This window comes from Mytilus edulis, chromosome 2, assembly GCF_963676685.1.
Source record: "Mytilus edulis chromosome 2, xbMytEdul2.2, whole genome shotgun sequence".
NCBI lineage: Eukaryota > Metazoa > Mollusca > Bivalvia > Mytilida > Mytilidae > Mytilus > Mytilus edulis.
The window spans coordinates 105,224,383-105,296,009 of record NC_092345.1 but is presented as its reverse complement, the minus strand read 5'-3'; the positions used below and the strand labels follow the sequence as shown (position 1 = coordinate 105,296,009).

The 71,627-nt window shown below is 32.6% G+C and overlaps 5 protein-coding genes across 13 annotated transcripts; 2 read left to right on the top strand and 3 right to left on the bottom strand.

Moving 5' to 3' along the window:
- Positions 1-5,466: 5,466 nt before the first annotated feature.
- LOC139513804 (uncharacterized) lies at positions 5,467-17,075 on the bottom strand. Of its 2 annotated transcripts, none has more exons than XR_011662516.1 (6): positions 16,001-16,886; positions 13,532-13,672; positions 10,091-10,144; positions 7,924-7,985; positions 6,954-7,342; positions 5,467-6,580 (listed from the first exon to the last, which is right to left on the bottom strand). XR_011662516.1 is itself a non-coding variant. In XM_071302620.1 (6 exons), the coding sequence occupies exons 1-6, from the start codon at positions 16,721-16,723 to the stop codon at positions 5,764-5,766; spliced, it is 1,377 nt and encodes a 458-aa protein (XP_071158721.1). In that variant the 5' UTR covers positions 16,724-17,075; the 3' UTR covers positions 5,467-5,763. The 2 variants fall into 2 exon arrangements, 1 of the variants encoding a protein (XP_071158721.1); XM_071302620.1 differs by having other exon boundaries at positions 5,467-5,928; positions 7,111-7,342; positions 16,001-17,075.
- Positions 17,076-18,993: 1,918 nt separating this feature from the next.
- On the top strand, positions 18,994-26,110 carry LOC139513803 (probable transcriptional regulatory protein TTE1135). 2 transcript variants are annotated; one of them, XM_071302617.1, is made up of 6 exons: positions 18,994-19,107; positions 21,773-22,153; positions 23,513-23,622; positions 24,403-24,539; positions 25,164-25,341; positions 25,857-26,110. In XM_071302617.1, exons 2-6 carry the CDS (start codon positions 21,790-21,792, stop codon positions 26,070-26,072), a joined length of 1,005 nt encoding a protein of 334 aa, XP_071158718.1. In that variant the 5' UTR covers positions 18,994-19,107; positions 21,773-21,789; the 3' UTR covers positions 26,073-26,110. The 2 variants fall into 2 exon arrangements, with proteins under 2 accessions (XP_071158718.1, XP_071158720.1); XM_071302619.1 differs by having other exon boundaries at positions 19,006-19,052.
- Positions 26,111-30,307: 4,197 nt separating this feature from the next.
- Positions 30,308-59,720, bottom strand: LOC139513800 (lysosomal cholesterol signaling protein-like). 7 transcript variants are annotated; one of them, XR_011662513.1, is made up of 17 exons: positions 59,625-59,720; positions 54,374-54,924; positions 53,736-54,053; positions 52,865-52,979; positions 52,059-52,227; positions 51,473-51,628; positions 49,766-49,849; positions 49,108-49,319; positions 48,423-48,516; positions 41,324-41,576; positions 40,584-40,894; positions 37,010-37,105; positions 36,145-36,209; positions 35,395-35,427; positions 34,313-34,453; positions 32,754-33,851; positions 30,308-32,416 (listed from the first exon to the last, which is right to left on the bottom strand). XR_011662513.1 is itself a non-coding variant. In XM_071302612.1 (16 exons), the coding sequence occupies exons 2-16, from the start codon at positions 54,792-54,794 to the stop codon at positions 33,641-33,643; spliced, it is 2,679 nt and encodes an 892-aa protein (XP_071158713.1). In that variant the 5' UTR covers positions 54,795-54,924; positions 59,625-59,720; the 3' UTR covers positions 30,308-33,640. The 7 variants fall into 7 exon arrangements, 4 of the variants coding, with proteins under 4 accessions (XP_071158713.1, XP_071158714.1, XP_071158715.1 ...); XR_011662514.1 differs by lacking the exon at positions 35,395-35,427; XR_011662515.1 differs by lacking the exon at positions 35,395-35,427 and having other exon boundaries at positions 59,660-59,699.
- Positions 45,047-47,762, bottom strand: LOC139513802 (piggyBac transposable element-derived protein 4-like). Its single transcript, XM_071302616.1, has one exon. It carries the CDS (start codon positions 47,427-47,429, stop codon positions 45,675-45,677), a length of 1,755 nt encoding a protein of 584 aa, XP_071158717.1. The 5' UTR covers positions 47,430-47,762; the 3' UTR covers positions 45,047-45,674.
- Positions 59,721-68,946: 9,226 nt separating the features above from the next.
- LOC139511148 (uncharacterized) lies at positions 68,947-70,056 on the top strand. Its single transcript, XM_071297722.1, has one exon. It carries the CDS (start codon positions 68,947-68,949, stop codon positions 70,054-70,056), a length of 1,110 nt encoding a protein of 369 aa, XP_071153823.1.
- The last annotated feature ends 1,571 nt before the right edge of the window (positions 70,057-71,627 follow it).

Here is a 71,627-nt window from a genome sequence, read left to right as displayed (position 1 = left end):
GAAACCATAGACATTCATGCGAGACATGAAATAATTGTTAAAGCTGTAAGCTCATTAGAAAAATTTATGCTGAAGATAATTCAGAATTATTTATAATTTTGTGCCCTGATTGTAATTTCATTTCGAAGCATATATTTGCCATTGGAAGAGTTTTAGTGAATGCATCACGTTCGCATATAAATTCGAGGATCCTGAACCCTTGTGATACCGACATTATATTTTACAAAGGAACTCGCATGTTATTGATGTGTTTCCCTCGGTTTTAGTTTGTAACCCGGATTTGGTTTTGTTTTAATCGAATTATGACTTTCGAACAGCGGTATAGGTGGCACGGTAGTATTTCCTTGCCCATAAGGGATAATGATAGCCTTTTTAGAATTTTCACCACTTTCTAACACTGCAAAAAATTCTACATTCACAGTTAACTGAAGTACTTTCATTTTACTATTCAGAAATGAATATGAATGTGTATCATGACCGTTTACTTTTTTGCTATTTTCAAAAATCTAAGGCCACTAGTGTTTTAGTACTTTTATCATGCAGTGAATACACAATTTAAAAAAAAAAAATCTCAAAAATTCATTTTCATCAGTTTTTTAAATTATTTCATATTTTTCTACACCTGATTCATCCCTCAGTTTGGGAAAGTGTGTTCAGTTGATACTGCATTTTATGTCCAATCACACTGTTCAGATACATTGACTTAGGTAGGGTACAACCTAAATTCTGGAATGCAAATACTGCCGTGCCACCTATACTGGATTGTTTGTTTCAGCTCTTGAAAATTGTAAGTAACCTTGGATTGATGGAGGAAGGGACTGTTTATAATGTTCAGGAAATGGACACGGATCCACAACTCATTCCACAGTATAACAGTATATGGTGGAAATGTATAGTGATAGAAGAGAAAACCTCGCTGAGAGTGAAAGCGAGAGCTTTAATAGGGCGATCCTGCTGAAGTATGGAGATACGTTATATGATTCGACAGGAGAGCCAGGTATGACAGTATGACAACAATTGGTATGCATAATATCAAATTGATAGAAGAAATTCAAGTAAAGGACCTCCAAGACAAACACCTCTTTTTAAACGTCAGGCTATATATGATGAAATTTAGAAATTGGAGGATAAGAAACTTATTGAAAAGTCCAATAGCCCCTGTTCTACAAGTATTAGTGCAAAAGAAATATCTTTCGTGGCGGCTGTGTGTTGATTACAGGAAATTGAACGATAAGACGATCAAAGATTCCTATCCGATCCCTAGAATAGAGAATAATATAGACGCACTCAGTGGAGCCAAGTGGATGTCAGTTTTTTTATCAGGTGCATATGAATCCATACAAAAAAGGGACAAGGAAAAAACTCCATTTACTACGCTCAGAGATGGTATATATCAATATGTTACGATGCCATTTTGATTGTGCAACGCAGGAGCTAGGTGTCAAAGAATTATTGAGACAGCAATGCGAGGATTGCAGTAACATGTTCTAGTTTTATACCTAGATGAAATAATAGTGTTTAGTGAAACATTTGATGAACATTTGATTAATTTGTAGAAAGTCTTACAGAGGTTATCAGATGCCGGATTAAAACTCAAGGCTGCAAAGTGTAGTTTTTGTCGAGCCTGCAACTTTTGTTGCAGAAAGCTTGACATAGGGATAGTGATCCGGCGGCGGTGTTAGCTCACTTTTTAAAAGCTATATATTTTAGAAGGTGGAAGCCCTGGATGCTTCATATTTTGTATATAGATGCCTCATGTTACGAAGTTTCCGTCAGTCACATGTCCAATGTCCTTGACCTCATTTTCATGGTTCAGTGACCACTTGAAAAAAAAGTTCAGAAATTTTGTAACGTTGAATTCTCTCTTATTTTAAGTAATAGGATAACTATATTTGGTATGTGCGTACCTTGCAAGGTCCTCATGCCCGTCAGACAGTTTTCACTTGACCTCGACCTCATTTCATGGATCAGTGAACAAGGTTAAGTTTTGGTGGTCAAGTCCATATCTCAGATATTATAAGCAATAGGGCTAGTATATTTGGTGTATGGAAGGACTGGAAGGTGTACATGTCCAACTGGCAGGTGTCATTTGACCTTGACCTCATTTTCATGGTTCAGTGGTTATAGTTAAGTTTTTGTGTTTTGGTCTGTTTTTCTCATACTTTATGCAATAGGTCTACTATATTTGTTGTATGGAATGATTGTAAGGTGTACTAGATGTCTAGCGGGCAGAGGTCATCTGACCTTGACCTCATTTTCATGGTTCAGTGGTCAAAGTTAAGTTTTAAGTTTTGATCTTTTGATCTAATATTATATGCCAAAGGTCAACTATATTTGGTGTATGGAAATATATTATGATCTATATGTCAGTCCCGCAGGTTTTATTTGACCTTGACCTCAATTGCACGGTTCATTGGACAGTGTTAAGTTTTTGTGTTTTGGTCTATTTTTCTTAAACTATAAGTAATAGGTCAACTAAATTTGTTGTATGGAAGCATTGTTAGCTGTACATGTCTGCCTGGCATGGTTCATCTGACCTTGACCTCATTTTTATGGTTCATTGGTCTTTGTTTAACTATCTTGTTTAATGTTAAGTTTATGTGACAGTTGTTATAACGCTTTATACTTAGGACTATCAACATAATATCAATGATTAGTAAAGAAGGCGAGACATTTCAGTGTGTGCACTCTTGTTTAAACACGAGGTAAAGTATCTCGGACTTATTCCGTCAACAGAAGGGGTGCGGCCGAATCCTTCTAAGGTACGGGCAATATTCAAGGTTGAGTCCCCGCAAAATGTTTCCGAATTAAGATCTTTCATTCAATTGGTTTCTTATTACAGAAGATTTATCAAGAATTTTTCGAAAATTGCTAAGTGTCTTTTTTATTTAACGCAGTTAAAAGCTCCCTGTGAATGGACAAGCGATTGTGAACAAACGTCCGGTTACTTGCAAGCTGCCCTATACTTACATATCCAGAAATCGACGGAGAAGAGTTTATATTAGATACAGATGTGAGTCATTTTGGAATTGGAGCAGTTTTGTCTCAAGTTCGAGAAGGACATAAAGGTGTGATAGGAAACGCAAGCAGATCTTAAAATAAACCTGAAAGGAATAGTTGTGTACCACGAAAATAACTTTTAGCAGTAGTTTATTTCATTAAATATTTTAGATTTTATTCGTTAGTGATATTGTTTTTCTGGAAAAAGAATTCCAAAGTCCTGGAAAGGGGAAATTGTAGCATACTTTTATCATTATACATCCGGTCGGAGCACCAGTAGTCCGCCAATGGATATGACCAGGACTTATATATAAAGTCGGGAAGACGGAACCTTAGAGGAGGAGAATTGGATTAATTTAATGACAGTTCACTGCGCTTTGTTATAAGCAGAAACAATTTGTGAGTTTTTATTTCTTAAATAAGTGACATTCAATAGTGAAATGGATACTAGACTCTAGTCGGGAATAAGTGCCTAATTACCATTCAAAATATTTGATGTATATTGTGATTTACCTGATTTGATGTATATTGTGATTTACCTGATTTGATGTATATTGTGATTTACCTGATTTGATGTATATTGTGATTTACCTGATTTGATGTATATTGTGATTTACCTGATTTGATGTATAATGTGATTTACCTGATTTGATGTATATCTTCTAAAAGATACAAATACTTTCAGTCATATAACATAAAACTACTCCCTGGCTATTATTACTAAAGGTGTACAAGATGCAGGTACAGAAATTCAGAAAGAACCTTTCCACTGGAGATCTGTGTCCAAGTAAAATTACTACAAGATCATATACGCTAGATAGGGAAAGCGCTATTCAGAAAAAAATTAACGCATGTCAAAAAGAACATATCAGATTTGAACTAAAACCAGGTAAAATTTTTGTAATAGAACTAAGCACGGGAGCATATGAAACGGTGAAAAATGGAATACTAAGCATTTTACAAAGACCCGAAATAACCGAGACCTTAGTAACCTTACCAATCCAGGATGGAATAGAAAAATCAAGGTTAACTGTGGATTCATGCTATAAAGTGTATAACAAAAAACTGAACGGAGATGCTGGTAGTCTATTAAAATTTACAATCAACTTGTATCATACAACCTGTAAAATCAATGTAAATGGAAGCAGGATTGATATTTTTATCAACAATATATTTGACCAAATTTGTGAGAAATTGAGAACTAAATATAGAGACATCAACATTCTTAACAACAGCATTCAATCATATTTATCTCAGCTAAAAAGTTCCTCCTCAAATAACATACATAGAGCTATAAAACAGGAAGAGAATAAAAATGAAAATAAAGTAAAGGAAATAATCTGTGAAGAGGAATATGTTTCCCCACTTAAAGTAAAGGAAATAAACAATGCTGATACAAACCAAGCTATGCTGGAAACGATTAAGAATAATCAAAATATAAAGGAAAGAAACAAGGCAAGTAGTTCTCCGTTGAAAACAGATACAAATAATACACCTGACAATTTTATGTGTCCATGTTGCAACAAATACGTAGAGGAGGGAATAGGATGTGATAGATGTGATTATTGCCAAATTATTTTATTTTATTTTATAATTACTGCAATATTTGAATAAAGTGAATATAAGACATATATATTTTAAAGGAAATATCTTCACAGTTAACATCCCTAACCACCTTATTTAAAAAAAATTTTTTTTTTATCTTTTATAGTTTTAAATCACCAAATCCATTAGGTATTTTACATTAGTATGAAATTGCTACTTAATATATTACAACGGATTTAATCAGTTTTTAGCACATTTGATCATATTTTACTTAATTTTATCGCTTAACAATAAATGGTTTACTTTTATTCTAGACTTATATAAAGCAATAATAACAGATTTTTAACATAAACATGAGATAATATAGTTTTAAAAAAACACCACCCAAGTCCCTGTATATATGCCATGTAAAAAAAAACCATCAACTTTCTTTCTTTTATATGCATGTGCTGTACATATTTTTAATGTGTTTACAAATTTTAATAAGACATTAAGGGTATATACTCCATTCGGAGGTGCTCCTACTTAAAGGAGGCTAATACACAGAAGAAGAAGTATATTGTGATTTACCTGATTTGATGTATATTGTGATTTACCTGATTTGTAATGGAACATTTTAGCTAGTTAGTACCAAGTATTTGTTTGTTTGTACTCTGCTTTGCCCTTAAAGGTTCGCGTTACACTACATGTAAATAACTTGTATGCACGCACAGTTTGTCTCTTATAGGCAAAAATGAGGTTACTATGTTATGCCCTTACCAATTCATACTATCTAGACTATTATGTTGTTGCATGCCTTTGTGTTTAGATGTCAAAGCATTCGGCTGTTAATGGTTAATGTGGTCTGCTGTACTGTTATATATTTTTAAAACCCCTATCATCCTTGTTGTGTATTGTTTACTCTAATTAATGTTAACTCAATTTGTTTTTTGGACATTTTTATTTAAATTCAACCCAGATTATGGACAAATGAATAACACATTTATTTCTCCGTTGCATTAGAATGTCAGTGTCTTTTTTATTCCTAAAGTCGGTTTAACGTAAAAAAAAAAAAAAATGTTGAAAACAAATATAAGAACTATAGTATTTTTTGTAATTATTTGCAATCTAAGCACGGAAATATTTGTCAATCTGACAACAAAAAGATAACACCACAATGATTAAAGAAACTTGTACATGTATTGGGTGATGATTGTAGTATTAATCATCTAATATTAGTCAATCCTGATTCCTCAGGGGTGTGTATCCAACCTTGTCTATTCTCCTCAATCCGTGTTTTCTCCAGCAGGAATATATCAACACAAAGAAACCGGATACTGCTATTATTAAACCAGCACAAACTCCTAAAATCATCGTCATTTCGGAAACGAAAGATCCATCATTCTAAAACGGAATATATACAAAATATATACATGTAGTTAATTACTTAATTCAGTAGTGATATTACGTCTGATGTTGATTTCTTGGTGCATTATGAAGTTATATAAATATCATAATTCAAACCCTTGGTTTTCTATCTTGAATTGTTCCACATGTTGTCTTGCCGAGACCCTTTATAGGTTATACAATTAATGCGGTATAGGTTTGTCTCATTGTTAAAGGCCGCACAACATCTCCTTATTCTTATATTTCTTTACGACAATGTAGCCTCTGTAAATTTTTCAACAAGTTTCTGGACAGTTTTTGTCATTCTTTTCAATATCTTATTTTGGTGCTTAGTTTTGCATTTTACAAGTTCTCTTGAATCAGTTTGTTTGTATTTTGTAAAAGACCTTACACAAAGAGTGAATATCGTCATTTAAGGGCAATAACTCTTATAAGGAGTTCCCTGATGATTTTAGGCAGAATGAGCTTATTTGTGGATATCAGTTTGCTGATCATGTATGCTTGTATAGTTTTTCTTTGTCCATAATAGTCTTATGCCCCCCAAAAAAAAGTAAAAATCGTAATTCAGAGAAAATGCCAGGTGAGCTAGAATTCACAGACGTTTTTTTTTTTGAATGACGGACAAAAGATAAGACATGATATGTTTGAACTGAATTTTAATGTGCGTATTGTTATTCTTTTACTTTTCTACATTGGCTAGAGGTATAGGGGGAGGGTTGAGATCTCATAAACATGTTTAACCCCGCCGCAATTTTGCGCCTGTCCCAAGTCAGGAGCCTCTGGCCTTTGTTAGTCTTGTATGATTTTAAATTTTAGTTTCTTGTGTATAATTCGGAGTTTAGTATGACGTCCATTATCACTGTACTATTATGCATATTTTAGGGGCCAGCTGAAGGACACCTACGGGTGCGGGAATTCTCGCTACATTGAAGACCCATTGGTTGCCTTCGGCTGTTGTTTGCTCTATGGTCGGGTGGTTGTCGCTTTGACATATTCACCATTTCCTTTCTCAATTTTATTACTTACTGTGTTACTATTCTCTCCATTACCAAACCCACTTAATTCATCGTTAGCCATCCCCGGAATAATCGTTATTTTAGGCAAGGTAAGCTAGTGTGAATAGACGTTAATTTAAATGACGAACACACATATACAGTCAAAGGTGTAATATATACTAACTGTGTTACTGTCCTCTCCGTTACCAGACCCAGTTAATGCATCGTTAGCCATCCCAGGAATAACAGTTGTTTGTGTTGGTACAGTGGATGTCATTGGTTCATCTGTGGTCATATAAGTGGAAGTGGTTACCGTTGGTCCAAAGGTGGCATCTTCATCACACGTGTCTGCTGGTAAGTGGCAGTTCGCCTGGATTTTACTTACGTTTGGACTGAACCATTGCCATGGCGAAAAACTGAAATAGTTCAAAAATTTGAATATCAGTGGGATTTAATAACACAATCACAGTAATATTTTGTTCAAGAATTAAAGCAGAAAGAGCGATTAGAAAATGCCTGTACCAAGTCAGGAATATGACAGTTGTTATCCATTCGTTTGATGTTTTTGGACTTTTGATTTTGCCTTTTGATTTTTGATTTTCCTTTTTGAATTTTCCTCGGAGTTCAGTATTTTTGTGTTTTTACTTTTTACACTATAGAAAAATAGTTCCAAAACACGCTAATGAGGGCAAGATCATTTTACCCTTTTTAAACGCTTACTAATGGTTGCATATTAACCATATTAGAAAAACACAATTTAAAAGTAAAGAGATTGAAGCCTTTGGTTATTGCCGCGTCTATGGAATGTTGTTTTAAGAACGGAACTAAATGCTTCTTTAATTTGTAGTTTTATAGGGTTGTAATATGTTGAACAATTTATACACCATAAAGCAAAGTAGAATATGTCTTTTCAACAATTTTGCATTCTAACTAAAACTACAAAGAAGCAATATCATCACTGTGTTTTTGAGTGATAGTGTAAACAATAATTACATACTTCAACAAAAGTTCATTATGGCTAGGACATTTTGCCTCTACACAGAGTACGCTCTTAGTCATCTGAAAATATAAAAAAAGAATTTTTAATTTTTCAAGTCCACCATTGATTGCCCGAAAATATTAAATCTACTTCTTTCTCGTTCCTAATCATCTGTGCGTGGAGATTTAAATTCTTTTAGTATGAATCTAAAGAATGCTCTTAAAAACCAGTAAACTTTAACTTTAAAATATGCTGAAGGTCAAGCAAACATTGACATTTCATACTATTCCTATTGACATGTCATACCATTCTTATTGACATGTCATACTATTCCTATTGACCTGTTATACCATTCCTATTGACCTGTCATACCATTCCTATTGACCTGTTATACCATTCCTATGTACCTGTCATACCATTCCTATTGACATGTCATACCATTCCTATAGACCTGGCATACCATTCCTATTGACCTGTTATATCATTCTTATTGACCTGTCATACCATTTCTATTTACCTGTCATACCATTCCTATTGATATGGCATACCATTCCTATTGACCTGTTATACCATTCTTATTGACCTGTCATACCATTTCTATGTACCTGTCATACCATTCCTATTGACATGTCATACCATTTCTATTTACCTGTCATACCATTCCTATTGACCTGTTATACCATTCTTATTGACCTGTCATACCATTTCTATGTACCTGTCATACCATTCCTATTGACCTGTCATACCATTTCTATTTACCTGTCATACCATTCCTATTGATATGGCATACCATTCCTATTGACCTGTTATACCATTCTTATTGACCTGTCATACCATTTCTATGTACCTGTCATACCATTCCTATTGACATGTCATACCATTCCTATTGACATGTCGTAACATTACTATTGTCATGTCATACCATTCCTATTGACCTGTCATATCATTCCTATTGACATGTCATACCATTACTACTGACATGTCATACCAATCATATTGACATGTCATAACATTCCTATTAACATGTCATAACATTCCTATTGACATTTCATGACATTCCTATTGACATATCATACTATTCCTATTGACATATCGTACCATTCCTATAGACCTGTCATACCACTCATATTGACATGTCATAACATTCCTTTTGACGTGTCATGCCATTTCTATTGACATGACATACCATTCCTATTGGCATTTCAGATCATTCATATTGACATGTCAGATCACTCCTATTGACATGTCATACTATTTCTATTGATATTTCATAGCATTATTATTGACATGCTATACCATTTCTTTTGATATGTCATAAAATTGAGAATGGAAATGGGGAATGTGTCAAAGAGACAACAACCCGACATGTCATATCACGCCTATTGACATGTCATACCATTCTTATTGACATGTCATACATTTTCTTTTGACATGTCATAATTCATAATGACATGTCATACCATTCCTATTGACATGTCATACTATTTCTATTGTTATATCTTGTCACTTCTTTTGACATGTCATACCAATCTATTTAAAACATATTATAGCACTCCTTTTGACATGTATTGACATGGGGTTTGATTAAACTTTTAAAGTATCATCACAACACATAGTATGTTACTAGTTGTATTATCATAATTCATGTGTTGATTTTATTGATCAGATTTAACTAACATACTTTGAAACATGTGTCATAGTTGTCACAAGTTGAAGAAGTGTAAGATATGTAACCTGATGTAATTGTTGTTCAAATTAAAGAAGTGTGCGAATGACAGAATGTCATATAACTCTACTCTGATATATTTTATTTAAACCGACCAGCCTTTGTTCTTACTCTACAGTAAAGAATCGACCATGTCTTTTTTCTTACTGTAAAGTTACGCGTTTTTTTTTTTTTGCAAAAGCGTTGTAAAGCAGAAAATACTGTTGTCTAAGTCTTTGGTATGACCTAGCTTGGAGATGCACAGTGACTGTTCAGAGACCACCGAGTCGTCCTAGCACTAATGCATTATGCTTACCCATGCTCAAAGATTCAACTTAGCTGAAGTAGAATCTAAACGTAACTGCGAAGAGTTTTCTTTTATGTACAATTGTTTTTATAAAGTTATGATTGTCTTATGCTATATTCTACTGAAATACAAATGAAATGAAGTTCTCATATATGTATGTATTTTGAACTTACCAAAACTTCTGGACTTTGGCAGGCGGCGTCCTCAAACACACCTTCTTGTAATTTCTAAAAATCAATACACTTTATAAGAGTATTTAAGATTTCATATAACTTTATTTCTATATGTTAGGAGGATTCTCACTCATAAATCAATCAATGAAATGAACTCGGTTGGAATGTGTCTTTTGCAGCTAAAAGCTAAGTTGAAATCAAATATAGTGCATTTTCTTGCCGGTGAGACAATAATTTTTTGTCTTATATTTTGGATATGCAAGTTTGGATTAATCGTTAACATAAAAATAAGGAGATTTGGTTTGACAGCAAGATGAGACAACTATCCACAGAGACCGAATGACGTCACGGGAATTTTAGCAACTAAAGGTACACATAACAAAAAACGCAGCTTCAGAAGAAAAAAAAATGTGGCCCAAATAAAAATTAAAAACACCCTGATTTAGAACGTAAAACAAATATGATAATAGACAAACAACAACAACCACTAAATGAATTACAGACTTCTGAATTGTGAACATATAAAAGTGGTGTTGTTAAATATGTTTGCGAATGCTCAACTAGCCTTTGTGAAAGGAGTGTAACAGAACCAATTTATATTGATAACTTGATTTTGGAAACAGTAACAAAACAAGTGTTTTATCAAGAAATAAAATGTTAGCTTATAATCCAGGTTTAGGTTTAAAGCAGACTGTAAATATGTTTTGTTGATTTATAGGTGTGCACTGATTTGAAATGGGTAGAAAGTTGAAGTGTCTATCTACTACCCCAAAGATCATTACAAGATGGTTCTCAGCTGACTACTACACTTTGTTCACTGTTTGAGAGTTGCGTAATACAAGCGGATTCCAGTTAAAGATAATCAATGACAAATCTCCTATATAAAACCCAGATCAAACTAGTTCGTATCGGCCATATAAAAGAAGTCTTCAATAATGAAATGTATATCCAGCTGTGACACGAAACAAGAGAAAGGAATCTATACATGATGGATTATGAAGGTTATCATACTTATCGAGTTTAATCAACTTTTATAACTAAAAAAGTCATGTAGTTTAGGTTTTTGTATACATTGTAGATATGGACAGCTTTATAGAATGAACATATACATGCTTTAAAACATTTTATAAACAATTCTCTTTTGCAATTGTATGATGTGCCTTTTGTGATTTTTATGGGCGTTTTTCAATAAAAACTAGATTTCTTGTCCCAGCCACTTTAAAAAAAAATGTGTTTGATCTTTACAAGTATTTTTGTGCAGACAGTACATTTATTTAGATTTAACATTTTTAAGCAAAGAAACATACTGTTTTCAGAGGGATTAATAAGATATTGATTCCTGAATGGTTCAAAATAACCAGTTTGATATAATCTATTTTTGCAAGAAATGGACTGGATATAAACATTATAAGGTCTTACAATAGAATTGATGCGTTTATAACGGCAGTTAAATTGTTGGCAAAAAAATGAGCACGTCAAATGAACCTGAATGGTACCGTATTTTTTGTTATGCCCACTAAGAAACGGTTCAAACCTCCTTCATTATCTGGTTTTAAAATTATGAAAAAAATATCAGTATACGGCTTAGCATGTGCTTTGATGAAAGGAATCATTTTTGTTACTTTTGCAATTTAGAGATTGTGGAAGAAAAATGAAATATGTGAATATGTCCACTACGTAACGGTCAACTACGAAACAAATTTGGGAAAATAACGTTTCGTAGTGGACACTACCACTACCATGCAGTCGTTTTTTACTTTTTTTTCAATTCTATTCGTGCAAAACAAATAACAAGGGTTTGTTTCATGTAACTTTCAATATATTTTTGATCAATATACAATAGGGTTGATGTAAACTACGAAACTTTTTTGTCCACTATGGAACGGTTTTTGTCAACTACGAAAATCATCAAAATGCCCTCTACGAAACATGAGTTGTGCCTTCATATGTGGGTACTGTCTATTTTTCATCGATAAAAAAAATGGTTCTCCAATTCAGAAAAAAATGAGATATTTCAAGTATATAAAATAAAATAAACTAGAATGTCAAAAGGAGACATTACAAATACCATAAGATGTGCTTTAAATTAGAAGCAGATGTCCACAACGAAACAGCATTTAAATTATGAGAAAAAAAAAGTTTTGAAGAGTATTTAATTATCACAGGTATCAGGATTTTAATTTAATACGCCAGACGCGAGTTTCGTCTACATAAGACTCATCAGTTATGCTCAGATCAAAATAGTTATTAAGCCAAACAGATACAAAATTGAAGAGCATAGATGACCCAAAATTTATAAAAATTGTACCAAATACGTTGTGTTATAATTGAAGTTATAACACTTGTAATAAAATTTTAGACCAGTTGTTTTTTTTCTATTTGTTTAGGTCTGAAAATCGCACTTTTATTGAAAAACGCCCTGTAAGAAAAACATATGAATTGGTTGACATCATGTAAAAACTGCTATTGTAAAATCGTATGTAAAAGGACAAAAAAAACATAAACTAAGTAAAACAAAAGATCGAATATGACAAAATATTTGATAAAAAAAGGAAAACACAAAACGTTTATTATACATAAAGGTAGAGGTCATTTCCCAAGCACCTGTAAAACGTTGTAGTGTTTTATATTGTTTTGGGTCAAATTAATTCTTAATTGCCATCTTAAATTCGCAAGTGATCATACTGAATTAAGTATCCTCGTCAAATCAACCTGTTTATTGTCAATATAAAATGGTATTAAACGGCTTAAACAATAATGATAATACTGATGTTATATATGACCATCAAAAAGTAAAATAAAGTTAATATCGAAATCCCAACGAAAATCCGTATCAAATGGCAAAATCAAAAACTCAAACACATCAAACGAATGGAAAACAACTCTGACATGTTCCAGACTTGGCATAGAATACCTTAATAGCCGTATTTGGCACACCATTTTGGAATTTTTTGTCTTCAATGCTCTTCAACTTTATATTTGTTTGGCTTTTTAACAATTTTGATCTGAGCGCGACTGGTGAGTCTTATGCAGACGAAACGCACGTCTGGCGTATCAAATTAAAGCCTGGTACCTTTGATAACTTTTCGTACATGCATTTCCTAATGAGGAAAATGGTGGATTAAACTTGTTTTTATAGCTAGCTAAACCTCTCACTTGTACGACAGTCGCATATCATTCCATTATATTGACAACAATGTGTCAGCAAAACAAAGAGTCATATTGCAGTAGGTAAAGTGTTAAAAATAGAGGTATAGAAGTCAACGTTGTGTTATAATCTTAATTACTATTAAAAAAAACACCACAATATGTTAATAAAAAAATGACATATAGACAAAGCATATAAACAAAAATGAATGACAATAATACAAAATATGACCACAGCACAAAAACTCATTTGTGGGATGCAAAACAACAAGTAATATTTATAAAAGTGTTTACCTTATTATTATTGTCTCTAAGGAATTCCACAACAGTCACGTGAAATGCTGCCAATAAATGACCATAACAAGTTAAGTCCAGCTGATGGTCATTTCTCATATCACAAATCATGTTTATAGCTTCAACAGTAAAATTCATTCTCTAAAACAAGATAAAAACAAAAATGCCAGTCTGGAGAACTTGATTTATTTATTGTTTGTAATTTATTTTGAACTTCAACTATAAATGTGTTGTTATATATATGTAGTTGCTTTGTGTCTATTGCTCTCGTTTTACATGTGTTTTTGCCATTAGTACCTATCTATTTATTTTGAAAATTTGCAGCTGAATTTAACATATTATTAAATGTTATTCTGTCACACCACTGTCCCAAGTATGAGGAGGGTTGAGCGCTCGCAAACATGTTTGACAACACACCTTTTCCCATGGCAGGAGTCATATTTGTTTTTCGTTAATTGTATTGTTATAATTAGGTCGTTAGTTTTCTCGTTTGAATTGTTTCGCATTTCTAATGTTGAGGATTTTTGTAGCTTATAACTAGTATAGTGACTATAGGTATTTTGTTTTCTCATCGTTGAAGATCGTACCATTATTTGCTCAGAACTCTGGTGGATCGTTGTCTCATTTGCGATTTTACCACATTTCTTATTTAAAATATCTCAAGTATTGGATTCAGTCTAGCTTCATGCATTATTTCAATGGATAAATTCATGCTAACAGACGACGGACAAAAGTTACATAAAAAGGATAAAAAGCCGAGATTTATCATTTTCGTCTGGCCATTCCAAAAGCAGTGGATTAATTGCCGATGAAACAATTATGCACGAAAGACCAAAAGACAGGAATGTGAACAATGGCAGATTATCGTACGGCCTTCTTTTTTGTGCAAAACACCATGTAGTAACCCGTAGAAGGCCTTGGGTCGACAAAAGGTGAACCATTTAAAACTAGAAAGAGATGATTTGGTGATCAACAATACACCAGTTAATTATCAGCCAGATACAAAAGAAATATAAAAATCTCTGGTGGGGATATTAACACTTTAGTTAAAGTTACTTGAACAATATACATAGGCAAACAGCAACCGACGGCAACCACGTTTCAGTTTACATGATCATGGCTAGAGACATGCACGCAAAAAGAGTTGATTGAAACATGCTTGTTGGTATATATTCAAGTACCCAGCCACGTCCACTCTGTATTTTTGTTACATGTATTTCTATTTGTATTCATCTGATGAGTTAAGGATACTACAAATACAGTTAAGTCGGTATCATATCTTGACTTACATCTAGAAATTGACAGTGAGGGTACCGGTCGGTTGAAAACAAAACTTTGCGACAAAAGAGATGATTTCAGCTTTCCAATTGTGAACTTTCCATTTCTAAGTAGCAACATTCCAGCAGCACCTGCATACGGTGTATATATCTCCCAATTGATACGATATTCCCGTGCTTGCATTTCCTATCATGATTTTCTTGATAGAGGGTTGCTGCCCACAAGGAAGCTATTAAACCAAATGAGTTCCAAATGGTGAAGTTGAAATCATCCCTTTGTAAATTTTATGGACGCCATCACGAGTTGGTTGACCGTTATGGAATAACCGTTTCACAAATGACATCGGATATATTCCTTACGTCGTAACTACAATCCCCTTCCCTTTCATGAATGTGTGACCTACGGAATTAGACTATTTACCAGATTTGTTATCACATAAGCAACTGTGACACGACGGGTGCCACATGTGGAGCAGGATCTGCTTACCCTTCCGGAGCACCTTAGATCACCCCTAGTTTTTGGTGGGTTTCGTGTTGTTTATTCTTTATTTTCTATGTTGTGTCATGTGTACTATTGTTTGTTTGTCTTTTTCATTTTTAGCCATGGCGTTGTCAGTTTATTTTCGATATATGAGTTTGACTGTCCCTTTGGTATCTTTCGTCCCTCTTTTAAGCTTTATAACTGATTTTTATAGTTCGTTCTTATGTTGTATTGTTACACCACTATACCAGGTTAGGGGAGGGATGGGATCCCGCTAACATGTTTTTATAGCTGACTATGCGGTATGGGCTTTGCTCATTGTTGAAGGCCGTTAGGTGACCTATAGATGTTAGTGTCTGTGTCATTTGGTTTCTTGTAGAGAATTGTTCTCATTGGCAGTCATACCACATCTTCTTTTTTATATTGTGAGCGACCAACAGTCCCGATGTAAAGGGAAGCCATTGTGAAACACACAACACACAAGAACCAAATGTAAATATCAATTGGAAACGGTTAAACCTATTAGATCGGTAGTCAGCTGACAAAAAGTACCAAAAACATCACTGTTGAACGCAGTACGATGACCCATATATTATTGTTAATTTCTGTGTCATTTCTTGTGGACAGTTGTCTCATTGGCAATTATAACACATCTAATCTTCTTTTTTATACTTGTATTCTACGTGACTGATTCTACGTTAGAGTTCTTACCTCTTGTATAGGGCATCCGGTGACATTGTTCAGAAAGGTGTCAAAACAGGACAAGGAATGTGATTGACAAATCTGAGAGAAGATTTCAGAATCTTTGACCATAGCAGCCTTCTCCATCATTAATCCATTCCAATAGGAAAACTCGTCGTATAAACACCAATGTCCAGTAGCACAATTCAGAAGCAATGCTTCAATGACGTCGTTAGAGAACATTATTCCATAAACATCCCAAATGTTCAAGTCGACAAGAAGTGAAGACAGCCCAGTGCCACACAACTCTGTTAATGTAAACTCCGCACCGCACCGTGCTTCCATTAAACCAGACGTCGTTGATGAAGGGCGAGACAATGTCGGTGATCGAGTCACGTTTCCATCGCTGGTAACATTTGTAGATGGTAGCTGTACATTACTAGTGTTTGTTACTCCTAACTGAGAAGATGTGGTGACTTTAGTGCTTGTTTGTGTTGGTGTTCCTTTGCTTGTTCCCGCCGTATTGGTTGAGAATTTGTTGGTGAACCAACTGAAAGTAGATGGTAAAGTCGTGCTATTAGCAGTCATATTTTTTGAATCTCCAAGAATACTGTCCAACATTTGGGCAAATAATTGTCCTACACTCAAATGTTCTTCATCTCTTTTTGACTGTTTTAACTGAAATGCTGAACTAACAGTCAAACTCGAATATAAGCCCAGTAAAACTAACACTCTGAAAATATTAAGATTCATTATTTCACCAGCGACCAACACTTCATTCAGTGAAAAAACAGTATTGTGTAAAAATCAATGTAAGGTGATACATAAATAGATCTTAAGAAATCATTTTATGGAGATGTCCTTCTCTCATGCACTTTGTATGTTATCAGAAGTATGTGTCACCTCCTTTATAATTAATAAATGTTAACATACAATTCATTTTAATTCAATTTGATTGAGGCACCAGTGCATCTAAAAATAAAGAGTAATTTTGTACAACATCTAAAAATCTACATTTCAAACAAAGGGTTGAATAAAATAAAAATAAAATGAAAGATCGTTCGAAGGGTTTACGGAAACGTCACATGTCTTTAAATTTCGGACTAGGTGAAAACTAAATGGCTAAATATTTATACTACATTTCTTTACTTATATTATAAATAATTCCCTTCTTTAGCTCCTCTAACAACACATGTCGCTCTGATTGATTCTGGATACAGATGTTTTAGTCTTTATATGTATAAATCTTACAAACTTTTATAAAATCGATAAACTTATTTCGCTGCACTGATTTCGTTGTAGTATTGGTATAACTATATATCAGAAACCGTTAAATGTCTAACCAACAATTATAAACAATGCAGATTAGGGAAAAAAATTAGAAAACAGTATACTACATGCCAGTAAAAATATCATCCTAACAAAATACTGTCATTGATAAGATGGTTTTAATAAAAAAAAAAAATACAAGTTGGAGTATCCAGAATACTAGTACACATGTAAACATTTGTAAATTTAAATGTATTCGTGATACTCGTGATTATAGGATTTTAACAATGAGCAAAACCCATACTGCATAGCAAGCTAGTAACGAAACGAAAAAACGAAAAACGAACTTGATATACAGTAGCAAACGCAAACCACTGAATTTCAGGCTTATGCCTTGGAACAGGCACATACAGAATATGAAGGAGTTATATTTTGGTGAGCACCCCCCCCCCCCCCCCAAATCTGACAGTGGTGTAACTGCTAGCAAAACAACAAACTATAAAAATCAGTTGAAAAGGTCTTGACTCATCAGATCGATACAAAGCAAAACAAACAACTAACAAAAACATTAAAGACACACAGTACCAATGAGTGTACTCGCAGCTACCCTTTCAAGCCAATAACAATTTAGAAAAATCATGTATCCAAGACAAAATATCAATCAGTACACATCTAATGGGTTTAGTGTAAAGACATAAGAAAATCATGACCTTGTGCAATTATTAAATAATGTGGATATTTGGTTATGTTTTGATTTATTGATAAGAGAATCAATGTTTCTACCGATGAAAACAATGTGAAAATGAAAAATCTAAATATAGGAAAGGACAGATATTGTTTTATATATTCGCTTTATTTAAATTTAATTCCCTTGGGTAATTTCGACAATATATTGTACTATGCTCCTAACCTTGAGCCCATTTAATGGAAATAAACATGTTAATACATCGATTAAGTCTATGCATAAGTACTGTTCTTCGTCTCAAAGTCACTGTATAATGTATGGCCTTCAACATGGAACTAGAAATCTCATCTCATTGCAAGTTCAATGTAAAACATGTAGAGACAAATACGGATCTAGGATTTTGAAAAGGGGGGATTTAGACAAAGATTGGAATGGAATAGGCTGCCCTAACCATGAAGATAGCTCTCAATTTGGTCCCGGGCACCCTGCCTCCCCTTAAAATCCGCCTTTTAGAACTTAACAGACCACATCACTATATGGGTCATTTTCAAAATCCGTCCATATTCTAGTACGGTTGTCCTGTGAGAAAAATACGGCTAATTCATTACTGGCAGTTTTAATTCACAGGCGTTTGTGGAGTGGACCCCCTTTTTTTATTTTTGTATTTTATAAATTTTTTTTTTTTTTTTTCATATTTCAACTTATATAAACTTTGTTTGGCCGTGTTCAAAGTCTTTTCAATGAGATTTAACATTAAAAAAAAACTCATTGAAAAGACGTTGAACACCTTAAATAAGTAAATCTTAGTTATATAAGTTGAAATTTAAAAAAAAAATGAAATAAAAAAAAATGTAAAAAAAAAAAGAAGGGGGGCTCCACTCCACAAACGCCAGTGTTTGAATTATGGTATACTATTTGAATTTGTTAACTTTTTTTGGATTTGAGCGTCACTGAATGATGAGTCTTTTGTAGACGAAACGCGCGTCTGGCGTATATATACGAAATTTTATAGTCCTGGTATCTATGATGAGTTTTTTTACCAGTTTTCCGGAATAATAGCGGTAAAGGTCCGTTATTGACTTTGGAGTTTATATATTTACTTCAACCAAAAACCTAAAAATTCTGAAGGTGAATCCACCGGCACATGTGATACTAGATCTAGACTACTTAAGTTATATCTATGGTATTTTTCAATTATCTCAACAACTGAAAGCAAATATTTTAATGGATGTCATTCCTTATCAAATCAATCTCTGAACAGGCCTGATAGTGATGACAACCCCCCTTTTTTATTTATCAATATCATAATCGTGTTTACACTTGCCTTATTATTTATAATTACATGTGTTATTGTTGAAACATTGCATTTAATGGTATCTTGAATTGCTGACATGATCTTAATACATGCAGAAAACGTAATCAGAAGTAAATAGTAATACAATTCGAAATCTACGTTTTCATAATCTGGGAACAGTAAATCTAACATAGCCTTACCGGACGCAATTATGACTGGACACAATTAAGAACGATTTTTAATGTTTGCACCCTTATATTATATTTATGCATGAAAATTAATAAATGTTTCTATTAATCAAAAACCCACTACATTACTGGTGTTTTAACGAAAAAAAAGTTCATGCGCACTTGGTTAATGTTGCAGACGACGAAAAATTAAGTTTCGTAAATGTCAAAATAATGACTCCCTCTTTTGGAAATTACACGAATAAAGCACACAAGCTAGTGCAAATTGCCTTCTTTTGTCATTATATAGATAGAAAAATATCTCCTGAATCTGTTCATATGTGTGATACCCTTTATCTTGCCCAAATAATCCAAAAATGAACGTTTTCTCAGACTCGGGTGATCCTGAGCATTGTCAGAAGAAAATAGTATTTTTATTGGAAAGTCCCGAGAACTCCGAAAGTAAAGGTTAAATATAAATTAAAATCATAGGTTCACTAACTAAAAAGAGAATTCAGTGCTTCTTAGACGAAAGAACTTGCATAAAAACAAAAAATCCGAATTATTTTCTTTTGAAAGAAATTTTTTTGTCACCAATTTCGTCTCCAACTACTGCTGAAGAATTTGAAGTAAAATACCATATTACACTTCTTATTTTCTTAGGAAATGTGTTTTAGATTAGATTAATGTATGTTTCATAAATTTAGATCGTTGTCATTGATTTTTTCTGCCAGATATATAAATATAGTGCCGTTCGTAATTTCGTCCATATTGGGCTTGCTAGACCCATAAAACCAGGTCATGAAAATCTTACCAAAGTATCCCAACGTAAATAGAAAATTATGTGTGTTATGATTCAAAATGAAAAGCATTCATACATCTTTAATTCTATGGTACAAACAATTCAAGAACAGTATTCTACAAAGAAAAAAAATAATTAAAGTTCAAAAATGGTTCTTAATTGTGTCCAGTGAGGCTATATAATATATATATAATGAAAATTCAAAGATACAAACGATTTATCTCTTTAGAAAAGAGGTTTGGTCGTATATTTTTAATACTTTCAAAAAATTACTTGCTTTCTCTTCTGGTACTACTTGTCAATCAAAGGGTTTATAAAACATTTTGATTTTGAGATGAATTAGTTTGATACTTCTTTAGAAAGTGATCATGATTGGCTTTGGTTAATGTTTCATCCCTTTAATGCATCAAAATCGTCATATGCATTCCCAATCTCTTGTCAAACATTGTTTATTTTTGAAATTTTTATTTTTTCTTCGGCCAACATTGAAATCCGCATTTTTACGGTTATTAAACTACAGCTGCACAAATATGGCACAGTAGCCAGAAAAAATTATCTAAAAAGAGAAAACTATGCATTCCAAACGTATTAACTGACTAATTGTTCGATGTTTTTGATAAATGTACTCTTTTTGAAAATAGATCTAGAACTAAAACCACACATATATTTATGTTTGGCCAAAGAGGAAAAAAATAATTCTGTAACTTTAAATGAATATAGAAAACATAAATTGAAACAACTGTAATCATGGGTATAGTTTAATTGTATTCTCCGTTATGATTTGAACAATATAAAGATATAAAAAAAGGAAATAGAGCTTTGCCCCGACAGGACAAATGACAATTTTTTTTCTTCGCCAAATGTGATGCTATCAAAAATATCTGGGGAAAACACTAGGGGTTGGACCTTTTTCGGAATGTCAGGATCGGGTGTTTTTTAAACTCAGGATTTTGGGATTGACCCTTTCTAGATCCGGGATTTCTTTTTTGGAATTTTCGGATTTCATGTTTTTAAGCCTGGGATTTCAGGATCAGGACCCCTCCGACCTCCCCTCAATATACATGTACACAAAAATGAAAAAAAAAAAAAAAAAAGACATGTCATGTTTTAGTCCAAAAATAATTATGATGTCGTGGAAGGCTATTGTATATTAACATCACAGGAAAGCATCAAAGCAAAAATTTAAAATAGCCTTCTAAGACGTCCCATACTGCGGATTCATTATTTTTTTGGTACCTGTTTTAGTGGATTATGGAAATCTTACATGTGGGTAGTACATGTCATGGTTTTGGGGAAGTCTGCATACAATCGTATACAAATTTTCTGGAGAACAAGGTTTTAAGTTTAACATAACACTCATTTTATCAGGTACAAGGTCTTTGTATGTCGACTGTACAATGTCTGGGTTTGACTGTACAAGAAGGTCAGGGTTTGTCTTACACACTGTTCAAATGGTCATATTTGTTTTATTCAGAGGTTATTGAAAGATTTCTATTCACATAACATTATGTTATACTCATTGATTTTATCAAAATGATACATGTAAAATGCAATAAAAACATGATGATGATGAATATCTTTACAGATTGAACTACAGTTAAGATGAACTGCAAACAGCTGTTTTCGATGAGAGCAGCAATTCGTATCCAAGATGTACTAACCAAAATTCAATTGAAGAACAATATAAGCATTTTATCCTCAACATGTGATCATAGTGGAACATTAATGAGGCAAAAACACACATGCTGTTATATGACAGATTCTAGATTTAGAATTACATTTAGTGACAATACAAAAGTATCCAAGTCTGGTTTAGTTTTAAGTTTTAGTGATATTTTTTATCAACAAAACAGACAGAAAGGACATAGCCATTGGCAGAATATTAAACACACTAAAGGTGAACAGGACGCGATAAGAGGAAAGGATACACAAATGTTAACGTTAAGGATAAAAAATGCTCTCAAAGGTATTTATCTCTAATATTACCATGAAGATTAGGTTATTGAAATGGTGGTGTCAATTGTATACAAAATATGGTAAGATACTTGTAGGGCTGAAATATTGAAAAGATGTTACATATTTTTTTGTTTTTTAGTTTTCTTGTTTGAATTGTTTTACATTGTCTTATCGGCCTTTTATAGCTCACTATGCGGTATGGGCTTTGCTCATTGTTGAAGGCATTACGGTGACCTAGAGTTGGTAATGTCTGTGTCATTTTGGTCTCTTGTGGACAGTTGTCTCATTGGCAATCATACCACATCTTCTTTTTTATATGTACAAAATGTAGTAAAATAAGCCTTATAAAATAATAACTTCTGTGTTTCTGCTTATATGTTGAAAACAACTATAGATGGTACATGTATGTAGGTAGGCAATTTTTTTTTTATGCCCCACCTATGATATTAAAGGGGCATTATGTTTTCTGGTCTGTTGGTCAGTTCGTCCGTTTGTCTGTTCATCTGTTTGCCCCGCTTCAGCTTAAAGTTTTTGGTGGAGGTAGTTTTTTATGAAGCCAAGTCCAATCAACTTGAAACTTAATACACATGTTCCCTATGATGATGATGATATGATCTTTCTAATTTAAATGCTAAATTAGATTTTTGGCCCCAATTTCACGGTCCACTGATCATGAACATAGAAAACGATAATGTGAGTGGGGCATCCATGTACTATGGACACATTCTTGTGTTTTAAGGTTTTGACTGATTAAAATAGGAGAAACAGCCTGACTTTCATATGTATAAAATTACTTGTTCAAAAATGACAAAAAAATCTTAATTAGGGAAGTGGATTTAGCTAAAACACTAAGCAATTTGATCTCTTTTATTTATTTGGCATTTCCCCCTTGATATAGACTAAGAGCAATTTCCTCAATTCCCAGATGTCTTTTGAAATTACATGTATAAACCTAATCTAACATGTTAAACAATTAGAATCAAAATGCACAAAAAAAGAGTATTAATTTTTCAATGCATGAATATGCAATTTTTTAAGTATTTTTTAATTTATTTATATATATCTGAAGATCATGAACTTAACAACTTGCTAATTACATGACGTACATTTTATATATTTATATATAGTGATTTGTCAAGTGCTCTAAACTTTGTCTAAGGATTTGTTTTGCTTGTTATCCTATTCTTTAAATATAGTTTTATGAAATATGTGACCTGAAAAGAAATCTAATAGCTAAAGCAGGGTAGATATTTATAACACATGAATATGCTTTTGTCCTGTTATGAATGTTATTTTTGCCACTGGACTTAAAATGCAATTTCATTATCATCATATATATATTTTGACTGTAAAACATGGTATATTTCAGATAATGCCTCGACAGATCCTAAAGTGAACAATGAATTAGGAAGATGTATTGATTCGGCTAAACAGAAAAATATTGCCATGGACACCATTCTTAGGATTATCAAGAACACAGTAAATATATAACTGTTAACATTTTTATAGGCCCATCTAAGCTGCAACATTTTATGGTATATACCATCGTCTACACTTCCAACAATAACTCAAAAACATTTTAAGCAATTTTCATGAAACTTTGGTGAATTAATCATATCTATTGATACATATATAAAAAAGAAGATATAGTATGATTGCTAATGGGACAACTGTCCACAAAAGACCAAAATGACACATACATTAACAACTATAGGTCACCGTACGGCCTTCAACAATGAGCAAAGCCCTTACCATTAAAGTCAGCTATAAAAGGCCCCGCTATGACAATATAAAACAATTCAAGCGAGAAAACTAACGGCCTTATTAATATAAAAAAATGAACTAAAAAAAAAATATGTAACACATAAGCAAACGACAACCACTGAATAACAGGCTCCTGAATTCGGACAGGCACATACATAAATAATGTGGCGGGGTTAAACATGTTAGCGGGATCCCAACCCTCCCCCTAACCCCTATGCTCCCTTTTGATTTTCATCATTTTTTTTATTTTTCATTTCTGAATCATGGGATTTTATTTATAATCAAATGTGTGATTTTCCAGTTTTCTTACAATAATTGAAAAATGCCTTGAGCAATTTTCATGAAACTTTGGCGAATTGTATATATATAGCCTAAGCTTTTGATTAATAAAAAGGAAATAATTAATTGTAAAAGACTTTAACTCACCGCTGATAGTAACTATGTTTGATAACAAATTGTACTTGTTTCCATTTATAGAAATGATTTTATTTTCAGGCATCCAAGAATGAAAGTTCTCGTGAGGAGATAATAGAATGTTCCGGTGCTGGTGGGTTGAAGTTTATCATACAAGCTTTCACAGATCTTCCAAAGAGAACCAGACCAGATATTCAATCTAAACTTAAAAAATTTGGGTAAATAACACTTTTGATTATTTGACTAATTAATCATTGACAAATCAACCAGAATTAAACCACATTTATTAGGTCTAGGAAACATATTGACCTGGTTCAAAAAAACTTAAATATTCAAAATTCAATGATGATTTCAACTTTTCTTGCTTTCCTCTGAATTCATTATTTTAATTCCATGTAAAATGTTAACCATGTCTGATGACTTCAGACAAAGAAAGAACACCTTATGCAGATCATTTTTAAAAAAAGACTTAAATCCCTAAAATATCACTTATGATAACTTTCACTATTGAATCTGCTATTATACAATATTTCTACTTGTGACAAATAGATTTTGACTATTTTTTAACTGTCATGAGAGAAGATGGTAGAATAAATATATATGTAGTCACTATGTAATTAATCCCAAGTCTGATATAGTGTGGCCATAGGAATCTCGCTATAATATTATTTTAACAAGTGCTGGGATTCATATGTTTTGCAGCTGCAAGTCTATGCTGATATTAACATAACCATTTCATACAGTAACATACAGTAACATAAAATTACACAATTTAAAAATAGTTTCAACAAAAACTTTTAGATGTTCAGTAAATAAATGATAGAACATTTTTTGGTTTTTAGGGCAACAATAGATAAACAAGGGACAGCTACACGTAGTTTTGAGAGAAAAGGTTTTGTAGATGTTGAGCTCGGTGAAGGAGACAGTAGAAACCATGATGATCATTTAGAGCTGGCTATTGAAGCTGAGGCTGATGATGTCTCCATGGAAACCAATGAGGAAGGAATAGATATACTGCAGGTAGAAATACTTTACAGTAATTACTGAAAGGGACTTTCGAATAATAGCAAAATCAATCTAAGCTGATTAGCCAGAGAGAGTTAAAACCTTAGTTTCTTGTAAATTTTATGATTTATAAATGGATACTAAATATCTTATTATATACTGTGAATTCATTATTATTTGTTGGATACCGATTTCCTGGGTTTTGTGGGTACAGGTGAACCATGAATTCAAATGTTCTACGAATAACAAATTTTCTATAGGCTTTGTATGAAGAGATTGGTCAAATCACAAAATGAAATATCCACAAAAATGCACGTTTTCCTCAATCCACGAAAATTGATACCCACCAAAATAAATGAACCCACAGTAAATTGGAAAGCTCTTGTTAATTAACCCTGCAATGCATGTAACTTTAATTGACTATTTCATATAATTGTTAAAATAACCACCACACATTTAATTTTTTAAACAGAAGTGCCTTCCAACCTTTAATTAACTATAATAATATCATGTTTTCTTATCTATTTCAGTTCGAGTGTAACTATTTAGTTGTGAACCAAGTGAGGAAGTATTTACAATCTAAAGGTTTGAATATAGTTTATGCTGAGTCAGTGTTTATACCAATCCAAACTTCAGTTGTTCAAATGAATACAGACAACATGGAAAAACTGTACAAACTTATAGACAAAGTCAAAGAAGTAGAAGGTGTGGAAGAAGTATTTTTTAATGCTGAACCAGAAAGTTGATGTTTATTTGAGAATAAAACTTATTTATAATTATGTTACTAAGCTTTAATTAATTTCTTTTCCTTATGCCAAGATGAAATATATCCCCCTCCTAAGAAAGATCGAAGAAAATCGCCTAGTTCTCATTGGATAGTAAACAAGGACCATAACTCTGCATACAATCATCAGATCAGAACAAAATTCGAACTTGTCACGAAAAAAAATACACAAAATACCAAATCAATATCTTCAAGCATGAAGAACAAAAGTGGAAAACTGAGTTGCCAGACTAACAGATGGACAGACAGAGGGACGGAGTTCAAACCTCAAGTCCCCTTCTACTTTTTTGGTAGGAGACTATTAAAGTTTCTCAAAAAATTCAGAGCCAGGTTGTTTTTGCTCAGTTCTTCTTTTTGACAGTTTACAGAAACAACTGGTCATTTGTTTTAAATATAATAGACATGTAAAACACATTGTTTTGTTTCCATTGCAGGGTACTTTGAAGTGGATATGAGAAAAATTATATTCTATGGAAACCTTTTGGTGCAATTGAAATATGTTAAGGTGGCTCGGGGCCTATTAAAAGTTACTATCAGAAGTGCCGTATTTTTTGATATTTTATTCTTTACAGAAATTAAATCAAATTGGTTGAAAAAAAATAGGGGGTCACGGACCATTTAAGCTCAAAATTTTACTTTTAAACAGGTATGTAAAAGAGACCATTTTTCAATGAAATGATAGGGAAAATAGAGGTGTTGACATAATTTTATCGGATTACCAAAAAAACGTTCTATGACACTTGGTCCAAAACTGTAAAATAAAAAGCTGAAATATAGCTTCAAAGAATAAGCAAATAAAAAAAATAGGTTACCGATAAGGAAAAATATATATTTTGCCTTAAAACCCAAATTTTGGCGGGAAAATGGTAAAACTGGGTGAAATGTCATTTTGACCCTTTACCAAATACGGATTATAACGAAAATATTCTATTATTCACATAACTACAATGATTTAGCATTTCTAATCAAGCAAAATATTTAAAATCAAAGCGCTGTAAGCGCTGAAGGCAGTTAACCAAAAACCAAGGCAACCGTAATTATGAAAACTGTGGCAATGTTGCCTCAACATTAAACATTCATATATAGTACATTCATGTTTATCTAATGATTAATTTATTAAGGCAAATAATTTATGTTATCAAGGTTTCAAAAGCAATGCATATACGGTATCAATGTATATTTTTTATGTCGAATCTGCAGTGGTACAAGTTCCCAATGATTGCAGTTGTTCTACTTGGTAGTTAACCTTGGTTTTATTTGACTGCTAGAAGTTGAATTTGACTTAGTATGAACATGTAATAGTATGAATGGACTGGTTTCACTGGAAAGAAAACAAATGTTCACTACAACAGGGATCAAAGGTGAGGTCTGACTGACCTGCCCATAGTAAATGTAAATGATTTGTTATTTTGTCCCATACATATGAATATATATAATTTAGGGATGGGGATCTCAACGGTTTACAAGTTCTCAAACAGGTAGGGGTAGGCAGAGGATTTAGGGGGGCAGGGGGCCCGGCCCCCCTTTATTGGAAAAAATTTGGTTGCTTATATAGGGAATCACTGAAGCGTGACTGGAGCGGGCCCCTCTTAGGTCAGTTAGTGGGCCCCACTTATAAAAATGTCTGGATCCGCCACTAGGGGTATGGTGACCCTAGGGACTTCCCCTACATTTCATTTTATTTGTTATATTGTCCCATACATGAATATATATGGTTTAGGGGTGGGGATCTCATTGGTTTCCAAGTTCTCAAACAGAAGGGGTAGGGTGACCCAAGGGACTCCCCCTATATTTCATTTAATTAGTTATATTGATCCATACATGAATATATATTGTTTTGGTGTGGGGATCTCGACCGTTTCCAAGTTCTCAAACAGGAGGGTTGGGATGACCACAGGGACTTCCCCTATATTTCATTTGATTTGTTATATTGTCCCATACATGAGTATATATGGTTTAGGGGTAAGGATCTTGACCATTTCCAAGTTCTCAAACAGGAGGGTGAACAGTGACCTCAGTGACTCCCCCTATCTTTCATCTGATTTGTTATATTATCCCATACATGAATATATATGGTTTAGGGATGGGGATCTCGACCATTTTTAAATTCTAAAACAGGATGGGTGGGGTGACCCCTAGCAACTCTTCAGCTTAATAAAGAATATTCCGAGAATTTTACCTCAATTTTTTTTTAGCTTCGCTCTGCTCAGCGAAAATTTAAGTTTGCGCCCCTCCTAACCTAAAATCCTGGATCTGCCCCCTCATATGGTTTAGGGGTGGGGAGCTCGACCGTTTCCAAGTTATCAAACAGGAGGGGGTAGAGTGGCCCAAAGAATGCCACCTATATATCATATGATTTACTTACATTAAGGTATATATAATATAGTTGCATTATTAGTGAAAAAAAAAAGAATGAAACTTTCAGCTACTTTAGTTGACCCTTCAAAATTGAGAAAAAACAAATAACTCCTCGAAATTGCAGTAATCTTTACACTTTAAAAGCATCTCACATGCATTATCATCATTTATCATTTATAAAGAAAATTTAGACTGTGACCATGAACATGTATATTGTTAGATATACTGTTCCCAGCTGTCACGTTGTATTGGATTTTTAAATTAAAATTTGTCAAAAAGTAATTTTGAGTTTCTGAATAAAATATTTTTCTGCTTTTTCTTTCTTTTACATATTTCTTTTGGTTTACAATACTAGTGTTTATATTCATTTACCATGCATAGATGTATTTTTCACCTGCTTGGATTTATTTTGTAAATGATCGCCTAACCCGGAATTACCCTTATCCGCTTCCGGAATCGGATCCGATTTTGTAAAATTTTGTCTTCACGGCCGCCATTGTGATGTGTTTGCAATGTTGTTTTTGTCAATCAGATACGATTTTACTCGAATTTATACAATATTTGTCGGCGATTTTCTGTATAAAGCTAGCGGTTGAACAAAATGAACATCGCCGTCATGAATAATCATGAATAATAATGATAAAAATAAGTTTTTAGCTCGTTTAATTGGAGACTTTGGTGAAAATGGTGAAAAGGTTTGCAAAGTAATTTCTTATTTTCTTTCAAGGTGACTACGTCGGGCGTAGCTAGAAACCAACTATCCTAGTCGAAATTCCGCTTGCAAAAGTGGAAGGTCGCGGACCTCGGACCACCGCTAATTTGCACACCTGCCTCCAAATTGAAAAGCTACGAAAATTTCTTTTCTAATTTGAAATTGCCGCCAACAGCATGAACAGTTGAAATTATTATATAATAGACTACTGACGTAGTTGTACTACGTATTTGATGACAAACAATATTCCTACGACTTTTGTCATTTGGGAAATCTAAACTACTTGTCTTAAGAGATATTCGGCGATTAAATATTTCATACAATTGTTCTTTGACATCTTAGCTAAAAGCACAAGTCATAATGAACTACACAAGGATTCTTAATAAGCACTACTTCCTATGTGTAACTTTAAAACTTTTGGATAAATCGACGATCATTTAAGGTTTTTCTGGTCATTATTTTTGTAATCCAGAATAAAAAGTATTAAAAAAGTGTTCAATTAGTTATATATAACATAGTAGCAAGCTAGATAATAACAATGGCAAGTATTTCAGGATTTATTGGGAGAACACAAATCTAGGGTGCTCGCATAATGCAGCTTAACTGCATAAAAATTATATCGAATTTACGACAAATACTTTTGTAGTTCATGCGTGAAATTATGCGCAGTCGAATAGTCCCGAGCCACCTTAATGCATTCAACAATATAGATTAATGAACAACTCCAAATGTAAATATTTTGAAATGGGCTTGTGGGAGGGGAATCCCCTTCAATTTAGATCACAAAAGGGGACAAATTACTTTATATCTACTAAATCATTCTTTACGTGATAGCAGTTTAACCTCCATCAGGTAATTTAGGTCAAAGAAAATTCAGCCTATTTTCTATGTTTAGATTTTTGTACATGCCTGTCTGAACAAACAAAAGTCTCTTTAACATTGACAATTTTCATGGTTCATTTATCAGCTTTACAATTTTGGTCCTCACCAGCTCATACCTCATCATCACAGCTCCTCAAAACTTTATCAAGCTTAGTGGACAGTTTGAGATAACAGTTGTTCCACTTGACAGACTCATTTTTATTTAAACACTCTACATGGACAATAAAAACAGATGAAGACATACATTTATATATTATCGTTTTATTCAGCAATTTTGTCCAAAAAAAAATATAACAATAACAAAGAATCAAAATAAATATAAATTATTATTTTTTGTATGATGTTGTTAATTTACAGTAATATATTCTTATTTGTTTTTTGCACATTTTACAAAAGACACTACAGTTATAATTTATGTATTAATAAACAAACAAGTTAAAAAAACAACATCACACATCCAAGACTTCAAAACATTATATATATATCACAGCACCATTTTACTTTATTTATAATTTGATCTAAAATAGAATGCTTCTTTCATATATTCATGAACAAATTTAAATGACAAGAATATTTTGTATTGATTTTACAAAGCATTCTCAAATATCAGAGGTTCAAATTTCTAAAGGAATAAAGTAGCTTGCAGAAAATTGTAAAGAAACCTTTTAAATGAGAGTTCATAACATTGAACAATAAATTCCCAACTTACTTTTAAATGCATTTAGATACCAGTCTATACACATATGTTATAACAAGAACCCTCACATTAAAAAAAATAATCAAATGCCACAATTAAACATCAGACATTGTACTAATACAGCAACAGAATATACATAATATATCCCAAATAAATACCCGTGTTACAGACAGAATGTTATCTGATTCATAGTCTCCATATTTTCCCCATCAGAAATGTCACAAATAACATGAAAAAAAATGTAAATTATTAAATGCAAAACAAATAGCATAAAAAAATGTACATGTATGTTATCTAATGCAAAGTAATGAATTGTTTCAGTAACAGAGTATTATTGTTTTTATATACATCATATGTAAAATTAATTACTTTTAAATCAAAATAATTCCATTCCATATGGATATATATAAATGCAATGGTGTTTCCAAAAAAAATCTGCTTCAAACGGCATGATTCACAACATACTTATTTAAAATTCTCCAAATTAAGAATATATGAATAAACTAAGGTTCCAATTCCCTCAGGCAAAGTTGACTTTGGATGAATTTAGAAATATGGAAAATATTCAGTGTCCACTGTTTTCAAAACGTCTTTAAAAGCTTAAAATGTTATAAAGAAAATGAACCATATCCCATAAAAATCACCCAAAAAATGTTTAAAAGTTGCAAAATTTACATAAAGCAAAATAAAACTATACAATGTTGAAATAGTTTATACATTACATGTTTGCTAACAATTTATGACAACAACTTATCAAACCATAAAAAACAAAGTAAATGGTACAATTTATTGTGTAAAGGATGATTATGTGATAGGTGTAAATTGACAGAGATATACAATCACTAAATATGAACTTTTAAAGACAATCAAACTTATGTCTTAGAAAAACATAAATAAAAACCTGGTAGAAGGTTTGAACATAAAATTTTTAAAATTTTAACTCAACAGAAATGAAGCACTTTACTGAGACTATGATGAAATGCAATTAATATAAATTATAACAGGCAAAGAAATACATGTGTATCAAGCAAATTATAAACGTATGAAAAATCTGAGGAGAAATTGTAAACAGGTTCAGTTTATAAAGTTTAAAATGATTAATAAACACAGTATTGGCATAAGACATACAATTATGTCTATAGCAAGAATGGCAAATATGAATATAATATCAACATATTCTTTTTGTGGAATGAACTTGTAACAGAGATTGCTTTAAAATATTCCATACAGAAAATTTAGAAAATAATTGAGATTTTCTTTACACCTGTGTTTTTTTTGGACTTCCACAAATACCCAAAGCATGAATAAGAATATAACAAGAATGTGTCCAAAGTACACGGATACCCCACTCCCATTATCATTTACCTTTATCAATGGACCGTGAAATTGGGTAAAAAATCTAATTAGGCCTTAAAAGTAAAAAGATCAACCAATAGGGAACAAGTGTAGTTTCAAGTTGATTGGGCTTAAACTTCATCAAAAATTACCTTGACCGAAAAACCTTAACCTGAAACACACACTTTCATTTTATATGATCAGTGGACCATGAAAATGGGGTCAAAAGTCTAATTTGGTTTTAAAATAAGAAAGATCATATCATAAGGAACATCTGTACTAAGTTTCAAGTTGATTGGACTTCAGCTTCATCAAAAACTACCTTGACCAAAAACTTTTACCTGAAACTCACTCTTTTAATTTCTATGTTCAGTGGACCATGAAAATGGGGTCAAAAGTCTAATTTGGTTTTAAAATAAGAAAGATCATATCATAAGGAACATGTGTACTAAGTTTCAAGTTGATTGGACTTCAGCTTCATCAAAAACCACCTTGACCAAAAACTTTAACCTGAAACTCACATTTTAATTTCTATATTCAGTGGATCATGAAAATGGGGTCAAAAGTCTAATTTGGTTTTAATATAAGAAAGTTCATATCATAAGAAACATGTGTACTAAGTTTCAAGTTGATTGGACTTCAGCTTCATCAAAAACTACCTTGACCAAAAACTTTAACCTGAAGTGGGAAGAACGGATGGACAGACGAACGTACAGGCGGACGCACAGACCAGAAAACATAATGCCCCTCTACTATCGTAGGTGGGGCATACAAATATGTCATTGTTACAAAAATATCTTATGTTACCCTGGGTCTGATACATGATCTATCTATCTATTGGTCTGATACTGACATCAGTAACATTTTCAACAAAATAATTCAAAAAGTGTCTCACCTCCTGTCAGTATGAAAATGTGTTATGTATTGACTAGAAAAATACAGGTTCTCTTATCAGTAAAATGCAGATTCAAAATGCAATCCTTCTTAAAAATGATTTTGATGAATGATTCCTTTCCACATCAGGAAAAGAGTAGGAGTATAAAGGGTCAATATTAGCCATCAAATATCAATTAAAATGGTTTCAGTACCAAAATATTCTCCAAAGGACCTTTTAGTATCAATATGGAATTTGTTTGATATTAATTACTGGTTTTAATTAACATATAAAATAACTATGGAAATATTAAGTTATTACTTTAGACTTGAGTTCTTTCTTTTCATCTAATAAGTGTAGAGTTATCTCCCATTTAATGTAAATATGTTAAATTTATGATTCATGATTTAAGATATAATTTGTTTTATCTACTAGTATTTATAATTTGTTGGCTTCTTTTGACCACTTTTCTGAACGATTTCTCTTTCTTAAAAAGTATCAATAACAGGGAAACTGAATGTTTTAAATGAACTCAACCGTGTGAAATACCAGAAAGGATAACGCAGCAACAATGGGAGACAACTCATATTTAAAGAAAACATTTATAAACAGATTGGATAATTTCAAAAGTTAGCACTATATTTCAATCATATCAAAATTATTTTCATAATTTCAATCATATTCCTCTTCTTCAATAAAACTGTAAAAATATGGCAGGTCATGAAAATGATGTTCCTTGGTCACATGACTAACAATGTGTCCTGTAACAAGAGTACGTCCATATTCTATGGCCTCTCCCCTATCATGGGCTAAACCAACTTCTAATAACCAATCACACATGTCGGTTCCTGTAAATACTTGTTTATATTCTTTTAACCTATATCTGAAATTATAATAAATCTTTGTTATATTTCTGTGAAAAAAACATCTATGTCATTAATAATACGTGAATTACTATTCATTGTCTTCATAATACTAAATGTTTGTTAAATTTTTATGTCATTTGGGTTGCTGTCAGATTAATGAATACCCAACATCTCCTATCATTCATATTCACAAAAACTTATAATGCATAAAAAAACAAAAAGTAACAATTTGTTTTAAACTAATAATTTAATCATTTAAAATTCAAATTCTTTTGTCATTAATTTTTTAATTCATCATATCTTTTCTTTTTTTTTTGATTTATTCTATAAGTTTTGATTTATAACATTTTGTTTTACATGGATAACCAAATCACCAGGAATAATTACTGTGTGAATAACTGTGTTAAGTAGGAAATATTCCCAAAACATCAATGGGTTTTGCTTTTGAATGTCCTAATTAATAGCAAACAGTACTTACTTTAGATCTTTAACAATAGCTTTAGAACAATTATTTTTGTGGTATTTTTTAAACTGTTCACATAAATGCATTGTTTCTTCATCAAGTTCGGAGGAATCTGGAAGTGTCACAATTTCTACACCATAAACAAGTTTACGCCATCTGTAATATACACACAATCAAGAAATCAGTTATTCTATAAATTCAGATATTCATATAATGAAATGAAAATGAGTTTTTATTCATAGAAAATACTTATATAATTAAATATCTTACTTAATTTAGTATCAATGTAATTATAGACAAACATAACATGTTGGTTCAATTTATCTGCATAACTAACCACTGGTATAGATTACTGATAGAAAGAATTCTTTAAAAATTGTTGTAGGAGTGTCATGTGATAATTTGTTGTAGGAGTGTCATGTGATAATTTGTTGTAGGAGTGTCAAATGTTTGATTGGTGTTTTAACGCCACTATTGTGCTACTTCATGGTGGTCAGGTTTTATTGGTGGAAGAATCCCAGTGCCAGGATAGAACAACCTACCTTTGGAAAACTGACAATTGTAGTCAATTAAGATTAGAGTCAAGCTCACCTACCATGTTTGAAATTCAAACCCACAACCTTGGTGTTGACTGGCTTGTAATACAGTAGTTGTATTACTTAAGACTACTCGGTTACCAGGGCCCCCAGGACCATTATAATATAAAGGAACTTGTTTTGTAGGAGTGTCATATGATAACATTTAGGAATATCAAGTGATAACATCTTTTAGAAATGCCATGTTCTATGAAAGTGCTATACTATATAGGATGACTAACTAGCATTTCATTCAAACAAGAACAATTAAAAAAAAATATATAAAATTGAACATCTGCAATCTCTGGTTTTAAAACATATCTAGGTACACATATATATATTGATAGATGAAGGAAAAATATTTGTCCCTCTGATAATTTTAGCCACATTGAATACAAATAAATCCCATCATAGGAGCACTGAACAAATTAACATGCAATTTAAAGTACATTTGAACCCAAGATAACACTGCCATATCATCGATTACAACATGCCATGCATTACAACATATAAGACGGTTACCTTTTTAACAATTTACGTTTAAAGTTGACCAAGCTACAATATAACCATTACATCTATATACATATTGACTAACGTGGTATAATTTTAAAATCATTTATAAGTTTCACATCTTCAATGCATTTTAAAAGTAAATTAACCATTATAAAGGAATATTGTATGGGCTGGATTATAAAAAAGATTATCTATATGTTTCAGGTCAATAGAAAATGGGTAAAATCCTCTTTTGTATGGGAATAAGTCCTATAAGAAGTAGTCTGATAAAAAGCTCACTTGTCCCAACCTAAAAGGAGTGTAACATGCCAGAAATCGCAAATTCACCACCTCTTATACCGTTTTGTTTTAATTTCAGAGGAGGGATTTCCCCTATTGAAAGTTTCATAAATTGTCGATAGTTCTTAAACAATATTTTCTGAACTGGTTCTTGTAATGGATCTTAAATCCTTGTCTTAAAAGAAATTAAAGGGAAAACAATTTTCGAAATAATTGGTTATGGCATATGGGAAAATTAATTTTTGACCAGGTTTAATTTAAGTCTCATTTACCAATTTTCAATAGAAATAAACTGATTATCAGTTCAAGGTATTATTCACACAAAAAATTCCAGCTACAAAAGTACTATTTTCCCCTTCCACCATGTAAAGATTGAACAGATTTTTTATATACTAAACCATCATTGTACTTTCCTAAACTAGAACTATTGTGTCTGACCACCAGTATAAAATATCTATTAGAGAATAACATTGTACATACCTTTTTATACATGGCAAGAATATTAATCTGGTATCAAACCCAAATATCGCAAATATAATAAATCCCTACAAAATAAAATAGTTTTGTTCAATAAATCCCTACAAAATATAGTAGTTTTGTTAAAAAAATCCCTGCAAAATGAAGTAGTTTTGTTCAATAAATCCCTACAAAATATAGTAGTTTTGTTCAATAAATCCCTACAAAATAAAGCAGTTTTGTTCAATAAATCCCTGGAAAAAAAAATGGTTTTGTCCATGGAACTTTTTTTTTAATAGTTTAATACTTTTATAAATACCAACTTGATGCTCAAATTTTTTGTAATTTGTGCATGTAGATGTTAATGCAACTGTACAAAAAATAAGCATATATGAAAGATTTATTTCATGTATTTTTATGAAACACTGCATACAAATACTGCATTCAGAAACAAAAATTCTAACCAATGTAATAATAATCCTGTCTCATTTTCCTTGTTTTTCAATATGACATTTCTCAATTTACAATATAAGTGAACTTTTCTAACTTTTAGTCTTTTTAAACATTTTTAAAACAATTGGTTGTCTTTTTATAATCAACATGTGGACTGGTTTGTTTGAGTTCATTTTTTTGGTGTTCCTCTAAATATGTTAGCATGACATCTTAAAAAGAGCAATCATGCCAGATGAAATCACATTAAAAGAAATCATCTTTTTTGCAATCATTGAAAAAGAAAGACAAAGTCTTGACTAGAGAAAAATTGTACATGTATATAACACTCAGTTCATCTGTAGAATCAGTAGTTAACTAATGTATGAAACATGAATTTTATATGAATTAAAAGAGAGGCTACATGACCATGAGACAGCAAACTATCAAACAGACTTACCTGACCATAGTTCATCACACCGTCAAGGAATTCTACTTCTACGTATGTTCCTGTTGTAACTTTATTAAACAGTCTCCATGTACACAAAAAAAGTCCCTACAAAAAATAAAATATTAATATATTAATAATATTTGTTACAACAAACATGACAACATTTTCTTTGTTCTAGCATGCACTCTGTTAAAATTGGATTTGGTGAAAAATTGAAATTGATGTGAATTGAGATATCAGAAGAGAAGCTGATATTTACTGAAATAGTAAAAAAAACACCATATTTTCTATCTTGTCATTGTCAATCCAGTATTTTGTCTCTTATGCCAAAGCCCCCCAAAACAGAACAGACGTATCTGGAAATCTCAAGCGGACTACAAATAATTGCTGACTTACCATAAACACAGAAACTTGACAGAGAACCAACATCAACATCAACTGCTGCCACTTACCATAAACACAGAACCTTGACAGAGAACCAACATCAACATCAACTGCTGCCACTTACCATAAACATAGAAACTTGACAGAGAACCAACATCAACATCAACTGCTTCCACTTACCATAAACATAGAAACTTGACAGAGAACCAACATCAACATCAACTGCTGACACTTACCATAAACATTGAAACTTGACAGAGAACCAACATCAACATCAACTGCTGACACTTACCATAAACATAGAAACTTGACAGAGAACCAACATCAACATCAATTGCTGCCACTTACCATAAACATAGAAACTTGACAGAGAACCAACATCAACATCAACTGCTGCCACTTACCATAAACATAGAAACTTGACACTTACCATAAACATAGAAACTTGACACTTACCATAAACACAGAAACTTGACAGAGAACCAACATCAACTGCTGCCACTTACCATAAACATAGAAACTTGACAGAGAACCAACATCAACATCAACTGCTGACACTTACCATAAACATAGAAACTTGACAGAGAACCAACATCAACATCAACTGCTGACACTTACCATAAACATTGAAACTTGACAGAGAACCAACATCAACATCAACTGCTGACACTTACCATAAACATAGAAACTTGACACTTACCATAAATATAGAAACTTGACACTTACCATAAACATAGAAACTTGACAGAGAACCAACATCAACATCAACTGCTGACACTTACCATAAACATAGAAACTTGACACTTACCATAAACATAGAAATTTGACACTTACCATAAACATAGAAACTTGACAAAGAACCAACATCAACATCAACTGCTGACACTTACCATAAACATAGAAACTTGACACTTACCATAAACATAGAAACTTGACACTTACCATATACATAGAAACTTGACACTTACCATAAACATAGAAACTTGACACTTACCATAAACATAGAAACTTGACATAGTACCAACATCAACTGCTGCCACTTACCATAAATATAGAAACTTGACAGAGAACCAACATCAACACCAACTGCTGCCACTTACCATAAACATAGAAACTTGACAGAGAACCAACATCAACCTTAATTGCTGCCACTTACCATAAACATAGAAACTTAACAGAGAACCAACATCAACATCAACTGCTGCCACTTACCATAAACATAGAAACTTGACACTTACCATATACATAGAAACTTGACACTTACCATAAACATAGAAACTTGACATAGTACCAACATCAACATCAACTGTTGCCACTTACCATAAACATAGAAACTTGACATAGAACCAACATCAACATCAACTGCTGCCACTTACCATAAACATAGAAACTTGACAGAGAACCAACATCAACACCAACTGCCAGGGTTTCCGCTGGCGGTCGCCATTTTCGCAATTTGCGAAAAAATAATAATTGTGGCGATAAAAAATTGTCATTTGTGAAAGAATTTGGCGAAAGAAATATTTATAACGATTTATTTCCTACATCTTGTTTATTTACTTTTTTCCGAGTTTCTCGGACTTTACTCGATCAGACAATACTCGGAGTTCACCTTGACCTCAATAAGATTTGGACAGAAAATCAATAATCAGCTGATTGCATTTTATAGCTATCGACAACAAAGGACTAATTAATAAAGGTGTTGATTGTATTGTTTGAAAAAATGATATGGTTAAATGGCTTCCGCTAAATGTCACATACATAATTTATTCACACTTTGCGACGCACGTGTTTGGAGCTAACTTTTGACGTCACCTCTCCTTTTAACGATAGTTTAGAAAAGAAAGCTGTTGTTGTGACGAAAAATGTTCAAAAGCAAGAAAATCTCTGATTTAAAACTTTAATTATCCTTTGACTTTAATATAGGTAATTGCTTAGGGAGTCTACTGTAAAGTCGTTTGAGTGACACACGTGTTTCAAGCATAAAATTACGTCTCAACTTTTTCATTTACGATGGTCAAGAAAAGAAAACTGTCCAAAAGGTTGGGAACAATCCCTCGAATGAGAGTAACCCTTCAATGTAATGACTACACATGAAATGAGAAATCAACTTTCCCAACGAAGTATAATGGTATTATATGATCAAAACATGTCCATGAATTTTGTTATATTCCAGGACTTATATCTTCTTTATTATTTAAAGTATAGTGGCCCCCTCATTTAGAAAAGCTGTTTAAAATACTATGAATGTTTTTCCCTTTTAAGTTAAAAAAATCTGTTGTTTTAAAGTAAATGCTTAGTGTTTATTCATTAAAATGTAGACTCTAAAATAAGTTTGAGAGAATAATCATAGATACAATGGCGCGAAATCATCTTTTTAAAGGGAAGTAGTGGGGGAAAAAGGGGGGGGGTTAGAAAAAAGGTAAATTTTAAACGAAAAATATATTTATGTCACTTGGCGAAAAAAATAATCAAGTGGCGAAAAATATATTGTTTTGGCGAAAGAGGTGGCGAAAAAAATAATTGACCCAGGGGAAACCCTGCCAACTGCTGCCACTTACCATAAACATAGAAACTTGACCGAGAACCAACATCAACATCAACTGCTGCCACTTACCATAAACATAGAAACTTGACACTTACCATAAACATAGAAACTTGACACTTACCATAAACATAGAAACTTGACACTTACCATATACATAGAAACTTGACACTTACCATAAACATAGAAACTTGACACTTACCATAAACATAGAAACTTGACATAGTACCAACATCAACATCAACTGCTTCCACTTACCATAAACATAGAAACTTGACAGAGAACCAACATCAACACCAACTGCTGCCACTTACCATAAACATAGAAACTTGACAGAGAATCAACATCAACTGCTGCCACTTACCATAAACATAGAAACTTGACAGAGAACCAACATCAACATCAACTGCTGCCACTTACCATAAACATAGAAACTTGACACTTACCATATACATAGAAACTTGACACTTACCATAAACATAGAAACTTGACACTTACCATAAACATAGAAACTTGACACTTACCATAAACATAGAGACTTGACACTTACCATACACATAGAAACTTGACACTTACCATACACATAGAAACTTGACACTTAACATACACATAGAGACTTGACACTTACCATAAACATAGAAACTTGACACTTACCATAAACATAGAAACTTGACAGAGAACCAACATCAACATAAATCTGTTACTTTGGAAATCATCTTTAACTTTCCTTGATCGATTGCTGCCTACAGAATCTTCATCCGGTATCGCTACGACAGATGTATTATACTTCCTGAGTAGACCCGCACACCTACGTCTCTGCTCTATACCACAAGTGCCATACACACACTGCTCTACTTCATACGTCTCTGTTAGGCTGTCACTAGTAGTACTGGACGTGTCAGATATCAGACTTTCTGTCTCTTTAGGGAAAGGCACTATATCTTCAATACTGGTTCTACCTACTCCTATAAAGAAATATAAATAATGGCAGGAGACAAACAAATTATACAAAAGAGCATATTATTCAAGTTTTACTTTCAAAATTACCTTTAAAGGTTATATCAAAGGATCACATTGTGTAAGTATCATCTTTAAAATTATACAGTCTACAGAAATCTTTTCAACCTAACCTTTGAACTAAAACAAAAAAACAAATATCTTTTCTTTCACGATTGATTAAGCAATCTATTTAATTTAATCTAACAGAACAAAGAAATCTTCAGTGAAATGGGACTGGAAATGAAAATATAATATATGCTTTTACAGGTTTCATTGTTATTCTGTATTCTATATTTTTTGCACAAAGTGATTAGTAAAACCTATTTCTAAATCTATTGTTGTTTTTTGGATTGATTCAAATCTTATCTTAAACATCCTTTCTGAACAGTATTTACCTTCACATGAATTATCACAATTGTTACAGTCATTAATAGATCTATAATCTTCTTCATTACTGTCTCTCCTTCCTAACAACCTACAGCGACTGTCGTCCTTCATTCCATCATTTTTCTTTCTCTTACTGTTTAATATGTCACCATTCTTATGTTCTCGTAATTTCAAATACGCTGATGAATTCCTTTGTTTTAATATTAGACAGACAATGTTTATTGCACTACACACAGTCAAGATTATCAGGGATAAGATGGTCTGTAAAACAAATAAAATCTGTATAATAATATATACATTTATATTCTACCACTGCATCTAGTGTGATAAAATATCTCTCACTACAGACATTATAAATTAGCTAATAAATAGAAATATATGTATACATAAAGTAAACAGTACTATATAGAATTAAGAATGACAGGATGACTTGTGAAAAGAAACATTATTGGAGAGTAAGACTTGTCATATATTTTTTCCTCTGTCTCTGCTGTTAGTGTTGGTTCACTACACATTTTAAAGTGTATATCATTTCTCAAAACTATATGTATCTATTTTAATTCCTCATTGATTCTTGTTTCCCCCATCATAAAATATGACACAGGTGAGACATATGTAGTTATTATAACACATGTCTCAGCTGTTTCACATAATATAGACAATCTGTGTTACATTTCAGTGTAGTCTGAAGCTGTCAATATGTTAATATTTTACAAGAAAACAAAGAGATACTAGAAGTTTCTATTTTGTACAGTGCATTTCTATCTTATAAAATTTTAAATAAAGAAGGGAAATCAAAGAGCAGAATGCTCTGAGGGATATGATTGCCATAGTTTTCATTGACACATGTATAGCAGTTCTGTCAACTTTTCATTAAGCAAATGCCTGAGATTTGGCCAAAATTGAAAAGATCAAAGAGGGAAAAAAATAGATCCAAGGATACTGCCGCAAATAAGCATGAACATGCATGAGTCTCACGCATTTTTGGCAGCCCTGGTACAGCTGGATAGTATTATTTTCAAAACTAATTCAACTGCATATGCAAAATGTAATAATCTGAATAGTCACTCAACTTTAAAAATAGCCAATCCCGGATACAAGTGTATGAGCAATGTACGTATTGTGTTTTATTTTTGTACTATCAATTCTATGTTTACTTTCCACAGCAGTCACCGATAGTGAGAGAAGGTATTTCACTTCGTATCTTATCACCGTTAATTCTAGGAGGAACCCCATTTCTAACTCTTTAAATATTAACTTCCTTTGGGACCATGGGCATGACTCCTTTCTGTACACACTCCTCTGTTTAAATTGAGATTGTTCTCAATATAATACGACGTTTATCGACATCTAGCGAGTTAATTTTTCTTGACGAGTCGTATTGTATTTCGATTTTGACAGAAAATACTTCCGGGAGGGAGACAACTCGAAACAATAATATGGAAGACTCCATTTCGGCTGAAGGGGTGTTATAGGTAAACACTACATTTATTTTAATTTAAATGATGCATATGATTTAAAATTATGCAACAACAATAATCCTCAATAGCAGACAGACATAGAAAGAATCCCATGAGTTTCAAATTAATCAATGAAGCATGGAATCCAGAGCAACCACTCAATCTGATACCTCTTGAAATCAAGAAAACAATACGCATGCGCATTAATACATAAACAAACCCGCGACTTGCGACTTGGAACAAGAATGTTTATTAAATGATATGATGAATGGTTCTCCATTTCTTAATGAGAGTACAGTATCAAATTTCAGTTTCATACCGGTAAAATATGGAAAAACTCCACTTCAGTTCTTACATGACAGAAATAGAATTATCGGAATTCAGAGAACTCTCGCATTTATCAAAACTGGGGAATTCCCTCTGACGTGTTTCTAAATTTATAAAAACACTAAATATAAATACTGCTTAAGGGGGCTCGCGGGTCTAAATCATTTTTTTTTTATTTAATATAGGATATACCTATATTTTTCTATAAACGAACTTTAACTTATTCTTAATAGAAAAATGAAATAAAAAAATGGGGTCACCGTTCATTTACGCTCACTATCTGCCTTCGAAAGAAGCATACATTTTTGTTAATGTCCTTTTTTTCTGTTGAACTAATAGGAGAAATATCGGTAATATCGAAATAAAAAAAGAACTAAATTACAGAAATCGCTTAAATTTTACAATTATTTAGTTCATGTACAGCTTTTTCGAAAACAACAATAAAAAATATAGGTCACCGATGATTTAACAAAGATATTTCAATTTTAATACCAAAAAATGGCATTTTTGCACCAAAGGGAGATAATTTGGAGCTTTTTCGGTGATATCAACACTTTAAAAGTCACCCGGGGCCAACACGAATTGATTTTTCGGATTGAATTTTGGATCATATGATAAAGTAACAACTACTTAAGGAAGGGAATAAAATTTGTAATGAAAAATTAAAGTTTATTTTTTTTCGGAAAATCTTATACCCGCGAGCCTCCTTAATACACCTTATCGCTATTTGTCCGCCATTGCTGGAAATCACACAGGTTCCCGTAAAATGTTGACGTCATAAAACAAAATGTCTGACGCCACAATGGAAAAGTGATTGTTGTTGACGTCAAAAGTTCAAGCGGACGGGTCAGCCGGGAATAGCGATAAGGTGTATTCTGATTTTCCGTGTTGTTAAAAAAACGCATATAGGTCAAGGGAAATATCAAACATGAAGATTATGAGAAGAACATTACAGGAAAGTTGTTTATGTTCAATCCTTTTACTTGTTTTTACCTTTTAACACTTTCACTACTGAATTTATTTTTTCCGCGGGTTTCTGTGGCCGAGGCAAATTTGCACGCTCAGATTCCCCAGCCTGAATTAATTTCGTGATCGGTGCTTCAAGAAAAGTTGCAACTTGAAAAACGTGCTGCAACTGGAAAACCACGGCACAGATTGCAAAAAAAACTGATACGGAAGTTGAATAGATTACTATGTTTAATATTTTCTATGTCTTATCAAATTGAAACGAATAATAAAGTCCTTATGATGTTTGAAAGTTTGATTTTGTTACCTTGTTTGCTCAATGTTGCCAAAATTTCGATACTGAATACGTGTAAAATGCATTTAAAACGTATAATATCCGGCAAATCGCTATTACCGAGTCTTCTCATTTATCTTATCAATCGATTTGGTCATTCAAACATCGTTTATGGCAAGTTCGAAGCTTTTTATCTTTCATTTTTGACCGTTTTGACTTTCCGTTTACGACCGCCATTTGTACTGATGAAAAGACAACTCTGTCAATCGACGAACGACTACTCTTTTTCGATGTACAATAATATATGGAACCACAGATACGTTGTTAAAATTCAAAACACTGTTTAATTTTGATAAGAGCGATTATCAAACAAATTAGATATGAAATTTTTGATTCATACTCCAAGAATAAATGTCACTATTTTGTTTTAGAAACTTTGCAAAAAAAAAAAAAAAATTGCAAAAAAAAATACTTTTCAATGCTAAAATAAATGCTTTGCAAAAAGAAACCTTTCTATGATCTTCTATACTCAGATTCAACAAAGACAAATTATATTATGCCTTTTTTCAATCAGCTCTTGCAACTTATTTTAGAAGAATAGAAGAATAGAGCAGAATAGCTGGCCAGGAATGTCAGTTATTTACTATACTATTAAATATAGAAATAAATAATCAGAATCACCATTATGTACAAGAACATTTGTATTTTTTTTTTTTTTAGGCAAAGGTAACTTTCAACTTTCTCTAGTACCAATTGTAATTCCCCGATATGTTACAGCTTTATTCATGGATTCACTATTTGTATTTCCAGTTTTAAAATCACTCAGTTTTCGAATTTCATTATATAGTATTATACAAGTCTAAATTGAAAACAATGTTCAAACCTGTGTTATTTCACTTATAAAATGAAATTTTACATTCATTTATTGTGTACACACATAACAGGTATTCTCAATTCTTGATCATTCAGTGCAGGTTTTTTTACCATATCAAGTTACAAAACTTAAATGTACTGGAACTGAAAGATATTTTTTTTTATCAGTACACGTATAACTAAAGTCTTCAAAATAATTTATAAATTTTCAACAATAAGATTTAAACGAACAAGAACAAAAAACAACCAACATTCAGTGACTCACCTATGAATTGTGTGCCATTCACTCAAGGATTATTTCTTTGTAATTCTCTTGCTTTTCCTCACATTTTTTACACCAATTGTCATGATTATTCAGTTAATTAAAGGTCAATTTGAAAAAAGTTTAAAAGTTATAACACAAATCCATGAATAAAACTGGAACAATAAACGGTATTAAACAAAGAACACAAAGTCAGTCTAGCAGTAATTCTTCTCTGTATGGTAAATTGTGAAGCATTGAGGCATACAGAGGTGTTTGCCACATACTGAACACCCATATTTAGTTTGTCTTATATTGTCTTGCTTGCCATTCTTCTGTCTCATGTAACAGACATGACACCTGCCTTTACTATTTAAAGTTGTAGGCATGTGTCTTTGAATCAATCTCTGATCAGGGGCAAGTAATGGCCTTCCTCTCCGTACCCCGGCAGAATATCCATTGATCAATCCTTTTATCAGCAAACAAGAAAACTGAAGGAATGTGAGGTTTGAAGAATGGTTTGGACTTAATGTGAATAATCTGTAGGCATTAAATTTAACCATCTCAAGTAGACTAAAAAATACTTTTTTTGGCCATTTTAAGGTTTTCTGGTGATAACAATAATACTGAATGTATTGATCTGCTTTGTCAACACCACCCATATTACAAGTGTAGTCAACAATAGCAGATGGGCAATTAAACTCCTGTCTTGCAAATTGGCCGTCAACATTTACTGAACGAGTAACTTGACCAATGCTTTCATTGTGTATTGTTGACAATACTGATACAGTTTTTTTGTCCTTCCAAGATACCGCTAACAAAGCACCTTTTTGCCTGAATTGATGGTCTCCACGAGTTACAACATTAACTGGCTTTTTACACATGATATCTTTTGGCAAACCTGCCCTAGTGTTACGGACTGTTCCACATGCAGCTGTGTCATAATTCTCCCACAACTCTAAATAAAGGTTAGGCGATGTAAAAAAGTTATCGGTATAAACATGATAGCCCTGACCTGCAATATTTGCACCTTCTAAACAATTCTTTACCACCGAAGAACCCAGACTGCCCTCTGTTCTAACTGTTCTACCTGGATACACATCTATATATTGTATGTAGCTGTTGGCAGATTCTGCCAGCATCCAAACCTTTGCGCCCCATTTATGTGGTTTACTTGGTAAGTATTGTTTCAATAATGTTCTCCCTTTGAAAGGTACCATACACTCATCAATGGTGACATTTCTTTTTGGTATATATTCTAAACCAAATTTATTATTTAAATGGTTAACTACAGGTTTAATTTTATATAAAGGATCATAATTTGGTTCTCCTTGTCTAGGTTCATTTGCAATGTTAGAGAAATGGAGGTACCGCAATATTTGGGTGTATCTGTCTCTGGTCATTGTTGATGAAAATATTGGGGTGACCATAACTGGATCGGTTGACCAATATAATTTAGTAGATGGTTTGCGATTTATTCCCATTTGGTAGGTTAGACCAAGAAATGCTTTAATTTCTGGTAAAGTTGGGATACTCCAAGGCATTTTGTTATCGTTTGGCCTATGCTGAATGTTATAGTTGGCATAACTATCTGTTTGGTTAATAAGAAACTCAAGAAATTGATCACCCATGTAGAGTTGCCAAAAATCTAAGACTTCCTTTTCAGCACCCATGACGCGACTTGGCCCAGTATTGCCACGAGGGTTAAATAAATGTGGTAAACCCCTTTCATAAATATCAAACCTAGAATGCCATCCATCGCCACCATCTCCTCTCTCATCAATATGCACCTCCTCCTCCCCTTCATCCTCATTTTCAGACTCATTGAGATCTCCATCACTGTCATCCCCTATCCCCTGTTCACTCAAAATAACTCGCAACCTTTCCTCAGCGGCCAAAACCTCTTGTTCGGCATTTATAACATCAGTTTCACTAAACCCTTCAAAGTCGCCGTCAGATTCGTCTGACGACATTTTTAGACTGCAATAGTAGCAGACGAACTTGTACTTCCTTAATTAATTTCGTGCATTTTCCCGTACATTCCAAACCCAATTATCTTTTCCCCTCGAAACCGGTGACAAAAAATTAAAACTACATGCAAGTCTTACCTGTCTTGTGCCTACTTGTGGGGAAAAGGGCCTACCAATGATCGCTTTCATTATTTATAAATATATATTGAATCATTTATTATTATTATATATCCAACAATACCTATGAAATGTGAAGGGCTCCTTTAAAAGAGCGAAAACAGCCGTACTTCCACTGCTTGTTATCGAGAGGAGCCATTTTGAATCCTCACATGACCTCAAAACGTGTTTCCGGTTCTAATTTTAGAAAATAAAATTTTCCGATTTGATTTATTTACCTTTCACGATGTTATTAATGCTGCTGAAGAACTAAAATATGACCCTCAGGTATCGTAGATTTTGATTGAAGCATTGATTTCAACTGTTAAGAACGGCAAATACTGTAAAATTGCGGTTTTCATTGGGACAATATTTATGTATCCTGAAAGATACACTCGCCCTGCGCATCATGTATCCTCAAGGATACATCCGCCCTGCGCATTGTGTATCCTGAAGGATACACTCGCCGCGAAAGGGTTAAAGCAAGACAATCATAAGAATCTGAGATGTTGCTGAATGTTTAGAATAAAACGGTTGACGTGAGGGCATGGCCCTGAGCCAATAGTATAAGTCTACAGATTGATTGAAAGCAATCGTATCCCAAAAACCTTTAAGTAAACTAGTATATTATTGTTAGTTGTATTTCAATAATATTGACTAAGTGCCGTGACAAATAATCAGTCACATTTCAGTTTGAAGTTTATGAAGCAAAATGTTGATGTGCTAAATTAGTTTAGATATACATTATAACTTAAAGAAACAGCAAAATAAACCTAGAAGTTTATTTATTGTTGCAAACATTGAAAATAAAAAATAAATGGTTGTTATCTGTATTCCTACCTGGTCAGCACCATAATGGAATGAAGGGTCTATTTCAGCATGCATGTGATGTCCAGCCAGCATAATTAATAAACCTGTACAGAACATAGGTATCCTACAAAGGTAAACAAATCATCATTAATTTATCACTAAATCTTAAAATGCTGAACAGAACATAGATATCCTACAACACAAAGGTGTAGAATGTATGATTAATTTATTATTAAGACTTATAATGCTGAAAACAGTTCATTGCATATAACTTTTATAATGTTTTTGGCAAGGAGGACCTTTCAGTTCAAAATTTATCTACCAAATAGATAGAGACATGAATGGAGATAAGACTCACACTGGATCCAAGGCAAATCCCCTGTAAACAGTACAAGGGGGATTGCTCCTATTTTTAAGGTGTTGACAATAACATTTGCTGTCAAAATAATGATTTCAGTAAAAAATATAATAAAGTATAGGAATCTGATGTAGTTGCCTTTGTTGATGTGGTTCATAAGTGTTTCTTTTCTTTTATAAAGATTAGACTATTGGTTTTCCTGTTTGTGTGGTTTTACACCAGTAATTTGTTGGGTGCCTTTTATAGCTTGCTGTTCGAAGTGAGCTTCTGCTCTGTGTTGAAGACCTTGACCTATAATGGTTTACTTCTAATGGTATTCTACTACATGTATCAAATATATATTAAAGGAATACCAACCCAAAACCAGCAAGTATCAGCCACCATCTTATTCTGAGTACAAAACATAAACTTTTACAATGGAGGAAGTACAAACAAAGGGAGATAACTGCAGTCCAACATCTTGTTGACAGAACTCCGACTAGAATTAAGGTGAACTGAACCAGATGTACCCATGTGATTGGTTGGTTGTGGGTTCCTTCATACGTAATCAGTCCTAAACAGCTAAACACCTATTAAGTAAAATAATGTAAATTATAAATGTATCAGTAACAAAAGTGTATAATTTTGACTGTTTGTGTCCCTATATGTGTAAATATGTGTATCATTGTAATTCTTGGTTCAATTAACTCATCAGTAAACTCTTGATATATTGGTTTCATCGGAAACTTTACTGCAAATAGGGGGGAGGGGGGGAGTTACTTATGAATTCACTGAACATTTACAAACACCTGTTTTTTCTGAGGTAAAAGTTTGGTTTTTGAAATGTAAATTGGTAGAAACTTATCTGCGTAACCAAAATCCAATCAATAAGTGTACAGTGTTCTCTAAAAACGTTATTATAAGTGTACAGTGTTCTCTAAAAACGTTATTATAAGTGTACAGTGTTCTCTATCATAAAACGTTATTATAAGTCTAACAGTGTTCTCTATCATAAAACGTTATTATAAGTACTTACATGAGCCACACAGAAACAAAGAAGAAACTGATGTGGCATTTTCTTGTATCTGCCACTCAGAAACATCAAAACTACAACCCATATCTGTCAAATTTATAAAGGTACTTGTATAAATAAGAAGAACAAATCTTCACCACCCCCTAAATATATTATCTTAACTGTTGTATTCTCTTGAATTTGCTTTTGACAACCTGTTCATCGCATCACAGATTTACATATTTTAAAAAAGTCTGTTTATCACAAGACATTGTTTTTACAACAATGAAACTGAACATAGAAAAAAAACAGGTGCTCAGCAGGGCGCAGCTTTATACGACCCCAGTGGTCGAACCCTGAACAGTGGTACAATTTCAGAGAGATCCATACAGTTAATTACACACAAGTTATTGTCTAGAAACTAGAAAAATGCTTGTTTTTGGCCCTATTTGGCCCTGAATTCCTAAACGTTGGCCTCATAACTCCTTATATGAATCCAAACCTTCTACTTGTGGTAGTAAACATTGTGGTACAATTTCAGAGCAATAGAAATACTTATACACAAGTTATTATCCTGAAACTAGAAAAATGCTGGTTTTTGGCCATTTTTGGGCCCCTAATTCCTAAACAGTTGGGACCATCATCCCCAAAATCAATCCAAACCTTCCTTTTGTGGTATTGAACCTTCTGAAAAAATTTCATAAAGATCTATTCACTTAAACTAACGTTATTGTCTAGAAACCAATGTGTCTTCAGACGAGGCAGATGACGACGACATCATACCATTATATGATCCCAAAAATTTTGTTTGCGGTCGTATAAAATTAAAATAGCTAAACAATGTTGTTTTGACATGATTATGTGGCATTACAAAAATAGCATTGCATCATAAACCCCTTAAACTAATAAAGGTTCATACTAGTACTAACTAAACAAATACAAAGAAAGCCCTCAAAAATATGAAATTAAAAAATACCCCTTTTTTTGTGTGTATATTTATGCAGAAATTAAAACATGATATTCTATCAGTCCTTATATTCCACTGAAAATGTGCATCCTAAAACTATTAAACCTAGGATTATAAAATGCCTATTAGTATTGCCTACAAAGTTTAACTCCAATACTAGATTTCAAGCTTTGAATACTATTAATCAAGGTTTATAAAAGCAGGGGAAGGAAAAAAATAAATTTGATATTTACACAAAGTATATAATTAACCTACCTTCCAAAACATCAAGAAAATAAAACAAAAATTAACAGTATACATAATAACTTAACGATGTCAAACATACAGATTAATATATATGGCCTTTTCTGACACGATATATCATTTAGAAACTACTTGCACAACAATTATATATATAGATTCTACAGCTTCATAGACATTTAAATTTTCAAATTTACTACCCAATGCCCAAAATAAACCTGAGCATGAGAAGCCCCTGAAATTATTGAATTGGTTATCATCTTGGGTTACATGAGTAAGACAAGATAAAGTAGTACCAGCCAAGGGTATGAAGATATGGCAGCAGTTAAAAATGATACAAACAGTAAAATTACAACATTTTTTGTAATAGAAACTTTTGTTCTTTAAAAAAAACAACCTACACTTTTGTTTATTATTTTCAAATAAAAGAAAATACACAAGAATATATACCATATATAATTTTATTTACTACTACCTTAATTATAACCTTATTTCATTTAAAAAGTATACTTATTACTACTTACACTGCAGACTAAGCTAATGATACTAGTATCAAATGAAGTCTCTAACATCAGTGTTTTATAGTCCAGCTCACTGTTCACTACAACTGTTAACATTTTAGCTGACACAAACATGATAGGTGCTGACAAGAATGTACCAGCTACCATTCCTGTGGCCACCTAAAATCATATTAAATACAAATTTGAATGGTTTTCACTTGCATATTTACTGCAATATATTGTAACTTATTTGGTTTTCTCCTTAATAATGTGTTAATTAGTTTTGGCCCAACATTTACTTTATAGAGATATCTTAAACACACTTATATCAATGTGTATAGATGATATCTCACGGTTCTTGTTTTTATTTCAACACATATTGTAGTTTTGCATTCTTATTTCTCTCTTTATCTTGAATGAGATATCTATAGACTTTATTTTCCTGTGTAGTTTTTAAATAATTTAATACATAAAAAAAAACCAAAGAGAATTCAAGTATCTTTATTTTCTACAAATTTCACAACTTTGGTGGATAGTTGTCTTATTGGCATTCATACCACGTCTCCTTATATTTTTTACAATACACTTTATATTTCAAATTGCTACTTACAATATCTTGTCCAATAGAGTAGTGGCTGGCATATAAGAAGACAGATGGCGCTGTTGGGAATGTGCCATATAAGAAACCAAACATACTCAATGATTCTGTAGTATTCTTGTCACTATAGGATTTCTCTAAAGCACCAACAACTTCCCATGTTATTAATGGCAGAATCAACCTATTAATTAGACATACATTTTATATGATAGTTTAAATGTGAATAATAATCAATATAATAAATAATTAATTTAATTTATAAGTGATAATTAGTAGATTTAAAGTGCCTTTTTGCATTCATAGTCATCCTGAATATGCATTAAATTGCAACTGGAGGGTAAAGCATATTTGAATTCTCAACTTGAAAAGAAAAATTACCAAAAACAATATGGAACACTTGATCAGTCATGGAAACAATGCTGTAATTTTTCATTATGACAGTAACCATGGTAACTATATTTTTTTAATGATGCTGACACTTTCAGACTGCCTCTTATTCTGACAGTGGACCTTAGTTGTCTGACAAGTTCATCTTTGGTAATCACTAGCCTGTCAACAAGGTGATTGTGAGTTCAAACCTTGCTATTTGAAGATACCTACGACTACTATCTTAATTGACAAAGATTGCATGTTTTTTCCTGCCAAAGGAATTGGTTCTCTCCAGGTATGCTGACTCTTTCAAAAATACCAATAACAGCTGACCTCCATGATGTAACTAAAAGTGCTCAAAAATGGCATTTAACACCAACAATCAATCAATCAATGTTGTTATGGCCTATGTAAAAGTGTTTTAATTATTCATAATCCTAGATACTTACGCTTTAGCTGCTATTAGAAGTACTGGTACAATTAGTTGTGGACCCATCTGGCCTGATATTTTCCCTACCAAACTTAGACCAAGATAAAATAAAGCTGCTCCAGAGAAAGCATCACCTGTAAAGATAAAGATATCACTATAAACTGCAGTTAAAAACTAGAAAAAACAAAAATGCATGTGTACATGAACTGTGTATTGTTAAACATTTTTTTAATATCTCATTAATATAAATGAAATATCTTTATCATATTTCATTGAAATGTAAATAATACATACAAGTAAATTATATACATGTATCTGTACAGCAGACATGGAAACATATAAATAATTGTCATTTAAAACAGCATATAGTTATTTGTTTATTGTGTTTCATAGTCTGTTCTTCTGTTGTGCTGTTGCACCACTGTTTTGGGGATGGTTAGCACCTTCGAATTAGTTCAAACCTGCCACAGTCTATATGTTGCTGTCCCAAGTCAGGAACCTGTAATTCAGTGGTTGTTTTTTGTTGCTGTCTTACATATATTTGTTTTTCATTCACTTTTTTTTGTACATAAATTAGGTCATTTATTTTTCTCTTTTGAATTGTTTTACATTTGTCATTTCGGCCCCTTATATTGCTGGCTATGTGTTAAGGCCTTTGTTTATTGTTGAAGGCTGTACAGTGACCTATAGTATGTATAGTATGTATAGTTGTTAGTTTCTGTGTCATTTGGTCTCTGATGGAGAGTTGTCGAATTCGCATTCATACATGTACTACATCTTCTTTATATATAGATATATCTAAAATAATAATGTTAAATTTTAAGAATACATTTTGTTATTATATTATTCACATGTTTTAATTCTAAATAAAACAAAAACAATTATAATACCTAAAACATCAAGAATTTCTGAGATAACCAAAGGTAAATTTCTCCGTAGTATGAAGTTTCCAACAATACCAATGATTGTCATGAATACAATGGGATTCGTGATTACACCTTTAATCACATGTAGTATCAAGGCACATGTCCCAGATTTTGAACCAGAGTCATTTATACTCTTAGACACTTCTACTTTATCCCCTTCCCTCTTTTTCTGAATTTCCAACAATAAAAATCCAATAGGGTTGAGAATAACTACAGACACAGGAGCTATCAGATAGATATAGTTCAGGTACTGTGGATGGCTTTCTTGGTACAAGGCTTGTACTGAAAAAAAGAAAAAGTTTTGAAATGTTAGTAATGACAATTCAACATGCATGGTAAATGACATTTTTAATACAATGCTAATACTGAATAAACATTTTTTTAAATACAGGTAGTCTGCATGTTACTACACATATAAATGTAATGTCAAATTCACATTGTAGGGTATGATTTTATGTAAATTCTGTTGTTCTTTAAAATTTTAAACAAGAGATTTTAATCTCTAAATATTTTACTTTGATTTTTTTTTCTCTTGAAAACAAAGTTCTCAACATTAACATAACTTTATGTACATGTAGGAGCCAATATATACATGTACTTACATATAGGATATCCTAAAGCAAAGTCGTTGCTTTGTGTACAGAAAATAGCAAACAATCCAGCATATCCATAATTAACTGGTCGCTTGGCAACTAATGTTACAATTGTAACAATTATAAATACAACAGATTTTGAGATCAACACACTTATCAAAAACATCCAGTTAACAATGGAAAAATCCAAAATGCACATATTTTTGAAAAGCAGAGCAGGAAGACAAAATTTTGAGACAAAAGTCCCAATTCCTTTTCCTTGTGAGGTAGAGATGATATTTGCTCGGCCAGCAATGTAACCGAAGAGAATGACGGCAAAGCATTGGACAATGGCAGGATACAAGTTGTCAAAGTTTACTGTTGTGCCCGCATCTGTATGGGTGTCATTATGTTCACTGTGTGGAGAGGATATAGAATGATTGGTATCCATTCTTCACTAAATCTTGATACACCAATATCAATGTAAAGCTTATGATTGTAGAGGAAATAACTTTCTGATTACTCTGATCCAATGATGCCTTTAATTACCATAGCCACTGTAAACATGTGGACTTTCATCACTGAAATGAAGAAAATACATATCTCTGTTACTATCAGGTGTCAACAAACCGCATCGTCTTAAATTTTATTATCAATATAACAAAACTGTGGTTATACAAGGGGGGCAATACCTTTTTATGTTAACCTGTTTTTGCCTTTTTCAAGGTATTCATGGTATTGTTAACTGTTATCTGAGATAAATTTAAACTGTTAACTTGTTGACTGTTTTCAACCCACTGTTATCAGCATTTTTGCATTTGTTGTTTGACAAAATCAAGATGTTGTAAACATGTTAACGGAACCCCTATTGCCCCCCTCTTATACACAGGTATAAATATATATGTAAGCATATAGTTAGTCTGCTACCTTCTGGGCAAAGAAAATATGAATTTGTTTAATCTATTTAATAATGAAGTATAAGAATTGACCTTAAAGCTATACAATCTACATGCCAGGGATGGGGTAGATTACTTTAAAATGTAATCGATTAAATTACAATTACTTTGCTAATAAAATGTAATCGATTACATTACAATTACACCTAATTTCAAATGTAATCGATTACATTAAATTACTTCTCTTTAAAGTAATCATGATTACTTATGATTACATTGTATATTGAAATGTCAAAGAATTTCTTAAAACTTTTTACATGTTTTATCCTCACGAAAAAGCTAATTTTGGTGACTTTTTAAAAACTAAATTTAATTATCTTATTTGAATGAATTTAGACAAGTACAGTGTAACATGTGTAATTTGATAACATAGCTATAGACAAGTGTCTTTTCTCTACAAACTTTAACCAACTATCCAATTAACAAAAAAAAACTGAACAAATAATGAAAAATTAATTAAATATAGTTTTATTGTCTGTGGGGACATAATCGACACACTCATAAAGGTTTTTACAGGTGTTTATCACTACTTCCATTTTTTTCTTACCAACATTGGTGAGCCTGGGTATTAAAATTTTATTGTCTTAACTGCAATATCAATAAAGATATAAGTGGTTAATTGTCATTATTTGTTTGAAATTTTTAATACTTGATGTAATAAGAAAGCACATATTATAATGTTTATGGAAAATAAAATTTATTCAATTTCTCAAAAAATGAAATCTGGTTTTGAATTCCATTTTGACATGTTTGAATTAAGTGGGCTCATGCATTTATGTCGACCATCAAAGTCAATTTCGAACTAAATGTTTTCTGCTTTTATATTTCAATGTAGTTTTATCAAAGTATTGGGCAAACTTAAATGAAATTGGAGTTTATATCAGAAGTGTTCAATCAAGGAATAAAAAAGGCTTTCAAGGCATATTCTTGTATCGTAAGAGCTCAATCTCACAACAAAATATTGGAAAGGCAAATTCTTTTAGTAAACTGTAACAAAATAAAACACTTGATACAAAACTTGTTATATAGATGATACAATTTATCACATTAAACTAAGTGCTATCATACTGAATACAAATGTACTAGTTTTATGATTTTTCATTCATGCTTTACATTTTCTTATTTTCTTATTGTCATATTGTCTATCTAAACTATTTTCATATATTTACAAAATTTTTAATCAGCAAGTAATCATATGAATGTAATCTGAAAGTAATCTAAAAGTAATCATGATTACACCTGTTTTTAGCTATGTAGTCGATTACATTATGATTACTTGTAATCAGAAATGGCATAATTGATTACTGATTACATAGGATTACACTGCAAAATGTAATCGATTACAGCTGATTACGATAACCCCATGCCTGCTACATGCACATGTAGTTATTGCAAAAGCATATAATTATATATATAAACACATCATTTATACGTGGAGGTGCATTGTCATGTTTTGTTTTAATACAAATAATTCTCCTTAATACATGTTAATTTTGATGTATCTTTGCTAAGAAACTATTGTTTGTCATATCTTATTTTGACATGTTTGAGTCATCAAACAAAATATAGTATTATGTCATGTATTTAGATATATATTATGGTGCCTTGTAATAAGATAATTATATATCATAGATTGATTGACACTTAACCAACATGACCAATATCTCTAGAAGTATTTTATGAATGAATTACACTGGTAGGCCTGATGTCAATAGTAAAATAGATTTCATGGAACAATCAGTGTTTACTATGAGGTAATTGACATAAGGATTGTGACACAGGAAATATTCTGGGGAGGGCATAAATTTTTACTATTAATTATTTGGTATTAAGCACTTTCAGTACTTTTCGCTATTTCATTGGGGGCTGAGTTTTATTGGTAGAGGAGGACAAAGTGCCTGGAGTGAACCAAAGACCTTCACCATGTTCACCAGGAAAATTCAATACCTTCATTTAAATCTATTCAGTTTAGATGGTGAAAAGGATACTGGAAAATAAGTTTGCTTGGCAAACTCCATTGTCTCACCACTTAGACATTGAAATGTTCAAAAGGCAGACATAAGTCAAGTTACTCAGTTTATCATGGGTCAGCTGGTTACAGGTAGATATTTCATTACTGAGCATCACCAGTCCAGTAGTCAACATTCCCATCTCATGCGTATTCACACGAAATATCATTGATACTGCAGTCAATGGAAATTACAGTCATTTTGACAGTCACAGAATACTTCAACAGACTAAGGTTTTTCTTACCCAACCCGAACCTGAATAGGTGCATTGCAGGTCCAGTATACAGCATCAATAGAAATGGAAGAGAGGCCCTGAAAATCAGTTCATGGCCTTAGGCCTATTTGCCACACTATTTTGTAATTTTTGGTTTTCAGATTTTTCAACCTTTGAGTCTGACATTGACAATTACAATTTTGATGAAAAACTCAGTTATTGTGAAAAAATTTGATGGTACCAGCAGGATTGAACAACCCAAAGGCAGCACTCTAACCGGCTGAGCCAAATAAGATCTATTGAAACTAAATGTGTGTTAGAAAACTGTCATGATCATTCATAACCTTGTATTATTTTTAATTTTAGTTTCTTGTGTACAATTTGGAGTTTAGTATGGCATTCAGTTTGTATCTGTATGAGTACGTTGTCGATACCAATACTGGCTTTGATACAACAGTATGAGAGAGGGCCGCTGATTTATTGACGGGACGTGAGAGCAGATTCAAAGCTCTCTACGCTTGATGCACGCACTACAGTGTTGCCAAGCTGGTTCCATGCGATCACTGTCTTTACAAAAAATGAATTTGAGTATTGTGGTGTTTTTCTTGGTGGAATGTCAAAACACTTAAGAGTTGTTCTTTACTTGTTTTTCCACAATATTCAGATATTGGTTGCTTGGTATCCTTCAAATTTCTTGGCAGTTATGTTTCTCTTAGGATGTGCTTTTTTGAGAAATTCGTCTGGTTGAATAGCCAAATGATAGCTGGAATCAGCCCCTCAACCACTTTGAACATAAATATTAACTTCTGGCTTGTTCGTCTTGTCTGGAGGTCTTGTAGTTCCAGTTGGGCAAGCATTTTTGAGACACATTTGTCCTCTCTTGACTTGTAGTCTCTAGTGATGAATTTTGCCACTTGGCGTTGTATCTGTTCAAGCTTATTTATGTTGGTGACGGTGTAGGGGTCTCATACTATGGCTCCATATTCCATCGTTGATCTGACAAGCGAGATGTAAGCTGTTTTTTTACAATCTTGTGGATAGTATTTCACATTTATTCTTAGAAAGCCTAGTGTTGAGTTTGCTTTCTTTGCCACGTTTGATATGTGGTCCATTTGTGGTCTTCTGAAATTTGTAGGCCTAGGTAAGGGCTATGCTGGACTTGTTGTAAAATGTGTCCATTTAAACTGTAGAATTTATGGCTCTTGTTTTTGATGCTTAGGATGTAGCATTTTTTGGCATTGAACCGCATTCCCCAGTTATCAGCCCATACTTCTAGGTGATTGAGGTCTTCTTGAAGTATGTCGTGGTCTTTCTGAGATTTCACTGTTCTGTAAAGAAGGCAGTCATCAGCGAAAAGTCTGACTGAAGATTTGACAGCGTCTGGAAGGTCGTTTATATGGCAAAGGATTAGCAAATTGCCAATGGTCCTAAAACTGTGCCTTGTGGGACTCCACAGTCTACCGTTACTTCTTCTGATTGTTCTCCTTCCACTACCACTTTCATTTTCCTGTTTGTCAAAAACATATTTAACCAGTTATTTATTGGCCCTCGGATTCCATAGTTGCCCATTTTTGATAGCAGTCTCTTATGGGGTACTATGTCAAAAGCCTTTACTATTATCACTGAACTAGTATATAAATTTGTTTAGGGGCCAACTGAAGGAAGCCTCCAGGTGCATGATTTCTTGCTGCATTGAAGACCTGTTGGTGACCTTCTGCTGTTGTCTGTTCTATGGTCGGGTTGTTGTTTCTTTGACACATTCTCCATTTTCATTCTCAATTTTATGATCATGATGTACCATTATTTCTGAGGTATTAACACACGACATTAATTGCTGGACACATAGTAAAGTAGGGAGTTTCGTGTCATACTTTGATAAAGCTGAACATTTTGCTTAAAAGTCAAATATTTTTTTCATTTATATGTAGTCTTTTAAATAATGAAATATTGATTTAATATAAATGCGTTATTGACCTGTTGACCTGACTGCTATTTGTTTTACGTTTTAATGTCGGTGACATTTAGTACAACATTTCGGATTTACTACCGATACATCGAATCTTTCATTTTACAACAACATACTACAGAATTAACATGTTTACCCATAGAAATAGTTGTTATCAAGGATAACATTTACTTTTTTACATAACCGTATGTTGTTTTTTTTCTTTAGGAAGTGCTTGTAAGGGAGGTAATTCTTCTGGGTTACACTAAAGACCTGAAAGTGGACCTGAAAAGACCTGAAAAGACGATTAAAACTATTCAAATTGCAATAACTTTTTTATTATTGGATGGAATTTTACTATTAGTAAATATCCATATTTCATTAAAATTTAAATGTTCTAAATCAAAAACAAGTTTTGGATGCCAAAAGTTGGACCTGAAGGGACCTGAAAATCTATGGTCGGACTAATTCTAACTCCATTAACTTTTTTAATATTCAATGGTTATCTTTCAATTTTAGATTTTGTGAAACTAAAAGATAGGTTTAATGATAAAATAAAAAAAAATAAAAATTGAAAATATCGTTGGGGCGTGAAAACTCGGACCTGAGAGGAAAATTAAATTTAGATAACATAAATTTGCTTGAAAAGACTGCGGTCAGATTTATTGAAGTTCTTACTGTTTTCAATCAATCTCCTTGAAATATGAATTTTGTTATAGGACGTTATAGGAAAGGTATAATATATCATCGAAATGATAAAGAATTTTATCGAAAATATAATGGTTGAGTTACAAAATTGGGACCTTGTCAGGGAAATAAGACATGCATGAATCATAAGGGTAGATGTATTTAAACTTGCACAACATTTTTTTTTCTCTATTTGTTTTTATTTAAGACAAAGGTCTTTTGAAGAGAACGAATGACTTTATTTTTATACAGGAATATATTTGAATTATACAAAATACCTTCGTTGTTGATGATGAATCCTGGACATAAAGAAAAAAAAGAAGATTGGCTCGTTGAAATTATTCAAACTTATTCAATTTGCGTATAAACCATATTTAATTTAAAGACGAGTGTTCGTCGATTGGAATGTCAGTTTAATTACATGAAAGTGTGCCCGTTGTATTGATATCAGGTGATAATTGGATCATTAGTCTAAATAAACATTTCACTTTAATCTTTTAATTAGATTATTACTATATCTTGTTACACTAATCGCTACAATTAACTACCATGAATATTTTTATCACAAGTTGCTTTTGACTCTTCCATGTCTTCTTAAATGAAAATGCAAATGTTTTATATGCAACTGTTGAATTAACTATATATATCCAGGTTTATTCAGGACTTCATTTTTCATTTAGCAGGTCCGATTTTTGTCACAAAATGCAGGTTCCAGACTTTGGACACGCACACAAAGATTGTGACGTGGTTATCATAGCTTAAAGGCACTGAACCGTTTTCTGAATTATTTATTTCTATGGTATATCATGTCTCTTTTACTTCTAAGTTTTGACATGCGAGTTTTTATTTTGGTATCTCTCGTCTTTTTTACTTGTATCAGATTTGCGTATCACTGATATTTAGTATCTTTCCGTGAATATAGAAAGAAGATGTGGTGTGATCCCAATGAGACAAGACGCAACGTTAGATATTGCTAGTACCACGAAAAATAGCGTTAAGTAAATATTTGACGGGAATTTTTTTTATAGAAATGCTAAAATAAATATGTCAAGTTATACATGAAAATAAAGATTGATTCTTAAATTTTCACATTCTGATGGAGAAAGAATAAAAATATAATATTCATTAGGCTTAGGAAGACACAGATTATCCGAAAAACGTTTACTTAGCGTTGTCCCATGTAACAAACTCGAAACATAAAACTCGAACAATTCGCGAAATGTTCACGCAACTCTTCGAAATTTTGCATGAACATAATATGACGTGATATATTTCAGTATTGGTTAACATGGCTGTCTCCATTTTAAAAATTGCATACATATTTTCAAAAAGGTTATGATGTACGGCCATGTTCCATCGGAAATTTAATTTGGAAACTTGAAACATTTCAGTTCAAAAATAAAATTTTGACAGATAATTCATTAAATTGTAAGCACGATCGTTTTGTGCTAAGTGTAAGCTCCCAAAATTCGAATTGAAAAATAAATTGAGCTATTCAATTCAAAACAAGAGATTTGCAATGTCTTTCGGAAATGTCCGAGTTAAACTTTCATGCCTACACAAAATTTTACGGCCAAAAAACCAGAGATTTGATTTCGTGAAGCCATGATTATTTTTCGGCTTTGAAAACAACTAGTATACCAATTAAAAGTACTTTAAAAGTTGAAATTAGTACACCAAACAGCAGTAATATTATAGGGTTATTCATAAAAAATACGGATTGATGAAAATGCCTTGCAAGTTTGTCCGTTATCATAATTTGACGTCGCCACAAGGGACGGCATGAACTGCATTCGCGTGTTCCTGCCTCCACTAAATATAAATGTCCTGCTCTCAACAAAACGAAACGATGCACACATTACAAAAATGAACATCTATAAAGCGATCAAAAAGTAAGAAAACTTTTTATACTATTGTATGTCACTGCTTGAATAAAATCATACTCGGGTTGAATATATAACGCAGCAATTATTCCTCCAAAAACACATGATTACTAGCAGTAAAATTGAATATTCTATATAGATGTTAATTATAAAATCGTATCGGATTGGATTCTCACGGCATTTATTATAGGATTAAACACATTTTTTCTAGAGGTTATTGATGTGTAAACCGGGGCGGTTAACTCACAAACTGAATAAAAGTCCGAATTTAACGTGTTTAATCCTTATAATTCTTCAGCCAAACATACGCGAATATTAATTTACATCATTACTTTGATGGCTACTATATGTACCATCAGATGCACAATGTCATGTCGTAACTAAGGAGTACGCCGCCATCTTGACTTTCTAAAAAAAAACTCTGTTTTTGTCCCCTATGTTCTATTTTAGCCATGACTGCCCTGTTTATTGGTAGATCATATAACTGTCGGGTACCACTTATAAACTAGATACGTATACCCTAAGGCATATTCAATTACAGTTTTGAAGTATTTGGCCAAGTAGTTTTTTGGGCGCACTTCGTTTGCGCGCACTTGGGGATTAAAATGTTTTACGTTTTCGCGCAGCTTTTGATTACATTTGCGTGCATTTATCTTACAGGTAAACTCAGGTAAAAAAGGGTATACATGTATAATGAAATATAAATAATATAAAACGGAAAGGGAACTGCTACTAAAAAATAATTGAATAAATTTATAAATGAATAAGTATTTCAAAATGCCTGAGCTTACCCAAGTTTACCTGTCAAATAAATGCGCGCAATTGTAATGTAAAGCTGCGCGCAAACGTAATGATTTTTGCGCGCAAATGCAATGGTAATACGCGCAAACGTAATGCACCGAGTTTTATAGAAGAAGATGTTTTGAAAAAGAAATAGACTTGCTTGCCAATTACACTTTCGCTCTATCTATTACAGATAATAACCAAAAAACCGTAAAACTTAATAAAATAAACTTTTTCGGACAGTAACCCTACAATAGGACTACGAAGGTGGTCAATATCAGATAGATTTTGACTTATTCATCTCTCTAACTCTTTTTGCTTTTACAGCTATAGTTTTGAGATGAAAGCCAAAAACTGCATTTGACCCCGATCGTCTATTTTTAGTCATATCGACCATGTTTGTTGATGGATCAAAACTTCCGATACAATTTATCATCAGTTACTCTAAAGAACATTCTCTTAGGGTTTAGAAGTATTAGGCGCAATTGTTTCAGAGGAGAAGATTTTTAAATGTTAAAGTTGAGAATGGCAATGGAGAATATGTCAAAGAGATAACAACCCGACAAAAGAGCGACAACTGAAGGCCACCAATGGGTCTTTAACGCAGCAAGAAATTCCCACACGGAGGTTGTCCTCAGTTCGCCCCTCAATACAATTGTGTACTAGTTCAGTGAAAATGGATTCCCCATTTCCATTCTCAATTCTAATTACTAAGTAACTAAAATTAAAAAACATACAAGACTAACAAAGGCCAGATGCTCTTGTCTTTGGACTGGCGCAAAAATGCAGCGACCGGCATTAAACATGTTTTGTGAGAACTCAATAAAATATAAAGAAACACATAGTAATACGCACAGAATAAGTCAGTTAACATAATGCCGAGTCCGATATCAGAATAGGTAACAAAAGAAACTAAGCAAAATGACAATGATACATAAATGAACAAAAGACTACTATATATAGCAGTTACTGGCATGCCAGCTCCAGACCTCAATTAAACTGATTGAATGTTTATTTCTTCATTATCATGTTAGTCTGTTGTTCAGTGGTTTTCGTTTGTTGCTGTGTTACATATTTGTGTTTCGTTCATTTTTTGTACATGAATCCTGACTATGCTGTATGGACTTTGCTCAATGTTAAAGGCCGTACGGTGACCTATAACTGTTCATTTCTGTGTCATTTGGTCTCTTCTGAAGAGTTGTCTCATTGACAAACATATCATATCATATCTTCATCTTTTTAGGATGAACAATTGTTGTAAAGTTATTAACCAATTTGACCCCTATGTTCTATTCTAAGCCATGGCGGCAATGTTTGTTAATGGATCATTACTTCGGATACCATTTATAAACTAGATACACTTGAACATCCGGTTTAAGGTTGAAGGTAATTGGTCGAGTAGTTTCAGAGAAAATTCTTGAAATAGTGTACGACAGTGACGACAGACGACGACGGACACCAAGTGATGGCAAAAGTTCACATGGCCATGTGAGCTAAAAAGCACATATATAGATATAGGAAGATGTGGTGTGAGTGCCAATGAGACAACTCTCCATACAAATAACAATTTAAAAAGTAAACCATTATAGGTTAAAGTACGGCCTTCAACACGGAGCCTTAGCTCACACCGAACAACAAGCTATAAAGGGCCCCAAAATTACTAGTGTAAAACCATTCAAACGGGAAAACCAACGGTCTAATCTATATAAACAAAACGAGAAACGAGAAACACGTATATATTACATAAACAAACGACAACTACTGTACATCAGATTCCTGACTTAGGACAGGTGCAAACATTTGCAGCGGGATTAAACGTTTTAATGGATCCAAACCTTCTCCCTTTTTCTGAAACAATAGCATAACATCACAACAAAGAAAAACATACGATAAAATATCATTTGGCAGACTTAACTCAATCAAAAAACGTATGATTAAACAATGAACGAATAAATTTGATCTGCGATATCTGAATACAAATGCACAGTTAATTAAATATTAGAGACAAACATTCATGACCAAAAAGCTAACAAACAAATTCAAAAACAGGACATGACTGAGAAATATTTAACCAATCAATGTTCACTTTAGAAAAAAACCGGTTTTTTTATAATCTTGAAGTTTATACAAATGTTGTAAGAATAAGTGAAGATTTTACAAATAATCAAAGCTGGTGTACAGACAAGATCCGTATAAATAAAAAATGACAAAAAAGCGTTATAAACAGTATCAACAGGTCGAATTAACAAGAAAATACGATTTGAGAGTACTCGCAGTTACTGACAGCTAGTTAAAAGCCAAAACCAATTAATAATAAAAAATCATGCATCAGAGACTTTTTTTATTAACATGATTGTGCACAACACCAGTAAAATATGATAATAAGCTGTACTTGATATGCAATTTTCCTGAAATCGAAATATTTTTTCTCCTATTATGTTTGTCCGAATTGAATGTTTAACCGAATTGCAGTAATAAAATACGCAGAAATTCTTGACTTAACAGTTTCCCTTTTATGCTTCGATTGATTGTTAAATTTCTCGTTTCCGTGGAAAGGTAATGCTTATATATATATATGATTCCCCAAGGTATAAAACTATTATTTTACTTGAATCAGAGAGCTGTAAATAGACAACACTATATCACGTTAAACTGCTTCCAATTTAATTTATTGTGATGGTTGAATAGTTATACATGTACATTGATAAACCCTTTCAAATTCTCTACATCTTTTAACAAAAACAAAAATGTTCGTATCATTAAATCGTTACCTATAAACAAAAAGACAAAACTTTTCAGTAAATCTCCATACCCGTTCTTACCATTAAAATATTATATTATCATCAACTATAGGTCTAATCAGTGTTCACAAATAAAAACTATTAAAACTGAATAACCAAAACATAGAAATAATGTTAAACTGTATTATTGCTGCTAGTGAGTTTACTTTTGTGTATTAATGCCTGCTTTCAAAACTTCCATTTCCGACTGTAGTTTATTTAAGGATCCATTCAAGTTCAAGATATAAGTGCGATACGTACGAGTTTCATCTAAAAATTGTCTTTGAATTAAGTTAATGGCTACCTTCATTTCATTCACTGAATTACCACGAGGCAAACTTAGGTCTATCTTTTCTTCAAGACTGCCAAGTCTACCTTCAATATTTTGTAAATTAGCGGGAGATCCTCGACTTTGTTCAGAAATTGTGTCGACTTTGGTCTTCAAGCTCTCGACTGTTTTAACTGTATCTTTTAAAGTGTCAATGTCGCGTGCATGTTTGCCAATAGAAGTTACTGTCTCTGCTAGCTGTCGTTGTAATGAACTGTATATTGAAGTTTGAACGGAGGACTGTGATTGAAATTTGGCGGCAATATCCAACATTTGCGATTGTAAAGTCGCGAGTGTTGGAGAACTTCCCTCAGAAAGACTTGATTTCCAGCTTTTAACCTCATCCATGAACCCTTCCAATCTAGCTATACTTTCTCTTGTAGAATCTAGTTTTGACTTCATTTCTTTTGTCACTTCTTTCAAGTCCTTAGAATCAGTAGTTAGTTTTGTAAATTGACCACTGAAAACTTCAGTAATTGTGTTGAGTCGTGCATTTGTAGTATCTATCCCCGTCTGCATATGCATTATAGAATGAGGTTCGTCTTCAGCAGAAACTGGTGTTCCAATGTGTTTGCAGTTATTGTCAGGAACAACAAATTCATACTTGCACATTTCAGCATTTGTTCCAAAGAACAGGACAAGAAATAATCCACATTTAAGTAATAACATTATTAAAAATTTATCGTTAGACCCGTCATGAGTTATTTCAAAAACAAAACATGCTTTAGACTATTCGATGCTTTTATATAAACTTGTAATCTTTAGTCTATAAAAAGATGGGGGTAAACAAAGGGAGTTACATTCTTCCTCCAGCCTACATCTTATGGAGCTGGTCTTATAGACATCACTGGAAATGATTGAAATTTATTTCTCCCCAACACAAATCGTTTACTTTTCCTTTTACATATCAGTTTTAATTGAATTCAATTAGATACTGTTATTTATTTTTCTCATTAATGTTAACCTAAATATGTACAAGGCAATGAGAGCAAAATAACTGTAATTTTTGTAAACGAAATGTAATTATTTGACAATTTGTATTACACCTTTCCTCCCATTAAGTCAATGTGGGATTACATCGTTCCGCCAAATACCAGCATTGTCGAATTCATCGAAGACATGTAGCAAGCTTCTCCATTAAATAATTGTTGTTTGCAAACAATAAAAAGGAAGGGCAGGATGTTTAAGTTTGTTTTGAAAATTTTATCAGGTAATGTTTTGGTGAAGACAGCTTCCATAACGTTATATTAAGCGACGGATTAAAATTACGAAAGACAAAATTCTACAATGTCATAAGTCGATTTTTTTTAAAGTACGCATTAATGTGAAGATATACACCAGAACCACGGTTTGTACAGTAAAACCATAATAAATGTGCGTTTGTTTTAGTAACTCGCGTGTGAATATAAAATAAAGCATCTTGTTTAAAAATTACATCAGCCTATTTTGCGTTTGTTTGGTCACGATTAAAGTGTTTATGCAATAAAGTAAGACTAAAATAGGATATAGATTTTATTTTTTTGCAACACCCTAAAATTTACTGTCTCTCGTTTTTAGTTCAATTGTACCAAATTAAGCTCTAAATTGGTGATTTATTATTGACTTGAGACGTTTTCTTTGTACAACTAGAAATATTCATTAAACCTAGCTGAGGAGTTCATCGACACAAGTCAACATTGACTAATATCTTGCAATTGTTCGCCTTATGGATATACACATCTTCTCAAGCAAAGATCAGCCTGAGTTTAATTTCCGTCTTCTGTGAACACAGAATAGAAGTCATGACTGACGAGGATGAAACATTTATGCTATGTTTGCCGCCTTTCCCTTGTGGGAAGTTGGTACTGCAAATTTTAATGCAGCTTATCTGTATGCAGAAAGAACAATGAGGTCATGCTGTTTTTTTCTTTTTTTTTTTTTTTATTAAAATGATAATTTTATCAATGTTACATGTGTTTATTTTGTATTGAAGGACACATACGTATGAATAACATGAGCTATAGGGTATACGTCAATGAGATAGCTACATTGTACCCCAAAAACACACATACAACAGAACACGTCATCTATTGGGTTCAATATCTCGTCTTCGACCAATGTCATTATTAACCAGTAAAGTCACTGAATAGGTAACAAAAGTAAAGATATGCATAGCTATAAAACCAAGATCAATCCACCATTTTCTACATAAGGGGATGCCTGTGCATCAGGAGTATGACAGTTGTTATCCGTTCGTTTGATGTGTTTCAGCTTTTGATTTTGCCATTTGATTGGGGACTTTTCGTTTTGAATTTTCCTCCGAGTTCAGTATTTTTTGTGATTTTACTTTTTATAGAACACAGTTCCTGTTTGAAACAATTATTTACAGAAAGATGTCGTTAAATGAACTGGATTACAATGCAGGAGCGCATTTATTATGCTTTTCAATAAGATAGGACCAAAAATACCCCTACCCCCATCCCTTTTCCTCACTTCACTTCAACTATCATATCTGCATTGACAATAATTTATTGGTGTAAATTAGAAATACCAATTAGAGCTAAGCTCTCGCGGTGTATCGATTACTCACAACAACTATAATAAAAGTTCATAGTTTACACAATATTTTTTCGTTAGGTTTCGTCGACATTAAATTTTGAAAAAAATGATTGCCTGTTAAATTGCGGTCGGTTCTCCATATGCCGCCGTGTTTTTTTCGCTTACGTAGACATTTAAGCTAAACCTGATCGAATTCCCTAAAGTTGTATTGTTCATATTCAAGTTCGATATAAATCTGATATATCTATACAAAGTCTGAAATTAAAAGTTAAAACATTGAAATCTCTGGTCCAAAACAATGCTTTCACACTATAAATTTCACGTTTGGCTGTTGTTCATCCTGACGACAATATAAATACTTCCTGGTCCCAATGAGAAGTCAAATAATAGAACTATTTTGCGATCCACGAAATAGCTTTTGATAAACTTCAACTATAATAATTCCATACTTACAGTTAAAAAGCAACGTTACCACAAAATATGACTTCACAAGAACAATGTGCAATGGTATGTGCGTTATGTGAAGTAGATCCAAAAGTCAAATGGAAATGTTTAGATTGTAAGTTATTGATGTGCATAAAGTGTAAAGACAGGGTACATCCTAAATTCAAGGCCGCCAATGAGCATAGAGTTATTGATATAAAGGAACTTCAGTTAGATGGGAAAGAAGAGTATGATGCTTTTAACGCGGAAGAAGACGTAGAAGTGATGACACCAAGATTAGAAGTAAAAATAACTAATATAAAAAAGTTCCCGACAACATTAGAGAATATCACAATTTTAGCAATATCATTAGATGATTCGATTTGGATTGGTGATGGAAATGAACTGGAAGGATTCCATCCATTCTCTAAACCAACTGCCCTTCAAAAGGTAAAAGTCGAAGAACAAAAACTGAAGGTTCTATCTACGTTTAACATTGATGTGTGGGACATAGCTATAACCCATACCAATGACCTGCTGATGGCTACACGAGAAACAAAGCTGAAGCAAATCATTACTTCCGTTAATAAAGTGTCAGAATCTACGTATGAGCTACATGCAGATTCATTCTTAATTTCATGTGTACACGTGACAAAGAATGGAAAAGTGATAATAGCTGCAAATAAAAAAGATCCTGAACACAGAGAAATTATCGGTGTCATGGATACAGACGGTAGCCGTCTGACATGGCATGAAAACGATAAAAACCAAAAACCTTTATTTGAATGGCCAATGTCTATTAACAGTACAAGTAATGAGAATATATTTATTGCGGATTTACGCCGAGTGGTGGTGCTAGGGAAGGTAGATGTGATTCGTGTTTACAATCCCATCATTAAACACTGTCCATTCAGACCAACATCAGTTGTAACCACGCCATTAGACAATGTTATAGTATCCGACTGTCAAAATCATACATTACATATACTGAACAATACTGGTCACATATTGACCACCTATACGACCACTGATATTGGAGTATCACTGCCGTATTCTCTAGCCATTGCCTCGGTAGGACAATTTACGGTTCTATTCATAGGATGCAGCACACTAGAAGATAGTTCTGAAAATGCAAATCTGTATAAAGTGAACATCACAGGTTGTTAATACTTTCTATGATAATCACCCATTAGACCACTAGATTTATTGATTGATTAATTTAACAACTGATTAATTAACATCACCATAGACATTAAAGATTTCCGGTTTAGTATATTCATGGTCAGAAAATATATTCAATAAAAATATTCGTAAAGGGTCCCGCGTCTGGTTGAACTCTGTATCTCGACTGTGATTGCAGCTGTCGGTGGAAATGTACAATGTTGACTGCCAAAAAAAAATCATTTATCAGTAAAATACACATTTTTTTACAAAGCCGGTTTTTTTTTATTATCAGAAGCTATATTTTAAACTTGATAACATATCTGTCCAGTTTTCCTAACCTTCCGTGAAAGTTTGACAAAATCATTGATGTTTAAATATTAAAGTGAGCAGCATTACAGTTTACAATAGAGTTAAATTGTCTTTTTGGTTAAGTTCAGGGGTGTCATGTGGTGTTCGGTGGTGAAATACTTATTCTCGAACCTGACTTTGTCTATTCCGTTAAATTCCTAAGCATGCTCACTTGTATCTTCTAGAAATAAACGATCGACGATATGCTCCAACCACTGGCATTCAACAAAAGGAAATAAAAAAGATATGACTATACTGGAATTGTTAAAAGCTTTTGAAACAGAATCACACAAACACTTTTCCACATATACAACAATATGAGAACAGAGACAATAATCAAATAATGTATGACAAAGGAAAATGTCACCAGACTTGAAAGAGGTAGGACCAATTTCCCCATAATTTTTTTCACAGAAGGGCCAATTTCAAAAAGTGCTGAAAGAATACAATTTACTTTGAAAACTAAAAATGAAAATGCTTTTTGATGAATATCTCGATTTTTATATATCATGATATGTGTGAAATAGTTAATTCAACCCTCGAAAAGGATGAAAGTCAAATATGCACAATTTAGGGTGTTTTCAGATTGGAAAAAAAGGGAATCCCCCAAGAAGGACATTTCAAACCAAAAACAAGTTATATTTTTTGTTATTGTTGTAATCTATACCACTTTTCCCCTCAAAAATGAAATATGTGTAATGTGTCCTTAATACCTAAAAAACAACTTTTTAATGAAAAAGTGGAACATCTCTAAATTGAACCTATATAGTTGATAAAGAAACGTAATATGTATATGCACCGCCGTGGAACTTGAGAGGATAGATCATTAACAATAAAGTCAAAGTTCGAATCTCACATAGATTTTTTATGAGATATTAATGTTTTATCATATTTTTTCGGATGTTTGCTTAATTCATAGAGTCATTCTGGATCATTTTGACTATTTATTATTTATTAAAGAAAAATAAAAATGTATCGCTTATTGTGTGCATTCCTATGACTTTACATACTCTTGACTTACTTTCTATTCATGTGTTTACATTTATTATGATATTTGCAAGGAACAACTGCCGTCAAACTGATGTAGGTGCCGGTACATAACCAATAACACGAGAATTGATTATATAGCAATGAAGCTCAAATGTTGCGTGTGTAATATACACATAACATAAAATAAGGCCATTTTATACAAGTTTCAAAACAACACAAACAATTTTTGGAAACCT

Coding starts and splice junctions, on each gene's coding strand:
- LOC139513804 (XM_071302620.1), bottom strand. CDS start 16,723: ATGAATCTTAATATTTTCAGAGTGTTAGTTTTACTGGGCTTATATTCG. Junction 7,343..7,923: donor CATAATGAACTTTTGTTGAA/GTATGTAATTAT, acceptor GAACTATTTCAG/TTTTTCGCCATGGCAATGGT. Junction 5,929..7,110: donor ACGGAGAGGACAGTAACACA/GTTAGTATATAT, acceptor ATTCCGTTTTAG/AATGATGGATCTTTCGTTTC.
- LOC139513803 (XM_071302617.1), top strand. CDS start 21,790: ATGAACTGCAAACAGCTGTTTTCGATGAGAGCAGCAATTCGTATCCAA. Junction 22,154..23,512: donor GATAAAAAATGCTCTCAAAG/GTATTTATCTCT, acceptor GGTATATTTCAG/ATAATGCCTCGACAGATCCT. Junction 25,342..25,856: donor AAGGAATAGATATACTGCAG/GTAGAAATACTT, acceptor TATCTATTTCAG/TTCGAGTGTAACTATTTAGT.
- LOC139513802 (XM_071302616.1), bottom strand. CDS start 47,429: ATGTCGTCAGACGAATCTGACGGCGACTTTGAAGGGTTTAGTGAAACT.
- LOC139513800 (XM_071302612.1), bottom strand. CDS start 54,794: ATGGATACCAATCATTCTATATCCTCTCCACACAGTGAACATAATGAC. Junction 52,228..52,864: donor CTTCTAATAGCAGCTAAAGC/GTAAGTATCTAG, acceptor TCTAATTAATAG/GTTGATTCTGCCATTAATAA. Junction 49,850..51,472: donor TCATTAGCTTAGTCTGCAGT/GTAAGTAGTAAT, acceptor TAAATTTGACAG/ATATGGGTTGTAGTTTTGAT.
- LOC139511148 (XM_071297722.1), top strand. CDS start 68,947: ATGACTTCACAAGAACAATGTGCAATGGTATGTGCGTTATGTGAAGTA.